The 71827-nt window shown below is 43.2% G+C and overlaps 2 protein-coding genes across 3 annotated transcripts; both read left to right on the top strand.

Annotated features, from left to right (window-relative positions):
* The first annotated feature begins 14990 nt into the window (after window positions 1-14990).
* LOC146679434 (hatching enzyme 1.2-like) lies at window positions 14991-19235 on the top strand. The gene is made up of 10 exons (XM_085450215.1): window positions 14991-15054; window positions 15271-15370; window positions 15607-15634; window positions 15727-15777; window positions 16086-16217; window positions 16775-16892; window positions 17563-17741; window positions 18058-18139; window positions 18355-18479; window positions 18571-19235. Coding segments are annotated over exons 2-10 (771 nt in total). The 5' UTR covers window positions 14991-15054; window positions 15271-15316; the 3' UTR covers window positions 18573-19235.
* A 24597-nt stretch (window positions 19236-43832) lies between these two features.
* Window positions 43833-48081, top strand: LOC146679435 (hatching enzyme 1.2-like). 2 transcript variants are annotated; one of them, XM_085450212.1, is made up of 10 exons: window positions 43833-43896; window positions 44113-44212; window positions 44449-44476; window positions 44569-44619; window positions 44928-45059; window positions 45621-45738; window positions 46409-46587; window positions 46904-46985; window positions 47201-47325; window positions 47417-48081. In XM_085450212.1, coding segments are annotated over exons 2-10 (771 nt in total). In that variant the 5' UTR covers window positions 43833-43896; window positions 44113-44158; the 3' UTR covers window positions 47419-48081. The 2 variants fall into 2 exon arrangements, with proteins under 2 accessions (XP_085306338.1, XP_085306339.1); XM_085450213.1 differs by having other exon boundaries at window positions 43876-43896; window positions 44123-44212.
* The last annotated feature ends 23746 nt before the right edge of the window (window positions 48082-71827 follow it).

A 71827-nucleotide genomic window follows, 5' to 3' on the forward strand; every position in this document is an offset into this window, starting at 1 on the left:
ATGCTCCCGATAGTTCCTCTATAGAAGGTGGTCAGGATCGGTGGTGGAAGCCGGGCCTTTCTCAGTCTTCTCAGAAAGAAGAGACGCTGTTGGGCTTTCTTGTGCAGGGAGCTGGTGTTGAGGGACCAGCCGAGGTCCTTCTCCAGGTGGACGCCCAGGAATTTGGTGCTGTCAACGATCTCCACAGAGGAGCCGTTGATGCTCAGCGGTGAGTGGTCGCCTCGTGTCCTCCTAAAGTCAACAACCATCTCTTTTGTCTTGTCAACATTCAGAGACAGGTTGTTGTCCTTACACCAGTCCGTTAGTCTCTGCACTTCCTCTCTGTACGCTGACTCGTCGTTCTTGCTAATGAGACCCACCACGGTCGTGTCATCAGCGAATTTCAGTAATCCTAACCCCAGCTGAAACCTAAAGCCTAACCCAACGTCACATCTCCTTTCTAAATTTACTCCCCAAGTCGGGTTGAGTCCTCCCCAAGCAGGGTTGAGAGTGTAGTATTAAAGCCAAGTCGGCATTGTAGTAGCCCAAAATTCGGAAGAGAAAGAGGACAGATGTAGACCAAAAGGAAGGGTAAAGGGCAGAGGTCAAGAGAAGGGAAGAAAAGGATGATGAAAAAGGAAAAGTCAAAGGGGAAAGAGGAGAAGACTGGAAAGGAAGAAAGAAAGAAAAAAGGAAAAATGAGAGCCAAAAAGTCTGGCAGAATTGGAAAAAAGCAAACAGCTAAAAAAAGATATTACAAGAAAGCCAAAGAAAGCCAAGGAGGCGGGATCAGAGGGGAGAGTATAAATAGGAGCCTCAAACCCAGTGCTCTTCAGTATGCCCTCGCCTGAGGAAGAAGAAACAACTTCGAAACGTCGCGACAAGGGCATACTCATTTAATTTTTTCAATTTTACGTTAGTTTGTTGTTTTAGTTTGTTATTTTGGGGGATTTTATTTCATGTTTTGATTCATGTTTTATTGATTTTCCTTAAAAACTCAAATCAGAGATACATCAAAACTAAATGAAAAAACCACACAGAAAACAAATTGGGATGGAAAATACTTTATTGGAAACGAACCAAAGTAACGGACACGGACAATGAGAACCTGTAAAAAACAAATACTTACCTTTTGAAATTTAAAACAAAAACCGTACTTACCTGAAAAGAAAAAACCTGTAAAAGAAATACTTACCTTGAAAATAAAAAACAATTATGGAGGTAGAGGGATGTGAGGCTGTGGACCATCGGGGTTGATGGCCCGTGCACGCCCTGTTCCTCCTTCGGGAGGGACAGGTTCTTTTTCTTCAACCCTAACCAGCCAGTGCCTCGCTCCGGTTGGTCTTTGGGTCTCACTCCTAGTTAAAGCTCAATCTAGCATCTATGCCCTACCCCAGTCATTTAACCTAACCCTAACCAATTTGTTTATCTCAAATTACCCAACCTAAATTTGGATTTTGGCCCTATTGTATATACCCCCTGATCTAATCTGGCCCTAAATAACCTGAAATTTGGATACTTTAATTCTACTTCTTTCCTGGAAATTAAATCTTAAACCTTACCCCAGTACTGGATCTGAAGCCCGAGTAATCCTAACCCCAGCTGAAACCTAAAGCCTAACCCAACGTCACATCTCCTTTCTAAATTTACTCCCCAAGTCGGGTTGAGTCCTCCCCAAGCAGGGTTGAGAGTGTAGTATTAAAGCCAAGTCGGCATTGTAGTAGCCCAAAATTCGGAAGAGAAAGAGGACAGATGTAGACCAAAAGGAAGGGTAAAGGGCAGAGGTCAAGAGAAGGGAAGAAAAGGATGATGAAAAAGGAAAAGTCAAAGGGGAAAGAGGAGAAGACTGGAAAGGAAGAAAGAAAGAAAAAAGGAAAAATGAGAGCCAAAAAGTCTGGCAGAATTGGAAAAAAGCAAACAGCTAAAAAAAGATATTACAAGAAAGCCAAAGAAAGCCAAGGAGGCGGGATCAGAGGGGAGAGTATAAATAGGAGCCTCAAACCCAGTGCTCTTCAGTATGCCCTCGCCTGAGGAAGAAGAAACAACTTCGAAACGTCGCGACAAGGGCATACTCATTTAATTTTTTCAATTTTACGTTAGTTTGTTGTTTTAGTTTGTTATTTTGGGGGATTTTATTTCATGTTTTGATTCATGTTTTATTGATTTTCCTTAAAAACTCAAATCAGAGATACATCAAAACTAAATGAAAAAACCACACAGAAAACAAATTGGGATGGAAAATACTTTATTGGAAACGAACCAAAGTAACGGACACGGACAATGAGAACCTGTAAAAAACAAATACTTACCTTTTGAAATTTAAAACAAAAACCGTACTTACCTGAAAAGAAAAAACCTGTAAAAGAAATACTTACCTTGAAAATAAAAAACAATTATGGAGGTAGAGGGATGTGAGGCTGTGGACCATCGGGGTTGATGGCCCGTGCACGCCCTGTTCCTCCTTCGGGAGGGACAGGTTCTTTTTCTTCAACCCTAACCCCCTAACCCTAACCCTAACCCTGAAACGGTCTAGCCTCCATTGCGCTGCCCAGGTTGCCTAGCAACCATGATACTAACAGCTAAAAACGTTTCATAAAGCTTTGTTTGACAGAAATGAAGGAGAAAATCTTTTGTTCATTTGTTTGTTTGTTTCTACATGAGCTTTGATCATTCTCTGTAAGATGAAGCTCAGCTATTGAACGGCATATATTTTAAAGTAAAGGCTTTAAAACCAAGTTAGTACAAACGTCGCTAATGTCACATAACTTTCCCGACATGTGGCCAACAGTAATGTTTTAATGTTCTTCGTTATTGAACATTTGCACATAAGTGACATAATATTCAGTACTTACTTAAAGTTTACTCTTCGGGCGCCCCTCAGCCGCAGTTTTTTTCGGCAAAATTATCCACACCCACTGCCGCGCTATGCATTCTGGGATATGTTGGGCCACGAAGTCTACACTGCCACATCCTTAAAATTCAGGGAAATGAAGGACGCATTTGAGGGCCGCATTTCGAGCAGCCTTTGAATTGGGACAGCCTTTGTCGCGTCGCTGTGATGTAATCGGCCTTAAAATACGGCCTTTAAGGCTGCAGACCCTGAATTGGGATACAGCCAGAGACTAAATACACATGAGGGATGATCAGGGGAAGTGGCCACACATGGGAGCACAGCTGACACACATGAACCTAAAGACAGGACAGGAGAAGTGAAACTAAATACACTGGCATTGAATACAGACTTTCAAAGTAAAACAGGAAACATGGAGACCTGAACTAACCATAACCACGCAGACATGATTCATGACAGGTAGACGCACGAACCAGGGAGACTGAGTACAGGGGGAGATGACATAAACAACTAAGAAGCAAAGGACTAAACAGCAATCTAGAAATTAACTAGATGAATTAAACCCTTATGAAAAGGACACTGAGGGAACAGTTTACCCTGCCCGGGATAGGGTTACCGGGGCCCCGCCCTGGAGCCAGGCCCGGGGAGGGTGCCCGAGGGCGAGCGTCTGGTGGCCGGGCCTTAGTCCATGGGGCCCGGCCGGGCACAGCCCGAAGAGGAGACATGGGCCCATCCTCCCGCAGGCCCACCACCCGCAGGAGGCGCCATAGGGGTCGGGTGCATTGTGTGCCGGGTGGCGGCCAGGAGCGGAGGCCCTGGAGGACTGACCCCCGGCTGCCAAGACTAGCAATAGGGACATGGAATGTCACCTCTCTGGTGGGGAAGGAGCCTGAGTTAGTGCGTGAGGTTGAGAGGTACCGGCTAGATATAGTCGCGCTCACCTCTGCACATGGCTTGGGCTCTGGAACCAGTCTCCTGGAGAGGGGCTGGACTCTGTCTCAGTCTGGAGTTGCCCCTGGTGAGAGGCGGCGGGCTGGGGTGGGTATCCTAATATCCCCTCGGCTTGCTGCCGGTACGTTGGGGTTTTTCCCGGTGGACGAGAGGGTTTGTTCCCTGCGCCTTAGGGTCGGGGAACGGGTCCTGACTGTCATCTGCGCTTATGCGCCGAGTGGCAGTTCAGAGTACCCAGCCTTCTTAGAGTCCCTGGGGGGGGGGGGGGGTGCTGGAGGGTGCTCCACCTGGAGACTCTGTTGTCCTGCTGGGAGACTTCAATGCTCACGTGGGTAACGACAGCGAGACCTGGAGGGGCGTGATTGGGAGGAACGGCCTCCCTGATCTGAACCCGAGCGGTGCTCTGTTAATGGACTTCTGTGCTAATCACAGTTTGGCCATAACGAACACCCTGTTCGAACATAAGAGTGTCCATAAGTGCACGTGGCACCAGGACGCTCTAGGCCGTAGGTCGATGATCGATTTTGTAATCGTATCAGCAGATCTGCGACCATATGTTCTGGACACTCGGGTAAAGAGAGGGGCTGAGCTGTCAACTGATCACCACCTGGTGGTGAGTTGGATCAGGTGGCGGGGGAAGACGCTGGACAGACCTGGTGCACCTAAACGCGTAGTGAGGGTGTGCTGGGAACGTCTAGCAGAGGCCCCAGTCCGCGACATCTTCAACGCACACCTCCAGCAGAGCTTCAACAGCATTCCGAGGGAGACTGGGGACATTGAGTCCGAATGGACCATGTTCAGCGTCTCCATTGCCGAAGCTGCTGCATTGAGCTGCGGCCGCAAGGTGGTTGGTGCCTGCCGTGGTGGTAATCCCCGAACCAAATGGTGGACACCAGAGGTGAAGGGAGCCACCAGGCTGAAGAAGGAGTCCTATCGGGCTTGGTTAGCCTGTGGGACTCCGGAGGCAGCCGACAGGTATCGACAGGCCAAGCGGAATGCGGCTCGGGCAGTGGCTGAAGCAAAAACTCGGGTGTGGGAGGAGTTCGGAGAGGCCATGGAAAAAGACTTTCGGACTGCCTCGAAGAGATTCTGGCAAACCGTCAGACGTCTCATGAGGGGAAAGCGGTGCTCTACCTGCACTGTGTATAGTGCTGGCGGAGCGCTGCTGACGTCGACTGAGAAAATTGTCAGGCGGTGGAAGGAATACTTCGAGGACCTCCTTAATCCCACTGACACGTCTTCCGAGGAGGAAGCAGAATCTGGGGATGAGGGGAATGACCCGCCAATTTCCGGGGGCGAGGTCACTGAGGCAGTTAAACAACTCCTTGGTGGCAGAGCCCCTGGTGTTGATGAGGTCCGCCCCGAGTTCCTGAAGGCTCTGGACGTTGTAGGGCTGTCCTGGTTGACACGCCTCTGCAATGTTGCGTGGAGATCAGGGGCAGTACCTGTGGACTGGCAGACCGGGGTGGTGGTCCCCATCTTTAAGAAAGGGGACCGGAGGGTGTGTTCCAACTACAGGGGGATCACACTCCTCAGCCTCCCTGGGAAAGTCTATGCCAGGGTGCTGGAAAGGAGAGTTCGTCCGTTAGTCGAACCTCGGATACAGGAGGAACAATGCGGTTTTCGTCCTGGTTGCGGAACACTAGACCAGCTCTTTATCCTCTCCAGGATACTTGAGGGTGCATGGGAGTTTGCCCAACCAGTCTACATGTGTTTTGTGGACTTGGAGAAGGCATTCGACCGTGTCCCTCGGGGTGTTCTGTGGGAGGTGTTGCGGGAATATGGGGTGTCTGGCCCATTGCTACGGGCCATTCGATCCCTATACAACCGTTGCAAGAGCTTGGTTTGCATTGCCGGCAATAAGTCGGACTCGTTCCCGGTGGGTGATGGGCTCTGCCAGGGCTGCCCTTTGTCTCCGGTTCTGTTCATAATTTTTATGGACAGGATTTCTAGGCGCAGCCAAGTGGCGGAGGGCTTTCGCTTTGGTGGCCTCAGAATCTCATCTCTGATTTTTGCAGATGATGTGGTTCTGTTGGCTTCATCGGGTGAGGGCCTCCAGCTCGCACTGGAACGGTTCGCAGCCGAGTGTGAAGCAGCGGGAATGAGGATCAGCACCTCCAAATCTGAGGCCATGGTTCTCAGCCGGAAAAGGGTGGAGTGCCCACTCCGGGTCGGGGATGAGTTCCTGCCCCAAGTGGAGGAGTTCAAGTATCTCGGGGTCTTGTTCGCGAGTGATGGGAGAAGGGAGCCGGAGATCGACAGACGGATTGGGGCTGCAGCTGCAGTAATGCAGACGCTGCACCGGTCCGTCGTGGTGAAGAGGGAGCTGAGTGTAAAAGCAAAGCTCTCAATTTACCGGTCGATCTACGTCCCTACCCTCACCTATGGCCACGAGCTGTGGGTAGTGACCGAAAGAACGAGATCGCGGATACAAGCGGCAGAAATGAGCTTCCTCCGAAGGGTGGCTTGCCTCTCCCTTAGAGATAGGGTGAGAAGTTCGGCCATCCGGGAGGGGCTCAGAGTAGAGCATCTGCTGCTCCACATCGAAAGGAGCCAGCTGAGGTGGTTCGGGCATCTGACAAGGATGCCCCCTGGGCGCCTCCTGGGCGAGGTGTTCCAGGCATGTCCCACCGGGAGGAGGCCCCGGGGCAGACCCAGGACACGCTGGAGAGATTATATCTCTCGGCTGGCCTGGGAACGCCTTGGTATTCCCCCGGATAAGCTGGAGGAGGTGGCTGGGGAGAGGGAGGTCTGGGCCTCTTTGCTTAGGCTGCTGCCCCCGCGACCCGGCCCCGGACAAAGCGGTTGAAGATGGATGGATTAAACTAGGGCACAAATGGATACCAAAGATATATAAAAAACTCAAACACTGGGTCACACGACCCAGCACCATGACAATTATGTAGTTTGTTGTGTGAAATCCCAGAAATACACCTTAGACAAAGTGAATCTGTGAACTAAGGTGTAGGTCTGTTAGGTTATGTTGTGCTGATCCTCGGGTTGGGGGATTTGTGTTCATACTGGAGTGCAAAATTAAAACCAATTAAAACCAACCAAACAGCGAGAGCATACATTGATGTGACACCACAGCCATGCTATCATTCAAACACTGATAACAGCATAAATCGAATTAAATCGGGACTTGATGAGACCTGAGTATCACTAGAAATATTATAAACAGTCATCTCCGTACCACAGCTTGCTATCAGTAAACACCGACAGCATTCATTGATAGCATAGCACATCCAAGTTAGCAGCAGAGATGGGCAGTAATGCGTAACGCGTTATTACCGTTACTTTCCCGTAGGAACGCTGCGTTACTGCGTTATTAAAACTGTGATTTTTTTTGCGAGAATGTCTCATGACAGTGACGTAAGCGAGTGCGCCGTTGGTGACAACAGCTGTGTGCAGATCAACAATGGATCACATATCGAGTGCAGAGAGAGTATGAGCGTGCAGCGTTTAAAGCGTGGAAGTACTGACCTTACTTTGAGTTTGATTCCATAAAAAGTGACAAAAACATTAGTGTCCATCGTGCGTGGGAAGAAAACGTCTTTTTACAGGGAAAAAAACCCCTAAACAAGCACCGAGTAGCTACGACGTAATGGGAAACTCACCGAGAAACTCGCGGATTCTTCCACTGACCGCGGCACACCTGCACCAGGGTAACCCTCCGCCTACCGCAGTCCTGCTTTAAAGGTGAAAATAGAGCAACAGGACCGCTGAGTCTTTGACTTTATTTATTTTCTGCTGTGTTTTACTTGCATCTATTTGAAAGACTGAGTGTAAACACAAAAAATATTTTATTTTATGTGCTGGAATGTGTAGAAAATAGGTTTAAATGTTAAACTCATTTCTTCCAGTCAGAGAATGTTGCAGATAATTAAATTTTTGCTTGATGCATAAAGTTAAAAAATTAAAACTAATAAAACAAGTTTTAAAAAGAGACTTTTCCATTTGATTACATTTTGTATGATGGATTATGTAGAAAAAGTAGAATTGGGCTGAAAGATCTATCACTTTATCACCTCTTCAGGTTGTAAATCATGTTTTTAAAAAGTAACTAAGTAACTAAGTAATTAATTACTTTTGAAAATAAGTAATCAGTAAAGTAACAGGATTACTTTTTTGGGGAAGTAGTCAGTAATTAGTTATTGATTACTTTTTTCAAGTAACTTGTCCAACACTGGTTAGCAGTGTATAAATGGATGATTTAGCATATATTAGCACAGGTATCAATAAAGGACTACCGTATTAAATACGTTTACTAACCTCAGGCAGACGGACAGGCGCTCTGCAGGTGGGATTGAGCGCCTGTAATTGGTGTCTAGGCGGGCGATTCTGGGACTGATGCGGGAAAGCAGGTCCTCAAAATGGCCGAGTGAGAGACGGTGATAGCGCTGGAATCGGCCGTCATCCAGGCGCAGCTCCTGGAGCAAATGGTGAAACTCACCAAACTGCTCACACCTCTGGAGGACCTGATGGACCCAGGTACGGCGAGGACGTCTTTTACGCCGCTGCTCTGCTCTCCACAGTAAATAGAGAAGGGAGACTCTCTCTTCAAGCGCTAGCTCGACAGCTGCCATCTTGCAAAGATACCGTCTGGCACAACTTCCTCCCACATTCCTCCCACATTTCCGGTTCACGATATTTTGACGCGCGATGGATTTTTCTTGGACACGCGTAGAGGTGCGAATGTGCACGCGTCACATTAGGGCCGTTTGGAGCGTTTTGTTCGTGTCCATCGCGTTCGGTGTGAACACACCGTTAGGTTTTGTTTTGTGTTTCCCATTATTGCATAATGTGGTAATATACTCCAGACTGTGGTGTATAAAGAGGGACAGTGTTGATATGGGTAGCACTGTGGCCTCACAGCACTTCAAACCCTTGACGTGTCAGGTCAGGCATCCATAGAATAAAACCTGCACACATGCAGCTATGGCACATTCCTAAGTTAAACTATCTCAAAGCCAGCATGACTGCAATGGTGCCCTAAAGCTTCCAGTAAACACTCCTATTTAGATCACACTTCCCAAACTGAAAGTTCATGTTGATGAACCAGTAAGACTAGCAGGTACGGTAATACATGCCTTTGCCTCTATTCCCAGGGACTATCAGGAATTCAAAAATAGACCTCCTTACTAAACTATGCTGTCCTTTGTTATTTGTATTGTCTGGTGAGCCAGCTTAGAGGTGTTTTTTTTTTCTTGTTACACATGAGCCTACTTTTGTTGTTGACAGCTTTACTTCCTCATTTTTGAATCATCCACCTGCAACTGTTTTCTGTGTATAAATAAAAATGAGAATTACAAGAAAAAAGTGGATCAATTGTAATGAACAGATAACTAAATAAATAGTTTTTAAGAAATAAAATGAACATTTAAACTCTGTTTCTCCATTTACTGATTTATATCTTATCTTTTATGTAATCATTTTAAGCACAGCTTGTGGTTTTATCAGGTTGCACCCAAGGATGCTTTATTTAGAAAAACTCGTTTAAAAAAAAACAACTGTTTCCTGGTTTGTCTGATGTATCACTGAGTCTTTTGTCACTTGAAATTTCTCATCTATTCATACATAATCTTCTTTCATGCATGTCTTGCTTACTGAGAATTGAACAAGAAAGTTCTCCTTAGTCAGGAGCCAAAGAAATAGACTTTGGTCAAAAAAGCTATTGTTAATAGCAAAACTCTGTGATTGACCCAGCCAGCCTTTTTGTTTTCAGGAGCGAGCCAAGCACCTGAGGAAGACCCCTAGAGGGGTCCAAACATTGTGCAGACGTCACACTATTTTTCGCTTGTAAAAAAAACAAACAAAAGAAAAAAAAGAGAAATGTATGTTTTTTCTGTTTTTTCTTTCCATTCTATAGTATTAGTTTGCATTTGATTATGACATAGTTTGGAGTTATTAGAAATTTTATTGTCATTTATATAACAAAAGCCAAACCAAAAAATAACCCCTATCAAAATACATACAGTTCACAATAACTAAAGAATTAAATAAACAATCACTCACTGAAGGCGAAAAGATAAGATTATAAGTGGGATAGTAACAAAAGTAGCTGGGATAGTAGAAGGAAGGCTTTGGGCAAGTTTCTCCATGAAAGAGCTAAAGGTGCTCTGGTTAGAACTCTGATATCTCCCATTAAAGAAATAGTTGCTCCAACAAGGTTCTTCAAGTTGGAGAAGAGTGTTCTGGAAGATAGCGTAAGCCCCGCTAGCTGTTTCCCAGCAGACCCCAAGCAGCTGTGAAAGAGGGCGGCTGGGTGACGGTGAGGAGGAAGCATAGTCCTAAACAGAAGCCCCAGGTACACCACCAACCCGTTCATGTGTCTAACCGTTTTTCCCCACTCGGCGACACACTCGAGTCAAACTCTGGTAATTGGTGATTCTGTTCTCAGACATGTGAAGCTAGAGACACCGGCAACCATAGTCAAATGTCTTCCAGGGGCCAGAGAAGCCGACATTGAAGGAAATTTAAAACTGCTGGCTATGGGTAAATGTAAATTTAGTAAAATCATAATTAATGTCGGTACACCCGGTTACGCCAATCGGAGGTCACTAAAATCAATATTGAATTGGTGTGTAACTTTGCCAAAACAATGTGGGACTCGGTAGTTTTCTCTGGTCCCCTCCCCAATCAGACCAGGAGTGACATGTTTAGCCGCATGTTCTCCTTAAATTGCTGGCTGTCTGAGTGGTGTCCCAGAAACGATGTGGGCTTCATAGATAATTGGCAAACCTTCTGGAGGAAACCTGGTCTTGTTAGGAGAGACGGCATCCATCCCACTTTGGATGGAGCAGCTCTCATTTCTAGAAACATGGACAAATTTATTAAACCCCCCAAAATATGACTATCCAGAGTTGGGACCAGGAAGCAGAGTTGCAGTCTTACACGCCTCTCTGCAGCTTCTCTCCTCCTGCTACCCCCCCAAAACCCATCTCCATAGAGACTGTGTCAGCTTCCAAAAAGACAAAAAACAAACTAAAAACCAGCAACAAACAACTTAAACATAAACAATCACAAAGAAAGAACAATACAGTATCCACATCTGAACCAAAGAGTAAAACAGTGAAATGTGGATTATTAAACATTAGGTCTCTCTCCTCCAAGTCTCTGTTAGTACATGACTTAATAATTGATCAACAAATTGATTTACTCTGCCTTACAGAAACCTGGTTGCAGCAGGATGATTATGTTAGTTTAAATGAATCAACACCCCGAGTCATTATAACTACCAGAAACCTCGAAGCACAGGCCGAGGGGGCGGTGTGGCAGCAATTTTTCACACCAGCCTATTAATTAATGAAAGACCCAGACAGACTTTAATTCATTTGAAAGTCTGATGCTTAGCCTCGTCCACGCCAGCTGTAATTCAATTCAATTCAATTTTATTTATATAGCGCCAAATCACAATAAAAGTCGCCTCAAGGCGCTTTATATTGTACAGTAGATCGCACAATAATAGATACAGAGAAAAACCCAGCAATCATATGACCCCCTATGAGCAAGCACTTTGGCGACAGTGGGAAGGAAAAACTCCCTTTTAACAGGAAGAAAACTGGGGTGAGAGAAGGAAGACAGGATAAAGACATGCTGTGGAAGAGAGACAGAGATTAATAACAGATATGATTCAATGCAGAGAGGTCTGTTAACACATAGTGAGTGAGAAAGGTGACTGGAAAGGAAAAACTCAATGCATCATGGGAATCCCCCGGCAGCCTACGTCTATTGCAGCATAACTAAGGGAGGATTCAGGCTCACCTGGTCCAGCCCTAACTATATGCTTTAGCAAAAAGGCAAGTTTGAAGCCTAATCTTGAAAGTAAAGATAGTGTCTGTCTCCCGAATCCAAACTGGAAGCTGGTTCGACAGAAGAGGGGCCTGAAAACTGAAGGCTCTGCCTCCCATTCTACTTTTAAATACTCTAGGAACAACAAGTAGGCCTGCAGAGTGAGAGTGAAGTGCTCTAATAGGGTGATATGGTACTACAAGGTCATTAAGATAAGATGGGGCCTGATTATTTAAGACCTTGTATGTGAGGAGCAGGATTTTGAATTCTGGATTTAACAGGAAGCCAATGAAGGGAAGCCAAAACAGGAGAAATCTGCTCTCTCTTTCTAGTCCCTGTCAGGACTCTTGCTGCAGCATTTTGGATTAGCTGAAGGCTTTTCAGTGAGTTTTTTGGACATCCTGATAATAATGAATTACAGTCGTCCAGCCTGGAAGTAATAAATGCATGAACTAGTTTTTCAGCGTCACTCTGAGACAGGATATTTCTAATTTTAGAGATGTTGCACAAATGGAAGAAAGCAGTCTTACATATTTGTTTAATATGTGCATTCAAGGACATATCCTGGTCAAAAATGACTCCAAGGTTCCTCACAGCGTTACTGGAGGCCAAGGTAATGCCATCCAGAGTAAGAATCTGCTTAGATACCATATTTCTAAGATTTTCAGGGCCGAGCACAATAACGTCAGTTTTATCTGAATTAAGAAGCAGAAAGTTAGCGGCCATCCAGGTCTTTATGTCTTTAAGACATTCCTGCAGTTTAACTCATTGGTGTGTGTTATCTGGCTTCATGGACAGATAGAGCTGGGTTTAATCTGCATAGCAGTGAAAATGCATGCTATGTCTTCTAATGATGCTGCCTAAGGGAAGCATGTATAATGTAAACAGAATTGGTCCTAGCACTGAACCCTATGGAACTCCATAATTGACCTCAGTGTCTCCTGAAGTCCTTCTGAATATTTGAACATGACAGTTTCCATGTGAAGTATTCCTAGCTCCTTAGTTCTTTAGTATTTTCTAAGTTCCAGTTCTTAGGTTTTGTTTTGTGTTTCCCATTGTCATGGATCGCTGTGTGGCAGGCAGGATGAGGACCCAATCGCAAAACTCACAGACACAGGGGATGAACTCAAAAAGCAGCTTTATTGCTGACAAAGGAAGACAGGAAATACAAAACTAAACTGGGAAAAACTAACATAAAGCTCACCAAGGAACACAGGGGAATCACACACAGCATGAGGGAGAACGCGACACAGAACTGAGGGAGACGCAGACATAAATACACAGAGGGTTAACGAGGGAAGTGGGAGCACGCGGGGAACACAGGTGACACTGATAATCATAACAAGACACGGCAGGAGTGAACACAACACTAACGGGAGACGGGCAAAGTAAAACAGGAAGTACAGAGGTTCAGACAGGAGGAGAGAGAGCACGGGGAGAACACAGACCTAACGGGCTGGGGAAAACATAGAATGAAACACAAGGAGGGGAGACGAGGGCTCACAGATACATAGAGGGGCACACAGGGAATAAAAGTCACAAGGGGAAAACACATAAGGAACAAAATACAAAAATACATGGAAACTAAGAATACTGGGCCAACATGGCCCAGGACCATGACACCCATTATTGCATAATGTGGTAATATACTCCAGACTGTGGTGTATAAAGATGGACAGTGTTGATATGGGTAGCACTGTGGCCCCACAGCACTTCAAACCCTTGACGTGTCAGGTCAGGCATCCATAGAATAAAACCTGCACACATGCAGCTGTGGCACATTCCTAAGTTAAACTGTGCTGAAAGATCTGATGAGTTCTTTAAGTCCCTATCTCAAAGCCAGCATGACTGCGATGGTGCCCTAAAGCTTCCAGTAAACACTCCCATTTAGATCACACTTCCCAAACTGAAAGTTCATGTTGATGAACCAGTAAGACTAGCAGGTACAGTAACTTGTCCCTTTCCTTCTTTCCTTTCCCAGACACTAGCAGGAATTCAAAAAAACCTCTGTTTCCACATGAAAAGAATCTTCTAAGTGGATCAATTGTGGTTACAAGGGTGGCTGTAGCTCAGGTGGTAGAGCAGATCAGCTATTGATTGGAAGGTTGGTGGTTCGATCCTTGGTTTCCCAAGGATGAACTGCAGTGCAAATATTGTTGGGCCAAACACTAACCCCAAGTTGCCCTACGATGCGTTCATCGGAGTGTAAATGTGTGTGAATATTATTTGTTTACACTTGAGTTTAGAAGTGCTTGTGTGAGTGGGTGAATGTGGCATGTTGTATACAGCGCTTTGAGTACACCAGGAGAGTAGAAAAGCGTTGTATATAAATTAGTCCATCAACCAAAGTGATACAGAGAAAGAAAAAGTTTTTTAATAGATAAAATGAACATTTAAACATTCTTTCTCCATTTATTGATTTATATCTTTTATGAAATTGTTTTAAGCACAGCCTTTTTCAGGTTGCACACAAGGAAGCTGCATTTACAAGAACTAATCTTAAAAACCTGTTTCCTGGTTTCCATTGTTTTAAGCACAGCCTTTTTCAGGTTGCACACAAGGAAGCTGCATTTACAAGAACTAATCTTAAAAACCTGTTTCCTGGTTTCTCACGTAGCACTGAGTCTTTTGTCACTTGAAATTTCTCATCAATTCATACATAATCTTCTTTCATGTGTGTCTTGCTTACTGAGAATTGATAGAGACAGTTCTCCTTACTCAGGAGCCGAGGTATTAAAAATAGTCAAAAAGCTATTTTTAATACCTCGATCTACACAAAATATTAAACTCTAACTATTATATAAGACATCGCAGCAAGCCACAACAAATCACTCATAGTTTGCCATTTGTCTAATGTTACAGGATTTTAAAATGATTATTAATTAATTTATGGCACATTCATCCCAGAAGGTCTGATGAATTGTTTGGTTTTCCTTCTCTAGCGCCTTACTTCATATCTTTGTTCATTCAGACCACATATTCAGTGTTTGCATTTTATGTGAGTATTTCCTTAATGTGATGCTTGACTGAATTTCAGAAGGAAGAACTTTATTTTGTAAGCTAGCAATGAAATGTTTTACAAACTGAGGCAAAGGTGCATATTGAGTACATGTGAGGAAATAAAATGTTGTTGTTATTGACTATTTTGCCCAAAGGTAATTATGTTGTTAAAAGAATTTCATTCCAGTCTGATTGAAATTTAATTTCCATCAGCATTTCTTTGGGCTTTGCAACTTTTAATTGCAATTATTTAATGCTCTGAATGTTTACGTCAGCCTCAAAAAATGTTTGCAATGTCCTTGATTGAAGTTTCCTTCCTGGAAATTTGTTGCTGCTTTAGTGTTTTGGCATCAGCAAAAAGAAACTAATGGATTGATAACTAAAAAGACAGCCCTGTAACCTCAGCCACACCCTGTGTGAGCTATCTATAAAGATGGAGCAGCCGAACACCTGCTGCATCCAGCAAACACCTGGTACAACAGGTAAGCCTCCTCATATCATCTCCCTGCATGCTGAATCCTCTACGTAGGGAAATCCCAGATATCTGATTCCCTTTATGTGGATGTTGTCTGCTCAGCATTTTCATTGGGAGAAAAGTTAACATCCAGATGAACAGAATCAGCTGTTGGGTTGCCCGTATCCCACTTATTTGCCTTTCTATTCCAGCAGTTACATTCATTGAAGTTCTTTTTAAACAGTGCTGTTCAGATTGTGACTGTAGGTTAACTGCAGAGGACCAACATCATGACTCCAGCCTTTTTCTTCTCCGTCTGCCTGTCAATGACAGCTGTTTGTCTGGTAAGCTTGACTCTTCCAGCAAAGGCATTAAATGTTGTTCAACACTGCCGGCTGTTCTGTGAAAGTAATTCTAACCGTGTCTGCTTAACAGACATGGCTGCTTGTTATGAGCGTTTAAGCGTGACACAGTTGAAGTTTTTTCACATAATAGTTTTTGTTTGCCAACAATAACATTTGTCAGTGTGATTTCAAATGTGATTAAGAGTAAGTTGAAAATGTCTTGTTTTTTATTGCAGAGGGCTGCTGTCATTAGAAATATAACTGGTGCGTTCAGTGATGAAATACTTCCAACATATTGAGGTGTTTTTAATATAAGAGCTTAAAGTTAATCTGCTGGTTGCCTCTTGTATCCACAGATGAGTCTCTGGGTGCCCCAGCGATCATTGAAAAAGTCAATGCTAACTCAAGTAAGTGAAGATTTACAAAATAAAACTCTTTTTTGTTAACATATAAATTCTGGATGAAAATGAAAGATCCCTGAGAACTGACATGTTAACATACAGTAAACTCCCAACAGACACAATGATCAATCAGCCTTTTGGTCATTTACTGGCTTGTCTTAGTCAGCTGTTTTATTTGTGTTATTATCAAACATTGTAATTGTGCGATCAATAAAGTAAATGCTGTAAGCATTTACCTCTTTGTTTTGACATAACTGAGCAAATGGCAGCCCAAGTATCGAGCATTTAACCACTCTCTGTTTGTTGTTCTGCAGCAAAAGTGTTGGTTCATGGTGACATTGTGCCCACTGCTACCAGGAATGCTGTTCCATGCACAGCCACTGGCTGCAAGTGGCCTAAAACGGGACGCTTTGTCTATGTACCTGTCTCCATTGGCACTGAATACAGTAAGCAGTACAAACTTTAACCATTAAACACAGACTTTATGAAAAGGAGAGATGGATAAAAATAGTTAAATAAAACCCATTATTATATAAATATATATAATATATATTTCAAGTGGTTTCCAAAAATACTGCTTTGTTAACTATGCTGTTTTATTGTGGGATTAACTAAAAAGCATTTAAACTGAAAAGTCATATTTGTATAAGTATGCTGAATTGATATCATACACAGATGCACACAATTTTCAAATTATGTTTTCATTTAATGTCACTTTCTCAATTTTTCTATTTCAAGACAGACAGACAGACAGATAGATAGATAGATAGATAGATAGATAGATAGATAGATAGATAGATAGATAGATAGATAGATAGATAGATAGATAGATAGATAGATAGATAGATTTTGGCGGCCCTGTCATTCCGATGGGAACTCAGAGATCCTCGAAGCAGCACAGATTGTAAATACTGTTTATGCTGCCAAGTTGAAATGGCTGAAACATATTGAAGATCCTGAATACTGAAGAAGCTCCTCATCAGACTCATATTTGAATCTGCAGGCAGCCAAGAGCGCAACGTCATCATCAATGCCCTAGTCACCTTCCACGCTTCCACCTGCATCCGGTTTGTCTGGCGTACAAGCGACAGAGATTTCCTTCACTTCTTCTCTGGACAAGGGTGAGAATGCACTTGCTGTACTTAGACTGTACTTGTATTTATATGGCAGGACAGGACTGATACACCCACACCCTCTAAACCCTTCAAAAATGCAATTCTGAAAATGATTGCATTACAAATATTCTGTATGTGTCATCAAAACAGGTTCTTGAAGGACCATTCTGCATTGACCTTGTACTGTAAAATGTCCAGTTTTATTTTTGTTTGCTACTAGATGAAATGTATACTGTTGCATAGGAGTGTAAAGAGCATTTTATTCATCTGCTCTTAATTATTTCACATACTATTTGGTCCACTAGTTCCAAAACTAGAGACTGGCACCTTGTAAGGCGAGAAGATGAATCTGGTGGGTTATTAGATGATTAAGGGACGACAGATGTTTAAAAAGCTTCTGAGATTGATTGACCGCTATCTGTTTATTTACTTTAGTTGATAATGGATATGTGTGTTTTTTATTTTAAAATATTATTTAAGATATTAAAGTACAAAAGCTAAAGTGTGGTTCGAGCAGTGTCTATAGAGCCACAGTGTCAAAGTCGGTCACATGATTACTGTCATTGCTTTTCTTGGTACTTTAGCCTTAGCATGACTAGCTGAAGGAGGAGGATGCACAGTGCTAGGCTATAGAACAGTCCATCTATTTTTTAAGTGATGTCATTGTGTCTATCAGGTGTTATTCATACCTGGGCCGTCAGAATGGAGGACAGCTAGTCTCCCTGCAGAGAAATGGTTGCTTGTTTCAGTCGACGGTGCAACATGAGGTTCTTCATGCTCTGGGCTTCCACCACGAGCAGGTCCGCTCTGACAGAGATCTGCATGTGAGGATCCTTACCGGGAACATCATCACAGGTCAGCTGAACTACCCAAAACGTTGGTTACAGTTAACTTAGTACACAATGGGACATCCTCCTGTTTCACAGCAGTGTACATATTACAAGTAATCTGTGCTTTTCCAAACTCAGCACATAAAACACTGCAGTTCAAGCGAGCACTGCATAGAAGATTTTGTTTGTATTTCTTTAGTCCCAAGACTATCAAACAAATGACCACAGAAGAGATTAGCTAGCATTTCGATCTATACATCGTCAAAGAGCTGAGACTGAAGACGGATTTTGAAGTGGAAGCATATAAAAACATGTAATATTTTCTGGAAATCTCTGTTTAGGACAAGAGCACAACTTTGTGAAAGTGCAGACCAACAATTTGGGGACTCCCTATGACTTCAACTCTGTCATGCACTATGGCAGGTGAGTTGCTGTGTGAGATGGACTTTGTAAGGTTCTATATTTCCTTACATGTTTTGCATTTTCTGCAAGAAAATGTAATCCAGACTAACAAAAACATGCACACACTCAGTGGGGAATGGATTTTTAATGTTAAATACTTTATGGGCCCATTTTCTCCTCTGTTTTCCTAATATAACCGCGTATGTGTGTTTGTGTGCTGTTGTTTGTTCTTTTAGACTCGCCTTCTCCAAGAATGGGCAGCCAACCATTGTTGCCAGGTCCAATCCTAATCTTAATTTTGGAAATGCTTTCCAAATGAGTGCCAATGACATCGCCCGTGTAAACAGGCTTTATGGATGCTGTGAGTATTAAGACACACCCACAAAAAAGAAATTTGCTATCTTTTTGTTCGAAGCAAGTACTGATCGGAGTTGATTTTTTTTCCTAACCAGAAATTCAGCAAGAACCTTCAACTTTGCATCCAGACTCTTCAGATGCCCAAACACCAGCATTACACCAAGGGATTGGATCCACTATACTTAAAAATGATAAAAGAAACATAAAATGTGCTGCAAATATCACATTTAGAGAGTTGAAGTTCTGGGTCTTTGTTTTACGAGCTAAACGGCAGGCTTATATACCAGAGGGTGATGGTGTTAACTCGCTTTCTGTTGAGGTTTTCTCCCCTTTTGTTAGACTATAAACTATCATTAATGGATTTCTCAATCTGTGCAGTTTGATAATTAACTTTGTAACTGTAAATGATGCAGACATAGAACCAAACCTTGCGACTGCGACATGTCTCAAAACTTTTTGTTTGGCAAAACAGCAAAGTGAAAAAATATGTGAACAAAACAAAAAGTCAAGTCTTTCATGGAATGATCATGACTGTTGTCCTATACATGACCAACATGTATCAACAAGATATAGTGTGTAGATATAGTCCAGTGTCACAAGTGTAAGAAGAAGAATCTTTCTTCTGATATTTTAAAAATTGATTTTTCTGACAATGTCTTCTAATTTTTCTTGCTTTTGTTTTTCGAGGGGTTTTATCTTTGGTTTGTTGTCTCTTTCTGTAAGAAGTGCTATCAAATAAAATTCCATATTTCAAGCAACAGGGGGCAGTATTGTTTCATTATTATATTTTAAGTTATTTTAGAAATATGTGTTTTGCTTAAAGTTGGACAGAATGTTACAGGTGCCTTTTTTAATGTGCAACAAATGTAACAAATGCACAAATACTACTACATAAATACATGTTCTGCATTTAAAATCCTACCAAACATCAGAAAACTGAAACCAGAGAGTGGATCATGTCTCTCAAGATTAGAGTGCTACTTCTTCTTGTGTAGGGTGGAGTCAGTTCAGTGCAAGTGTTTAGATTGAGAAGATTAAAACCCCCACAGACTTGAATATTCCCACCACCATCATGATGCATCACATAGTAATCTGATCAGCCATTTAGTTTCTGCTGATGTGTTTCTTCATAACTGTTGTTAAAAACTGTTATGAAACCTCAGTCATGCACACGCCTGAACAATGATCCGGCATTTGTTGCTGTAATTGTTTGTACTATCATGCTGCCTGTCTGACTAAATAACTATAGACGGAGCAAGCTGTCAAGCATGTTCAAAGGTGATGTTTAAGGAGCTGCTGGCTGCCAGCTTAGCTTTTCTCCCTGTTTGCTGGTCTGATGATAAGTGAGGTAGGGTTGGGCCATATCATACAGTTCACGGTAATACCGGTATAATGTTGGGCAACGATAAGAAAATGAAATATCGTGATAGAATATGGGTCGGAGCATTTCGACTATCGTAGGCGGAGCCTCGCGGAGTGATACGTACTGTGCTTCAACATAATGTTACCGTATTGTATGTGTATGACCTCTTTTTAAGTTTAGTGGATATTATACATGGTTATGCTGAGGATATGTCGGCCAGTTTCCACTGGAAATGCCTTTTGGTTAAACTGTCAGCGAGGAATTTGCACTGTTACGTTTATATATAACTTTAAGCACATAAAAAAGCTGCTTGTTTAAGTGAAAATACATTGATGGGGTTTTTTGCACTAATAAAGTTGTGGAGTTGTAAAGTATTTTGTCTAGTGTCATTTATATCGTCGGTTATATCGTTATTGCAAATTTTCAAATGTATATCGTGCTAAATATTTTTGGCCCTGCTCTAGTGAGAGGCATGGTTTCATCTGGCCTGATGGTTTGACCATAACAAAGGTTTAGACATTGAGGACACTTGGGGAACAAAAAGAATGAGCAGTGATAAATCTTGGAACAACGTTCAGCCGCAGTCTAAAAACATATTGCCAGAGCTTTGGTTCTCCAAGTTGCTTTGTGACCTACCTTCACTATGGTTCCTTCATTACATGCCATGTGTGACTCATGTCATATCCATTGTTAGAGATGCCAATCTGTTTTGTGTTGGGGTGTTATATCTGCTCTCAGTTCTAGTGCTCTCTGCTAGTGTGACAGAGGCTTCCCTCTATGAGAGCGAGGACACAAAGAGCTGGTTGCTTTCCTAAACACCTTAGTCCTGTCTAGATACATGCGTAATGCTCCAACAGGACAACGTGAATTAAGCCAACACTGGCTCTTATCAGCAAATGGCTTTGGATCAAAAGCTTCCATGCTTCCAATGCAGCTCACTCAGTTTTGAGTGACAGAGTCTTTAAGTCAATACACTAAGGTCTCAAAAGGCACCTCTGAGAGCCCCTTATAACCTGTGGGAAAATCCCAGGAGGAATCAGCAGGCTAAGAGAAGGCCTCAGTGTGCAAGTCCCTTTCATTAACCTACTAATAAGAGAATGCTGGCAAGTTGGTGGGATGGCAGTCATGTCTTGTTTGATGGTAAATGGTAAATGGACTGGTTCTTATATAGTGTTTTTCTACTCTTCTGAGAACTCAAGCGCTTTATACAACAAAAAAACAAACTAAAAACCAGCAAAACAATGACTTACATATAAAAAATCACAAAGAAAGAACAATACAGTTTCCACATCTGAACCAAAGAGTAAAACAGTGAAATGTGGATTATTTTTTTTTTTGTGTGTCCCGTTTGGATCTTTAGCCATCAGAATTGTTGTCTTAAGGCCAAGAAAGATGCCAAGCGGATTTATTTTACCAAGTGGATCATAATGGCCTTGCCATATTGGTCCATTTCATTGACCTTTATTATAATTATGAATTTATTTTATTTTCAGTTGCTACAAACGGGACAGACATGACTGGGGGATAGGACAGGGAGAAAGAATGAAATGTGGATTATTAAATATTAGGTCTCTCTCCTCCAAGTCTCTGTTAGCTCATGACTTAATGATTGATCAACAAATTAATTTACTCTGCCTTATAGAAAAAAAGGCCCTCAGATCAGAAGTACCTGACTCCGTGGTATAATTCTCAAACACGTACCCTAAAGCAGATGACTCGTAAGCTGGAGAGGAAATGGCGTGTCACAAATCTAGAGGATCATCATTTAGCCTGGAGAAATAGTTTGCTGCTTTATAAGAAAGCCCTCCGCAAAGCCAGAACATCTTACTATTCATCACTGATTGAAGAAAATAAGAACAACCCCAGGTTTCTCTTCACCTCTGTAGCCAGGCTGACAAACAGTCAGAGCTCTGTTGAGCCAACCATCCCTTTAACGTTAACTAGTAATGACTTCATGAGCTTCTTCACAAATAAAATTTTTATCATTAGAGAAAAAATTACAAATAATCATCCCACAGATGTAATATTATCTACAGCTACTCTTAGTACCATTGATGTTAAGTTAGACTCTTTTTCTCCAATTGATCTTTCTGAGTTAACTTCAATAATTACTTCCTCCAAACCATCAACGTGTCTTTTAGACCCCATTCCTACAAAACTGCTCAAAGAAGTCCTGCCATTAATTAATTCTTCGATCTTAAATATGATCAACCTATCTCTAATGATCGGCTATGTACCACAGGCCTTCAAGCTGGCTGTAGTTAAACCTTTACTCAAAAAGCATCTCTAGACCCAGCAGTCTTAGCTAATTATAGGCCAATCTCCAACCTTCCTTTCATATCAAAAATCCTTGAAAGAGTAGTTGTCAAACAGCTAACAGATCATCTGCAGAGGAATGGTTTATTTGAAGAGTTTCAGTCAGGTTTCAGAGCTCATCACAGCACAGAAACAGCTTTAGTGAAGGTTACAAATGATCTTCTTATGGCCTCTGACAGTGGACTCATCTCTGTGCTTGTCCTGCTAGACCTCAGTGCAGCGTTCGATACTGTCGACCATAATATCCTATTAGAGCGATTAGAACATGCTGTAGGTATTACAGGTACTGCGCTGCAGTGGTTTGTATCATATCTACCGTATTTTCACGACCATAAGGCGCACTGTGCTAAAAGGCGCAGTCTCAGTTATGTGTGCCCTTACTGTATTTAACACACACATAAGGCGCACTGGATCATAGGGCGCATACAAGTACCGTATGCGTATTTAAAAATAAAGCGGGAGCAAACCTGAATTCGGTACCTTACTCACATTTTTATTACCAGTAATCGTCATCATCAACAACACACAAGCATACAAGTGTGCATATTTAAAAATAAAGCAGGAGCAAAACAAAGTTTGGTACTCACATTTTTATCATCAATCAAACCCATCGAAGTCCTCATCCTCTGTGTCTGAATTGAACAGCTGCGCTAAATCTCCATCAAACATGCCAGGTTCACTTTCTTCACCGTCAGAGTCACTTTTCGTGCCATGCGGCTCCTCGGAAACGATGCCGGCTTTTGCGAAAGCTCGAACAACAGTGCCAGCAGACATGTTAGCCCAAGCATCTACAATCCATTGGCAAATTGTGGCGTAACTCGCCCGGCGCTGCCTTCCACTCTTAGTGAAACTGTGGTCTCCACCGGTCATCCATCGCTCCCACGCCGCTCGCAGCCTTACTTTGAACGGGCGGTTCACACCGATGTCCAGCGGTTGGAGTTCCTTTGTCAGGCCTCCTCCCGGAATGACAGCAAGCTCACAGTTCATTTGCTTCACAAGTTTTTTCACATCGGCTGTGAGATGGGCACGCATAGAGTCACAGATCAACAGCGATGGTGATGCGTGGAAAAAACCACCTGGTCTCCTTACATACACCTCCCTCAGCCAGTCTTTCATCATTTCTTCATCCATCCAGCCCTTTTCGTTTGCCTTAATGATGATTCCTGCTGGAAACTTCTCTTTAGGCAAAGTCTTTCGCTTAAAAATCACCATAGGCGGCAGTTTCTGTCCATTAGCATGGCAGCCAAGCACAACAGTAAAAGAAGACTTTTCGTGCCCCGTTGTGCGTATCGCTACCGTGCTGGTCCCCTTCTTCTCCACAGTGTGACTCACCGGGATGTCAAAAGTGAGCGGGACCTCGTCCATGTTTGTGATGTGGCTGGGCTGGATGTTTTTGTCGCCGATGTGTTTGCTGCAGTAGGAGAAGATGGCCAGCTTTTCCTTATAATCTGCTGGAAGTTGCTGCGCTACCGTAGTCCTGGTCCGGATGGAAAAATGGCACCGTTTCATAAAACGAAAGCACCAAGACGGACCTCCTTGGAAATGTTCAATGTTCATCTCTTCAGCTAGTGAAACTGCTTTTAGCCGAATGGTGACCGTCGAAACGCTTCTCCCGCTCGCTCTTTGCTCGATGATCCACCGCTCGAGTCTTTCCTCCAACTCGAGCCACCTCGCCTTATGTCCGCGGAAACTCAGCTGCGTTTTCTTGACCTGCCGGAGCTTGTTTTCCAGCTTCCTCCATTTGCGAACCATCGATTCGTTAATCTTAAATTCTCTCGCCGCTGCTCGATTTCCATGTTCCTCCGCGTAGCTGATGGCCTTCAGTTTAAACTGTGCTTCGTAAGCGTGTCTCTTTGCCATTTTCAGGGTTGTTAAAACAACGATGTCCTGCATAATGCACATACCTGTTCTTTTATACAGGTATGTGCGATTGTCCCGGTATATACGATCAACGCCCACACTTCACCCTTTAACGATCTCATGGTGTTCTCTACTACGTCCTCCTTACAACACATAGGGCGCACCGCGCTATAGGGCGCGCCGCACTTTTTGAAGAAAATCTAAGACTTTTAAGTGCGCCTTATGGTCGTGAAAATACGGTATCTAATAGACTCCAATTTGTGCATGTAAATGGAGAGTCCTCTTCACACACTGAGGTTAATTATGGAGTTCCATAGGGTTCAGTGCTAGGACCAATTCTGTTTACACTATACATGCTTCCCTTAGGCAGCATCATTAGAAGACATAGCATACATTTACACTGCTATGCTGATGACACCCAGCTCTATCTGTCCATGAAGCCAGATAACACACACCAATGAGTTAAACTGCAGGAATGTCTTAAAGACATAAAGACCTGGATGGCCGCTAACTTTCTGCTTCTTAATTCAGATCAAACTGAGGTTATTGTACTCGGCCCTGAAAATCTTAGAAATATGGTATCTAACCAGATTCTTACTCTGGATGGCATTACCTTGGCCTCCAGTAACACTGTGAGGAACCTTGGAGTCATTTTTGACCAGGATATGTCCTTCAAAGCACATATTAAACAAATATGTAAGACTGCTTTCTTCCATTTGTGCAACATCTCTAAAGTTAGAAATATCCTGTCTCAGAGTGACGCTGAAAAACTAGTTCATGCATTTATTACTTCCAGGCTGGACGACTGTAATTCATTATTATCAGGATGTCCAAAAAACTCACTGAAAAGCCTTCAGCTAATCCAAAATGCTGCAGCAAGAGTCCTGACAGGGACTAGAAAGAGAGAGCAGATTTCTCCTGTTTTGGCTTCCCTTCATTGGCTTCCTGTTAAGTCCAGAATTCAAAATCCTGCTCCTCACATACAAGGTCTTAAATAATCAGGCCCCATCTTATCTTAATGACCTTGTAGTACCATATCACCCTATTAGAGCACTTCGCTCTCGCTCTGCAGGCCTACTTGTTGTTCCTAGAGTATTTAAAAGTAGAATGGGAGGCAGAGCCTTCAGTTTTCAGGCCCCTCTTCTGTGGAACCAGCTTCCAGTTTGGATTCAGGAGACAGACACTATCTCTACTTTCAAGATTAGGCTTCAAACTTTCCTTTTTGCTAAAGCATATAGTTAGGGCTGGACCAGGTGACCCTGAATCCTCCCGTAGTTATGCTGCAATAGACATAGGCTGCCGGGGATTCCCATGATGCATTGAGTTTTTCCTTTCCAGTCACCTTTCTCACTCACTATGTGTTAACAGACCTCTCTGCATTGAATCATATCTGTTATTAATCTCTGTCTCTCTTCCACAGCATGTCTTTATCCTGTCTTCCTTCTCTCACCCCAATCGGTCGCAGCAGATGGCCCCGCCCCTCCCTGAGCCTGGTTCTGCTAGAGGTTTCTTCCTGTTAAAAGGGAGTTTTTCCTTCCCACTGTTGCCAAAGTGCTTGCTCATAGGGGGTCATATGATTGCTGGGTTTTTCTCTGTATCTATGAAGCGCCTTGAGGGGACTTTTGTTGTGATTTGGTGCTATATAAATAAAATTGAATTGAATTTCATCTGAAAATGTTGAATTTTAGTAAAAACAATGCTCTGTAGTTTGATGCTGTCGTTACAGACAAAGTGGATGTTTAAAGCATTTGAAATGCTGTAAGTCTCCTTATCAGCTGGAAATATTAAAGCCATAAAATGACATAAAATGGATAAAAACGGATAAAAACTATTGAACAACATCAATGTTGAGCTTGTTCCAAAATTTGAATGTACATGTGTTGAAGGTGCTGCTCTTGTTGAATTGTTAAACATATTTTTCTTTCATCTGTAGAGCAACAAAACAAAAGTTTCATTTTCTTCAGCTTGAATATCGGCAGGTTCAGCAGGTCCTGAGGAAACTGTTTTCAGGATGTTGTATCCTATCCAAAAGCTTTTTGCAATTTTATATTGAGAAACATTATCCTTAACATATTTGACCGCATAAAGTATCATGGCCGTCACACTGTCATTTATATTTTTTTTAATAACTCGTGTCTTAAGTCATCCCATCATACAGGAAATAAAAAAGCCTGTGGTTCACTTTTACATCACAAAATGTTAGAAATATAAACCGTTCATAACAACCTGATAGGCTGGGAGTTTAAAATGCAAACCAATGGATGCAGAAGACGATAATGTCACAGAGCACACGGTGCCTATTATTGTGTAGACATTTAGAAATAAGAAGTCACATCTGTGGCTAAACCATTGTACACCACAACTTTAAAAATCTATAGTGTGTGAGGCTGTGTAGGTAAACGGGGACTTGCCGTTCTTGAACCTGCTGTTGTGTTGATTTTTGAGTGTTTGAACCCAGCGTGTGTCAAACCATCTGTTGGGGTTGTGGATTTGACACCTCAGCATCGTGAAAGTGGGGAAACATGTTTCTGGCTGAGCGTAAGATTTCTGCTTACAACTTGTAATCTCAGTTCTAAATTAAATTCAAAATGTTCTTTGTAAGTGTGGCTAATGTGTACTTTGACTTCTAAGGCGCACACACACACACACACACAAGAACAACAACACAGAGAAGAAGAAGAGGGGGTAGTTTTACTACGCATCATAAAAAACGCAATCATTCATCTTCCAGCTGTATCTTTGTGTTCTGACTTCAGAGTCCTTGTTACTGAGCCGTACTTTGGGGGTCAGACTGTTGTGATACTGGGAGGAAAGGGTGAGGTGTGAGAGTTTAAACCATTACACACAAAACTTCAAAGACCTAAAGAGTGTGTGAGACTGCTAGCTGTGTCATTCAGCAATAAACCTATCTACAATGTATTAGTGTAACCCCCCTCAGTCTCTATGTCCGGTGCTGTATGAGTAAAACTCAGGACTCGAGATGGGTAGAGCTCAGGTGTGGTTTATTCCCCTTTTGTGGGTTTCTGCAATAACATGGGACATGAGTAACCATGGGTTTCCAGCAACAGGATTCCACCCAACACAGCAAAAGCTTCATTGCTACTAACGGATAAGCTAATGATCGTATAGTGGAACTCTCAGTTTTCTCAAAATAAATAAAAAACAAATATTGATTGAAAAATAAAATGGCAACAAAATGTATCACGGAAAATAAAATAAAAACATTACTGCATTGTGGTTTAGGTAACGAAAGAGAAATTAATTCACTTAAATGCACATTCATGTGAATATAAATAAACTTCCAGACCAAAGCCAAAATTTCCTTTCATGTACAATAGTAAATGGAACAATGCTGCCATCTACTGGGCAAAACTTAATAAGCAGTATTACAGAATTAGCCTGCAGCTCAACCAAATACATGTTTCAAATACACATACCTGCAATAACATGGGACATGAATAACCATGGGTTTCCAGCAACAGGATCCCGCCCAACTATCAAGAGAAGTTTCAAATTATTAGACTCGACAGTCTCCTCTAGCTGTTAGCCGCTAGCTCAGCGTGTCCATTTTTCCTACCGTCTAACCCATTAATTGCAAAACAAGGTCATAAGACTGAAATCTACTCTGATGCTACTGTATGGGCAGTTCATGCTGTTAATGCACTGTCATGTTAACTTCAATGAGGATTTTCAAATATGTTTTAAACTCATATTCAGTCAGGGCGGACTGAGGAAGAACTTACCACAGCAAAAGCTTCATTGCTACTAACGGATAAGCTTAGGGAAAGCCCGTTTACCAGTAGCAGACTTCCGCTGCGGATTTTCAAAATAAAAGTTTCTAAATAAACCCATGGTTGAGATCCCAAGGTTGACAGGAATTTAACAACAACAAAACCATATTCATTCTTTTACATCGTTACATTAGTAAAGAGCAACTTGGACTTCTGTCCCAATAAGCAACGGTTTAACAAATTTCACTGCAAACTATAAAAGGAATCTGGATTTAAATAGAACATAGTAGTGTTGGATTAAGTGCAGGAAGCACTAGTATAAGGTGGAACAAATCTCCTTCAACATTCACAATGACCAAAGTGAGGACTACAGGCGTTTCTCTCAGTCAGCTGATTGTGTTCAGGGTAAATGCAGCTAAACACACTGAGACTGCTCTGTGATGTTCGTGAGCTGTGGCCTTTGTCGAACTCAAGTTCAAGTTCAAGTTCAACTTTATTGTCACTTCAACCATATACAGTTTAAAAATACACAGTGAGGCGAAACAACGTTCCTCCAGGAACCAAGGTGCTACAAGACAAGTTAGTGCAAAAAAAATAATAATATATAATATATCTAGTAATAATATTGTGCAAAAGAGCATTTACAGGTTGGTGTGTGCGATGGTTTGGTGGTGTAGGTCAGTGTGTTTGCGCTTTGTGTTGGTTAGTCAGTCCAGTCTCAATGTTTTGAGGTATTTGAGTTAAGCTGAGTGATAATGTTAGTGTATGTGTGTGTGTGTGTGTGTTTATCAGTCAGTCCCTTTTTGCTGAGGAGACGGATGGCTTGTGGAAAAAAGCTGTTGCACAGTCTGGATGTGCGTGCCCGAATGCTTCGGTACCTTTTTCCAGATGGCAGGAGTGTAAAGAGTGTGTGAGAGGGGTGTGTCCGATCAGCCACAATGCTGGTGGCTTTGCGAATGCAGCGTGTGGTGTAGATGTCCTCAATAGAGGGTAGAGAGACCCCGATGATCTTCTCTGCTGTTCCCACTATCCGCTGTAGGGTCTTGCAGTCTGATATGGCACAGCTCCCAAACCAGACAGTGATGCAGCCGCTCAGGATGCTCCCGATAGTTCCTCTATAGAAGGTGGTCAGGATCGGTGGTGGAAGCCGGGCCTTTCTCAGTCTTCTCAGAAAGAAGAGACGCTGTTGGGCTTTCTTGTGCAGGGAGCTGGTGTTGAGGGACCAGCCGAGGTCCTTCTCCAGGTGGACGCCCAGGAATTTGGTGCTGTCAACGATCTCCACAGAGGAGCCGTTGATGCTCAGCGGTGAGTGGTCGCCTCGTGTCCTCCTAAAGTCAACAACCATCTCTTTTGTCTTGTCAACATTCAGAGACAGGTTGTTGTCCTTACACCAGTCCGTTAGTCTCTGCACTTCCTCTCTGTACGCTGACTCGTCGTTCTTGCTAATGAGACCCACCACGGTCGTGTCATCAGCGAATTTCAGTAATCCTAACCCCAGCTGAAACCTAAAGCCTAACCCAACGTCACATCTCCTTTCTAAATTTACTCCCCAAGTCGGGTTGAGTCCTCCCCAAGCAGGGTTGAGAGTGTAGTATTAAAGCCAAGTCGGCATTGTAGTAGCCCAAAATTCGGAAGAGAAAGAGGACAGATGTAGACCAAAAGGAAGGGTAAAGGGCAGAGGTCAAGAGAAGGGAAGAAAAGGATGATGAAAAAGGAAAAGTCAAAGGGGAAAGAGGAGAAGACTGGAAAGGAAGAAAGAAAGAAAAAAGGAAAAATGAGAGCCAAAAAGTCTGGCAGAATTGGAAAAAAGCAAACAGCTAAAAAAAGATATTACAAGAAAGCCAAAGAAAGCCAAGGAGGCGGGATCAGAGGGGAGAGTATAAATAGGAGCCTCAAACCCAGTGCTCTTCAGTATGCCCTCGCCTGAGGAAGAAGAAACAACTTCGAAACGTCGCGACAAGGGCATACTCATTTAATTTTTTCAATTTTACGTTAGTTTGTTGTTTTAGTTTGTTATTTTGGGGGATTTTATTTCATGTTTTGATTCATGTTTTATTGATTTTCCTTAAAAACTCAAATCAGAGATACATCAAAACTAAATGAAAAAACCACACAGAAAACAAATTGGGATGGAAAATACTTTATTGGAAACGAACCAAAGTAACGGACACGGACAATGAGAACCTGTAAAAAACAAATACTTACCTTTTGAAATTTAAAACAAAAACCGTACTTACCTGAAAAGAAAAAACCTGTAAAAGAAATACTTACCTTGAAAATAAAAAACAATTATGGAGGTAGAGGGATGTGAGGCTGTGGACCATCGGGGTTGATGGCCCGTGCACGCCCTGTTCCTCCTTCGGGAGGGACAGGTTCTTTTTCTTCAACCCTAACCAGCCAGTGCCTCGCTCCGGTTGGTCTTTGGGTCTCACTCCTAGTTAAAGCTCAATCTAGCATCTATGCCCTACCCCAGTCATTTAACCTAACCCTAACCAATTTGTTTATCTCAAATTACCCAACCTAAATTTGGATTTTGGCCCTATTGTATATACCCCCTGATCTAATCTGGCCCTAAATAACCTGAAATTTGGATACTTTAATTCTACTTCTTTCCTGGAAATTAAATCTTAAACCTTACCCCAGTACTGGATCTGAAGCCCGAGTAATCCTAACCCCAGCTGAAACCTAAAGCCTAACCCAACGTCACATCTCCTTTCTAAATTTACTCCCCAAGTCGGGTTGAGTCCTCCCCAAGCAGGGTTGAGAGTGTAGTATTAAAGCCAAGTCGGCATTGTAGTAGCCCAAAATTCGGAAGAGAAAGAGGACAGATGTAGACCAAAAGGAAGGGTAAAGGGCAGAGGTCAAGAGAAGGGAAGAAAAGGATGATGAAAAAGGAAAAGTCAAAGGGGAAAGAGGAGAAGACTGGAAAGGAAGAAAGAAAGAAAAAAGGAAAAATGAGAGCCAAAAAGTCTGGCAGAATTGGAAAAAAGCAAACAGCTAAAAAAAGATATTACAAGAAAGCCAAAGAAAGCCAAGGAGGCGGGATCAGAGGGGAGAGTATAAATAGGAGCCTCAAACCCAGTGCTCTTCAGTATGCCCTCGCCTGAGGAAGAAGAAACAACTTCGAAACGTCGCGACAAGGGCATACTCATTTAATTTTTTCAATTTTACGTTAGTTTGTTGTTTTAGTTTGTTATTTTGGGGGATTTTATTTCATGTTTTGATTCATGTTTTATTGATTTTCCTTAAAAACTCAAATCAGAGATACATCAAAACTAAATGAAAAAACCACACAGAAAACAAATTGGGATGGAAAATACTTTATTGGAAACGAACCAAAGTAACGGACACGGACAATGAGAACCTGTAAAAAACAAATACTTACCTTTTGAAATTTAAAACAAAAACCGTACTTACCTGAAAAGAAAAAACCTGTAAAAGAAATACTTACCTTGAAAATAAAAAACAATTATGGAGGTAGAGGGATGTGAGGCTGTGGACCATCGGGGTTGATGGCCCGTGCACGCCCTGTTCCTCCTTCGGGAGGGACAGGTTCTTTTTCTTCAACCCTAACCCCCTAACCCTAACCCTAACCCTGAAACGGTCTAGCCTCCATTGCGCTGCCCAGGTTGCCTAGCAACCATGATACTAACAGCTAAAAACGTTTCATAAAGCTTTGTTTGACAGAAATGAAGGAGAAAATCTTTTGTTCATTTGTTTGTTTGTTTCTACATGAGCTTTGATCATTCTCTGTAAGATGAAGCTCAGCTATTGAACGGCATATATTTTAAAGTAAAGGCTTTAAAACCAAGTTAGTACAAACGTCGCTAATGTCACATAACTTTCCCGACATGTGGCCAACAGTAATGTTTTAATGTTCTTCGTTATTGAACATTTGCACATAAGTGACATAATATTCAGTACTTACTTAAAGTTTACTCTTCGGGCGCCCCTCAGCCGCAGTTTTTTTCGGCAAAATTATCCACACCCACTGCCGCGCTATGCATTCTGGGATATGTTGGGCCACGAAGTCTACACTGCCACATCCTTAAAATTCAGGGAAATGAAGGACGCATTTGAGGGCCGCATTTCGAGCAGCCTTTGAATTGGGACAGCCTTTGTCGCGTCGCTGTGATGTAATCGGCCTTAAAATACGGCCTTTAAGGCTGCAGACCCTGAATTGGGATACAGCCAGAGACTAAATACACATGAGGGATGATCAGGGGAAGTGGCCACACATGGGAGCACAGCTGACACACATGAACCTAAAGACAGGACAGGAGAAGTGAAACTAAATACACTGGCATTGAATACAGACTTTCAAAGTAAAACAGGAAACATGGAGACCTGAACTAACCATAACCACGCAGACATGATTCATGACAGGTAGACGCACGAACCAGGGAGACTGAGTACAGGGGGAGATGACATAAACAACTAAGAAGCAAAGGACTAAACAGCAATCTAGAAATTAACTAGATGAATTAAACCCTTATGAAAAGGACACTGAGGGAACAGTTTACCCTGCCCGGGATAGGGTTACCGGGGCCCCGCCCTGGAGCCAGGCCCGGGGAGGGTGCCCGAGGGCGAGCGTCTGGTGGCCGGGCCTTAGTCCATGGGGCCCGGCCGGGCACAGCCCGAAGAGGAGACATGGGCCCATCCTCCCGCAGGCCCACCACCCGCAGGAGGCGCCATAGGGGTCGGGTGCATTGTGTGCCGGGTGGCGGCCAGGAGCGGAGGCCCTGGAGGACTGACCCCCGGCTGCCAAGACTAGCAATAGGGACATGGAATGTCACCTCTCTGGTGGGGAAGGAGCCTGAGTTAGTGCGTGAGGTTGAGAGGTACCGGCTAGATATAGTCGCGCTCACCTCTGCACATGGCTTGGGCTCTGGAACCAGTCTCCTGGAGAGGGGCTGGACTCTGTCTCAGTCTGGAGTTGCCCCTGGTGAGAGGCGGCGGGCTGGGGTGGGTATCCTAATATCCCCTCGGCTTGCTGCCGGTACGTTGGGGTTTTTCCCGGTGGACGAGAGGGTTTGTTCCCTGCGCCTTAGGGTCGGGGAACGGGTCCTGACTGTCATCTGCGCTTATGCGCCGAGTGGCAGTTCAGAGTACCCAGCCTTCTTAGAGTCCCTGGGGGGGGGGGGGGGTGCTGGAGGGTGCTCCACCTGGAGACTCTGTTGTCCTGCTGGGAGACTTCAATGCTCACGTGGGTAACGACAGCGAGACCTGGAGGGGCGTGATTGGGAGGAACGGCCTCCCTGATCTGAACCCGAGCGGTGCTCTGTTAATGGACTTCTGTGCTAATCACAGTTTGGCCATAACGAACACCCTGTTCGAACATAAGAGTGTCCATAAGTGCACGTGGCACCAGGACGCTCTAGGCCGTAGGTCGATGATCGATTTTGTAATCGTATCAGCAGATCTGCGACCATATGTTCTGGACACTCGGGTAAAGAGAGGGGCTGAGCTGTCAACTGATCACCACCTGGTGGTGAGTTGGATCAGGTGGCGGGGGAAGACGCTGGACAGACCTGGTGCACCTAAACGCGTAGTGAGGGTGTGCTGGGAACGTCTAGCAGAGGCCCCAGTCCGCGACATCTTCAACGCACACCTCCAGCAGAGCTTCAACAGCATTCCGAGGGAGACTGGGGACATTGAGTCCGAATGGACCATGTTCAGCGTCTCCATTGCCGAAGCTGCTGCATTGAGCTGCGGCCGCAAGGTGGTTGGTGCCTGCCGTGGTGGTAATCCCCGAACCAAATGGTGGACACCAGAGGTGAAGGGAGCCACCAGGCTGAAGAAGGAGTCCTATCGGGCTTGGTTAGCCTGTGGGACTCCGGAGGCAGCCGACAGGTATCGACAGGCCAAGCGGAATGCGGCTCGGGCAGTGGCTGAAGCAAAAACTCGGGTGTGGGAGGAGTTCGGAGAGGCCATGGAAAAAGACTTTCGGACTGCCTCGAAGAGATTCTGGCAAACCGTCAGACGTCTCATGAGGGGAAAGCGGTGCTCTACCTGCACTGTGTATAGTGCTGGCGGAGCGCTGCTGACGTCGACTGAGAAAATTGTCAGGCGGTGGAAGGAATACTTCGAGGACCTCCTTAATCCCACTGACACGTCTTCCGAGGAGGAAGCAGAATCTGGGGATGAGGGGAATGACCCGCCAATTTCCGGGGGCGAGGTCACTGAGGCAGTTAAACAACTCCTTGGTGGCAGAGCCCCTGGTGTTGATGAGGTCCGCCCCGAGTTCCTGAAGGCTCTGGACGTTGTAGGGCTGTCCTGGTTGACACGCCTCTGCAATGTTGCGTGGAGATCAGGGGCAGTACCTGTGGACTGGCAGACCGGGGTGGTGGTCCCCATCTTTAAGAAAGGGGACCGGAGGGTGTGTTCCAACTACAGGGGGATCACACTCCTCAGCCTCCCTGGGAAAGTCTATGCCAGGGTGCTGGAAAGGAGAGTTCGTCCGTTAGTCGAACCTCGGATACAGGAGGAACAATGCGGTTTTCGTCCTGGTTGCGGAACACTAGACCAGCTCTTTATCCTCTCCAGGATACTTGAGGGTGCATGGGAGTTTGCCCAACCAGTCTACATGTGTTTTGTGGACTTGGAGAAGGCATTCGACCGTGTCCCTCGGGGTGTTCTGTGGGAGGTGTTGCGGGAATATGGGGTGTCTGGCCCATTGCTACGGGCCATTCGATCCCTATACAACCGTTGCAAGAGCTTGGTTTGCATTGCCGGCAATAAGTCGGACTCGTTCCCGGTGGGTGATGGGCTCTGCCAGGGCTGCCCTTTGTCTCCGGTTCTGTTCATAATTTTTATGGACAGGATTTCTAGGCGCAGCCAAGTGGCGGAGGGCTTTCGCTTTGGTGGCCTCAGAATCTCATCTCTGATTTTTGCAGATGATGTGGTTCTGTTGGCTTCATCGGGTGAGGGCCTCCAGCTCGCACTGGAACGGTTCGCAGCCGAGTGTGAAGCAGCGGGAATGAGGATCAGCACCTCCAAATCTGAGGCCATGGTTCTCAGCCGGAAAAGGGTGGAGTGCCCACTCCGGGTCGGGGATGAGTTCCTGCCCCAAGTGGAGGAGTTCAAGTATCTCGGGGTCTTGTTCGCGAGTGATGGGAGAAGGGAGCCGGAGATCGACAGACGGATTGGGGCTGCAGCTGCAGTAATGCAGACGCTGCACCGGTCCGTCGTGGTGAAGAGGGAGCTGAGTGTAAAAGCAAAGCTCTCAATTTACCGGTCGATCTACGTCCCTACCCTCACCTATGGCCACGAGCTGTGGGTAGTGACCGAAAGAACGAGATCGCGGATACAAGCGGCAGAAATGAGCTTCCTCCGAAGGGTGGCTTGCCTCTCCCTTAGAGATAGGGTGAGAAGTTCGGCCATCCGGGAGGGGCTCAGAGTAGAGCATCTGCTGCTCCACATCGAAAGGAGCCAGCTGAGGTGGTTCGGGCATCTGACAAGGATGCCCCCTGGGCGCCTCCTGGGCGAGGTGTTCCAGGCATGTCCCACCGGGAGGAGGCCCCGGGGCAGACCCAGGACACGCTGGAGAGATTATATCTCTCGGCTGGCCTGGGAACGCCTTGGTATTCCCCCGGATAAGCTGGAGGAGGTGGCTGGGGAGAGGGAGGTCTGGGCCTCTTTGCTTAGGCTGCTGCCCCCGCGACCCGGCCCCGGACAAAGCGGTTGAAGATGGATGGATTAAACTAGGGCACAAATGGATACCAAAGATATATAAAAAACTCAAACACTGGGTCACACGACCCAGCACCATGACAATTATGTAGTTTGTTGTGTGAAATCCCAGAAATACACCTTAGACAAAGTGAATCTGTGAACTAAGGTGTAGGTCTGTTAGGTTATGTTGTGCTGATCCTCGGGTTGGGGGATTTGTGTTCATACTGGAGTGCAAAATTAAAACCAATTAAAACCAACCAAACAGCGAGAGCATACATTGATGTGACACCACAGCCATGCTATCATTCAAACACTGATAACAGCATAAATCGAATTAAATCGGGACTTGATGAGACCTGAGTATCACTAGAAATATTATAAACAGTCATCTCCGTACCACAGCTTGCTATCAGTAAACACCGACAGCATTCATTGATAGCATAGCACATCCAAGTTAGCAGCAGAGATGGGCAGTAATGCGTAACGCGTTATTACCGTTACTTTCCCGTAGGAACGCTGCGTTACTGCGTTATTAAAACTGTGATTTTTTTTGCGAGAATGTCTCATGACAGTGACGTAAGCGAGTGCGCCGTTGGTGACAACAGCTGTGTGCAGATCAACAATGGATCACATATCGAGTGCAGAGAGAGTATGAGCGTGCAGCGTTTAAAGCGTGGAAGTACTGACCTTACTTTGAGTTTGATTCCATAAAAAGTGACAAAAACATTAGTGTCCATCGTGCGTGGGAAGAAAACGTCTTTTTACAGGGAAAAAAACCCCTAAACAAGCACCGAGTAGCTACGACGTAATGGGAAACTCACCGAGAAACTCGCGGATTCTTCCACTGACCGCGGCACACCTGCACCAGGGTAACCCTCCGCCTACCGCAGTCCTGCTTTAAAGGTGAAAATAGAGCAACAGGACCGCTGAGTCTTTGACTTTATTTATTTTCTGCTGTGTTTTACTTGCATCTATTTGAAAGACTGAGTGTAAACACAAAAAATATTTTATTTTATGTGCTGGAATGTGTAGAAAATAGGTTTAAATGTTAAACTCATTTCTTCCAGTCAGAGAATGTTGCAGATAATTAAATTTTTGCTTGATGCATAAAGTTAAAAAATTAAAACTAATAAAACAAGTTTTAAAAAGAGACTTTTCCATTTGATTACATTTTGTATGATGGATTATGTAGAAAAAGTAGAATTGGGCTGAAAGATCTATCACTTTATCACCTCTTCAGGTTGTAAATCATGTTTTTAAAAAGTAACTAAGTAACTAAGTAATTAATTACTTTTGAAAATAAGTAATCAGTAAAGTAACAGGATTACTTTTTTGGGGAAGTAGTCAGTAATTAGTTATTGATTACTTTTTTCAAGTAACTTGTCCAACACTGGTTAGCAGTGTATAAATGGATGATTTAGCATATATTAGCACAGGTATCAATAAAGGACTACCGTATTAAATACGTTTACTAACCTCAGGCAGACGGACAGGCGCTCTGCAGGTGGGATTGAGCGCCTGTAATTGGTGTCTAGGCGGGCGATTCTGGGACTGATGCGGGAAAGCAGGTCCTCAAAATGGCCGAGTGAGAGACGGTGATAGCGCTGGAATCGGCCGTCATCCAGGCGCAGCTCCTGGAGCAAATGGTGAAACTCACCAAACTGCTCACACCTCTGGAGGACCTGATGGACCCAGGTACGGCGAGGACGTCTTTTACGCCGCTGCTCTGCTCTCCACAGTAAATAGAGAAGGGAGACTCTCTCTTCAAGCGCTAGCTCGACAGCTGCCATCTTGCAAAGATACCGTCTGGCACAACTTCCTCCCACATTCCTCCCACATTTCCGGTTCACGATATTTTGACGCGCGATGGATTTTTCTTGGACACGCGTAGAGGTGCGAATGTGCACGCGTCACATTAGGGCCGTTTGGAGCGTTTTGTTCGTGTCCATCGCGTTCGGTGTGAACACACCGTTAGGTTTTGTTTTGTGTTTCCCATTATTGCATAATGTGGTAATATACTCCAGACTGTGGTGTATAAAGAGGGACAGTGTTGATATGGGTAGCACTGTGGCCTCACAGCACTTCAAACCCTTGACGTGTCAGGTCAGGCATCCATAGAATAAAACCTGCACACATGCAGCTATGGCACATTCCTAAGTTAAACTATCTCAAAGCCAGCATGACTGCAATGGTGCCCTAAAGCTTCCAGTAAACACTCCTATTTAGATCACACTTCCCAAACTGAAAGTTCATGTTGATGAACCAGTAAGACTAGCAGGTACGGTAATACATGCCTTTGCCTCTATTCCCAGGGACTATCAGGAATTCAAAAATAGACCTCCTTACTAAACTATGCTGTCCTTTGTTATTTGTATTGTCTGGTGAGCCAGCTTAGAGGTGTTTTTTTTTTCTTGTTACACATGAGCCTACTTTTGTTGTTGACAGCTTTACTTCCTCATTTTTGAATCATCCACCTGCAACTGTTTTCTGTGTATAAATAAAAATGAGAATTACAAGAAAAAAGTGGATCAATTGTAATGAACAGATAACTAAATAAATAGTTTTTAAGAAATAAAATGAACATTTAAACTCTGTTTCTCCATTTACTGATTTATATCTTATCTTTTATGTAATCATTTTAAGCACAGCTTGTGGTTTTATCAGGTTGCACCCAAGGATGCTTTATTTAGAAAAACTCGTTTAAAAAAAAACAACTGTTTCCTGGTTTGTCTGATGTATCACTGAGTCTTTTGTCACTTGAAATTTCTCATCTATTCATACATAATCTTCTTTCATGCATGTCTTGCTTACTGAGAATTGAACAAGAAAGTTCTCCTTAGTCAGGAGCCAAAGAAATAGACTTTGGTCAAAAAAGCTATTGTTAATAGCAAAACTCTGTGATTGACCCAGCCAGCCTTTTTGTTTTCAGGAGCGAGCCAAGCACCTGAGGAAGACCCCTAGAGGGGTCCAAACATTGTGCAGACGTCACACTATTTTTCGCTTGTAAAAAAAACAAACAAAAGAAAAAAAAGAGAAATGTATGTTTTTTCTGTTTTTTCTTTCCATTCTATAGTATTAGTTTGCATTTGATTATGACATAGTTTGGAGTTATTAGAAATTTTATTGTCATTTATATAACAAAAGCCAAACCAAAAAATAACCCCTATCAAAATACATACAGTTCACAATAACTAAAGAATTAAATAAACAATCACTCACTGAAGGCGAAAAGATAAGATTATAAGTGGGATAGTAACAAAAGTAGCTGGGATAGTAGAAGGAAGGCTTTGGGCAAGTTTCTCCATGAAAGAGCTAAAGGTGCTCTGGTTAGAACTCTGATATCTCCCATTAAAGAAATAGTTGCTCCAACAAGGTTCTTCAAGTTGGAGAAGAGTGTTCTGGAAGATAGCGTAAGCCCCGCTAGCTGTTTCCCAGCAGACCCCAAGCAGCTGTGAAAGAGGGCGGCTGGGTGACGGTGAGGAGGAAGCATAGTCCTAAACAGAAGCCCCAGGTACACCACCAACCCGTTCATGTGTCTAACCGTTTTTCCCCACTCGGCGACACACTCGAGTCAAACTCTGGTAATTGGTGATTCTGTTCTCAGACATGTGAAGCTAGAGACACCGGCAACCATAGTCAAATGTCTTCCAGGGGCCAGAGAAGCCGACATTGAAGGAAATTTAAAACTGCTGGCTATGGGTAAATGTAAATTTAGTAAAATCATAATTAATGTCGGTACACCCGGTTACGCCAATCGGAGGTCACTAAAATCAATATTGAATTGGTGTGTAACTTTGCCAAAACAATGTGGGACTCGGTAGTTTTCTCTGGTCCCCTCCCCAATCAGACCAGGAGTGACATGTTTAGCCGCATGTTCTCCTTAAATTGCTGGCTGTCTGAGTGGTGTCCCAGAAACGATGTGGGCTTCATAGATAATTGGCAAACCTTCTGGAGGAAACCTGGTCTTGTTAGGAGAGACGGCATCCATCCCACTTTGGATGGAGCAGCTCTCATTTCTAGAAACATGGACAAATTTATTAAACCCCCCAAAATATGACTATCCAGAGTTGGGACCAGGAAGCAGAGTTGCAGTCTTACACGCCTCTCTGCAGCTTCTCTCCTCCTGCTACCCCCCCAAAACCCATCTCCATAGAGACTGTGTCAGCTTCCAAAAAGACAAAAAACAAACTAAAAACCAGCAACAAACAACTTAAACATAAACAATCACAAAGAAAGAACAATACAGTATCCACATCTGAACCAAAGAGTAAAACAGTGAAATGTGGATTATTAAACATTAGGTCTCTCTCCTCCAAGTCTCTGTTAGTACATGACTTAATAATTGATCAACAAATTGATTTACTCTGCCTTACAGAAACCTGGTTGCAGCAGGATGATTATGTTAGTTTAAATGAATCAACACCCCGAGTCATTATAACTACCAGAAACCTCGAAGCACAGGCCGAGGGGGCGGTGTGGCAGCAATTTTTCACACCAGCCTATTAATTAATGAAAGACCCAGACAGACTTTAATTCATTTGAAAGTCTGATGCTTAGCCTCGTCCACGCCAGCTGTAATTCAATTCAATTCAATTTTATTTATATAGCGCCAAATCACAATAAAAGTCGCCTCAAGGCGCTTTATATTGTACAGTAGATCGCACAATAATAGATACAGAGAAAAACCCAGCAATCATATGACCCCCTATGAGCAAGCACTTTGGCGACAGTGGGAAGGAAAAACTCCCTTTTAACAGGAAGAAAACTGGGGTGAGAGAAGGAAGACAGGATAAAGACATGCTGTGGAAGAGAGACAGAGATTAATAACAGATATGATTCAATGCAGAGAGGTCTGTTAACACATAGTGAGTGAGAAAGGTGACTGGAAAGGAAAAACTCAATGCATCATGGGAATCCCCCGGCAGCCTACGTCTATTGCAGCATAACTAAGGGAGGATTCAGGCTCACCTGGTCCAGCCCTAACTATATGCTTTAGCAAAAAGGCAAGTTTGAAGCCTAATCTTGAAAGTAAAGATAGTGTCTGTCTCCCGAATCCAAACTGGAAGCTGGTTCGACAGAAGAGGGGCCTGAAAACTGAAGGCTCTGCCTCCCATTCTACTTTTAAATACTCTAGGAACAACAAGTAGGCCTGCAGAGTGAGAGTGAAGTGCTCTAATAGGGTGATATGGTACTACAAGGTCATTAAGATAAGATGGGGCCTGATTATTTAAGACCTTGTATGTGAGGAGCAGGATTTTGAATTCTGGATTTAACAGGAAGCCAATGAAGGGAAGCCAAAACAGGAGAAATCTGCTCTCTCTTTCTAGTCCCTGTCAGGACTCTTGCTGCAGCATTTTGGATTAGCTGAAGGCTTTTCAGTGAGTTTTTTGGACATCCTGATAATAATGAATTACAGTCGTCCAGCCTGGAAGTAATAAATGCATGAACTAGTTTTTCAGCGTCACTCTGAGACAGGATATTTCTAATTTTAGAGATGTTGCACAAATGGAAGAAAGCAGTCTTACATATTTGTTTAATATGTGCATTCAAGGACATATCCTGGTCAAAAATGACTCCAAGGTTCCTCACAGCGTTACTGGAGGCCAAGGTAATGCCATCCAGAGTAAGAATCTGCTTAGATACCATATTTCTAAGATTTTCAGGGCCGAGCACAATAACGTCAGTTTTATCTGAATTAAGAAGCAGAAAGTTAGCGGCCATCCAGGTCTTTATGTCTTTAAGACATTCCTGCAGTTTAACTCATTGGTGTGTGTTATCTGGCTTCATGGACAGATAGAGCTGGGTTTAATCTGCATAGCAGTGAAAATGCATGCTATGTCTTCTAATGATGCTGCCTAAGGGAAGCATGTATAATGTAAACAGAATTGGTCCTAGCACTGAACCCTATGGAACTCCATAATTGACCTCAGTGTCTCCTGAAGTCCTTCTGAATATTTGAACATGACAGTTTCCATGTGAAGTATTCCTAGCTCCTTAGTTCTTTAGTATTTTCTAAGTTCCAGTTCTTAGGTTTTGTTTTGTGTTTCCCATTGTCATGGATCGCTGTGTGGCAGGCAGGATGAGGACCCAATCGCAAAACTCACAGACACAGGGGATGAACTCAAAAAGCAGCTTTATTGCTGACAAAGGAAGACAGGAAATACAAAACTAAACTGGGAAAAACTAACATAAAGCTCACCAAGGAACACAGGGGAATCACACACAGCATGAGGGAGAACGCGACACAGAACTGAGGGAGACGCAGACATAAATACACAGAGGGTTAACGAGGGAAGTGGGAGCACGCGGGGAACACAGGTGACACTGATAATCATAACAAGACACGGCAGGAGTGAACACAACACTAACGGGAGACGGGCAAAGTAAAACAGGAAGTACAGAGGTTCAGACAGGAGGAGAGAGAGCACGGGGAGAACACAGACCTAACGGGCTGGGGAAAACATAGAATGAAACACAAGGAGGGGAGACGAGGGCTCACAGATACATAGAGGGGCACACAGGGAATAAAAGTCACAAGGGGAAAACACATAAGGAACAAAATACAAAAATACATGGAAACTAAGAATACTGGGCCAACATGGCCCAGGACCATGACACCCATTATTGCATAATGTGGTAATATACTCCAGACTGTGGTGTATAAAGATGGACAGTGTTGATATGGGTAGCACTGTGGCCCCACAGCACTTCAAACCCTTGACGTGTCAGGTCAGGCATCCATAGAATAAAACCTGCACACATGCAGCTGTGGCACATTCCTAAGTTAAACTGTGCTGAAAGATCTGATGAGTTCTTTAAGTCCCTATCTCAAAGCCAGCATGACTGCGATGGTGCCCTAAAGCTTCCAGTAAACACTCCCATTTAGATCACACTTCCCAAACTGAAAGTTCATGTTGATGAACCAGTAAGACTAGCAGGTACAGTAACTTGTCCCTTTCCTTCTTTCCTTTCCCAGACACTAGCAGGAATTCAAAAAAACCTCTGTTTCCACATGAAAAGAATCTTCTAAGTGGATCAATTGTGGTTACAAGGGTGGCTGTAGCTCAGGTGGTAGAGCAGATCAGCTATTGATTGGAAGGTTGGTGGTTCGATCCTTGGTTTCCCAAGGATGAACTGCAGTGCAAATATTGTTGGGCCAAACACTAACCCCAAGTTGCCCTACGATGCGTTCATCGGAGTGTAAATGTGTGTGAATATTATTTGTTTACACTTGAGTTTAGAAGTGCTTGTGTGAGTGGGTGAATGTGGCATGTTGTATACAGCGCTTTGAGTACACCAGGAGAGTAGAAAAGCGTTGTATATAAATTAGTCCATCAACCAAAGTGATACAGAGAAAGAAAAAGTTTTTTAATAGATAAAATGAACATTTAAACATTCTTTCTCCATTTATTGATTTATATCTTTTATGAAATTGTTTTAAGCACAGCCTTTTTCAGGTTGCACACAAGGAAGCTGCATTTACAAGAACTAATCTTAAAAACCTGTTTCCTGGTTTCCATTGTTTTAAGCACAGCCTTTTTCAGGTTGCACACAAGGAAGCTGCATTTACAAGAACTAATCTTAAAAACCTGTTTCCTGGTTTCTCACGTAGCACTGAGTCTTTTGTCACTTGAAATTTCTCATCAATTCATACATAATCTTCTTTCATGTGTGTCTTGCTTACTGAGAATTGATAGAGACAGTTCTCCTTACTCAGGAGCCGAGGTATTAAAAATAGTCAAAAAGCTATTTTTAATACCTCGATCTACACAAAATATTAAACTCTAACTATTATATAAGACATCGCAGCAAGCCACAACAAATCACTCATAGTTTGCCATTTGTCTAATGTTACAGGATTTTAAAATGATTATTAATTAATTTATGGCACATTCATCCCAGAAGGTCTGATGAATTGTTTGGTTTTCCTTCTCTAGCGCCTTACTTCATATCTTTGTTCATTCAGACCACATATTCAGTGTTTGCATTTTATGTGAGTATTTCCTTAATGTGATGCTTGACTGAATTTCAGAAGGAAGAACTTTATTTTGTAAGCTAGCAATGAAATGTTTTACAAACTGAGGCAAAGGTGCATATTGAGTACATGTGAGGAAATAAAATGTTGTTGTTATTGACTATTTTGCCCAAAGGTAATTATGTTGTTAAAAGAATTTCATTCCAGTCTGATTGAAATTTAATTTCCATCAGCATTTCTTTGGGCTTTGCAACTTTTAATTGCAATTATTTAATGCTCTGAATGTTTACGTCAGCCTCAAAAAATGTTTGCAATGTCCTTGATTGAAGTTTCCTTCCTGGAAATTTGTTGCTGCTTTAGTGTTTTGGCATCAGCAAAAAGAAACTAATGGATTGATAACTAAAAAGACAGCCCTGTAACCTCAGCCACACCCTGTGTGAGCTATCTATAAAGATGGAGCAGCCGAACACCTGCTGCATCCAGCAAACACCTGGTACAACAGGTAAGCCTCCTCATATCATCTCCCTGCATGCTGAATCCTCTACGTAGGGAAATCCCAGATATCTGATTCCCTTTATGTGGATGTTGTCTGCTCAGCATTTTCATTGGGAGAAAAGTTAACATCCAGATGAACAGAATCAGCTGTTGGGTTGCCCGTATCCCACTTATTTGCCTTTCTATTCCAGCAGTTACATTCATTGAAGTTCTTTTTAAACAGTGCTGTTCAGATTGTGACTGTAGGTTAACTGCAGAGGACCAACATCATGACTCCAGCCTTTTTCTTCTCCGTCTGCCTGTCAATGACAGCCGTTTGTCTGGTAAGCTTGACTCTTCCAGCAAAGGCATTAAATGTTGTTCAACACTGCCGGCTGTTCTGTGAAAGTAATTCTAACCGTGTCTGCTTAACAGACATGGCTGCTTGTTATGAGCGTTTAAGCGTGACACAGTTGAAGTTTTTTCACATAATAGTTTTTGTTTGCCAACAATAACATTTGTCAGTGTGATTTCAAATGTGATTAAGAGTAAGTTGAAAATGTCTTGTTTTTTATTGCAGAGGGCTGCTGTCATTAGAAATATAACTGGTGCGTTCAGTGATGAAATACTTCCAACATATTGAGGTGTTTTTAATATAAGAGCTTAAAGTTAATCTGCTGGTTGCCTCTTGTATCCACAGATGAGTCTCTGGGTGCCCCAGCGATCATTGAAAAAGTCAATGCTAACTCAAGTAAGTGAAGATTTACAAAATAAAACTCTTTTTTGTTAACATATAAATTCTGGATGAAAATGAAAGATCCCTGAGAACTGACATGTTAACATACAGTAAACTCCCAACAGACACAATGATCAATCAGCCTTTTGGTCATTTACTGGCTTGTCTTAGTCAGCTGTTTTATTTGTGTTATTATCAAACATTGTAATTGTGCGATCAATAAAGTAAATGCTGTAAGCATTTACCTCTTTGTTTTGACATAACTGAGCAAATGGCAGCCCAAGTATCGAGCATTTAACCACTCTCTGTTTGTTGTTCTGCAGCAAAAGTGTTGGTTCATGGTGACATTGTGCCCACTGCTACCAGGAATGCTGTTCCATGCACAGCCACTGGCTGCAAGTGGCCTAAAACGGGACGCTTTGTCTATGTACCTGTCTCCATTGGCACTGAATACAGTAAGCAGTACAAACTTTAACCATTAAACACAGACTTTATGAAAAGGAGAGATGGATAAAAATAGTTAAATAAAACCCATTATTATATAAATATATATAATATATATTTCAAGTGGTTTCCAAAAATACTGCTTTGTTAACTATGCTGTTTTATTGTGGGATTAACTAAAAAGCATTTAAACTGAAAAGTCATATTTGTATAAGTATGCTGAATTGATATCATACACAGATGCACACAATTTTCAAATTATGTTTTCATTTAATGTCACTTTCTCAATTTTTCTATTTCAAGACAGACAGACAGATAGATAGATAGATAGATAGATAGATAGATAGATAGATAGATAGATAGATAGATAGATAGATAGATAGATAGATAGATAGATAGATAGATAGATAGATAGATTTTGGCGGCCCTGTCATTCCGATGGGAACTCAGAGATCCTCGAAGCAGCACAGATTGTAAATACTGTTTATGCTGCCAAGTTGAAATGGCTGAAACATATTGAAGATCCTGAATACTGAAGAAGCTCCTCATCAGACTCATATTTGAATCTGCAGGCAGCCAAGAGCGCAACGTCATCATCAATGCCCTAGTCACCTTCCACGCTTCCACCTGCATCCGGTTTGTCTGGCGTACAAGCGACAGAGATTTCCTTCACTTCTTCTCTGGACAAGGGTGAGAATGCACTTGCTGTACTTAGACTGTACTTGTATTTATATGGCAGGACAGGACTGATACACCCACACCCTCTAAACCCTTCAAAAATGCAATTCTGAAAATGATTGCATTACAAATATTCTGTATGTGTCATCAAAACAGGTTCTTGAAGGACCATTCTGCATTGACCTTGTACTGTAAAATGTCCAGTTTTATTTTTGTTTGCTACTAGATGAAATGTATACTGTTGCATAGGAGTGTAAAGAGCATTTTATTCATCTGCTCTTAATTATTTCACATACTATTTGGTCCACTAGTTCCAAAACTAGAGACTGGCACCTTGTAAGGCGAGAAGATGAATCTGGTGGGTTATTAGATGATTAAGGGACGACAGATGTTTAAAAAGCTTCTGAGATTGATTGACCGCTATCTGTTTATTTACTTTAGTTGATAATGGATATGTGTGTTTTTTATTTTAAAATATTATTTAAGATATTAAAGTACAAAAGCTAAAGTGTGGTTCGAGCAGTGTCTATAGAGCCACAGTGTCAAAGTCGGTCACATGATTACTGTCATTGCTTTTCTTGGTACTTTAGCCTTAGCATGACTAGCTGAAGGAGGAGGATGCACAGTGCTAGGCTATAGAACAGTCCATCTATTTTTTAAGTGATGTCATTGTGTCTATCAGGTGTTATTCATACCTGGGCCGTCAGAATGGAGGACAGCTAGTCTCCCTGCAGAGAAATGGTTGCTTGTTTCAGTCGACGGTGCAACATGAGGTTCTTCATGCTCTGGGCTTCCACCACGAGCAGGTCCGCTCTGACAGAGATCTGCATGTGAGGATCCTTACCGGGAACATCATCACAGGTCAGCTGAACTACCCAAAACGTTGGTTACAGTTAACTTAGTACACAATGGGACATCCTCCTGTTTCACAGCAGTGTACATATTACAAGTAATCTGTGCTTTTCCAAACTCAGCACATAAAACACTGCAGTTCAAGCGAGCACTGCATAGAAGATTTTGTTTGTATTTCTTTAGTCCCAAGACTATCAAACAAATGACCACAGAAGAGATTAGCTAGCATTTCGATCTATACATCGTCAAAGAGCTGAGACTGAAGACGGATTTTGAAGTGGAAGCATATAAAAACATGTAATATTTTCTGGAAATCTCTGTTTAGGACAAGAGCACAACTTTGTGAAAGTGCAGACCAACAATTTGGGGACTCCCTATGACTTCAACTCTGTCATGCACTATGGCAGGTGAGTTGCTGTGTGAGATGGACTTTGTAAGGTTCTATATTTCCTTACATGTTTTGCATTTTCTGCAAGAAAATGTAATCCAGACTAACAAAAACATGCACACACTCAGTGGGGAATGGATTTTTAATGTTAAATACTTTATGGGCCCATTTTCTCCTCTGTTTTCCTAATATAACCGCGTATGTGTGTTTGTGTGCTGTTGTTTGTTCTTTTAGACTCGCCTTCTCCAAGAATGGGCAGCCAACCATTGTTGCCAGGTCCAATCCTAATCTTAATTTTGGAAATGCTTTCCAAATGAGTGCCAATGACATCGCCCGTGTAAACAGGCTTTATGGATGCTGTGAGTATTAAGACACACCCACAAAAAAGAAATTTGCTATCTTTTTGTTCGAAGCAAGTACTGATCGGAGTTGATTTTTTTTCCTAACCAGAAATTCAGCAAGAACCTTCAACTTTGCATCCAGACTCTTCAGATGCCCAAACACCAGCATTACACCAAGGGATTGGATCCACTATACTTAAAAATGATAAAAGAAACATAAAATGTGCTGCAAATATCACATTTAGAGAGTTGAAGTTCTGGGTCTTTGTTTTACGAGCTAAACGGCAGGCTTATATACCAGAGGGTGATGGTGTTAACTCGCTTTCTGTTGAGGTTTTCTCCCCTTTTGTTAGACTATAAACTATCATTAATGGATTTCTCAATCTGTGCAGTTTGATAATTAACTTTGTAACTGTAAATGATGCAGACATAGAACCAAACCTTGCGACTGCGACATGTCTCAAAACTTTTTGTTTGGCAAAACAGCAAAGTGAAAAAATATGTGAACAAAACAAAAAGTCAAGTCTTTCATGGAATGATCATGACTGTTGTCCTATACATGACCAACATGTATCAACAAGATATAGTGTGTAGATATAGTCCAGTGTCACAAGTGTAAGAAGAAGAATCTTTCTTCTGATATTTTAAAAATTGATTTTTCTGACAATGTCTTCTAATTTTTCTTGCTTTTGTTTTTCGAGGGGTTTTATCTTTGGTTTGTTGTCTCTTTCTGTAAGAAGTGCTATCAAATAAAATTCCATATTTCAAGCAACAGGGGGCAGTATTGTTTCATTATTATATTTTAAGTTATTTTAGAAATATGTGTTTTGCTTAAAGTTGGACAGAATGTTACAGGTGCCTTTTTTAATGTGCAACAAATGTAACAAATGCACAAATACTACTACATAAATACATGTTCTGCATTTAAAATCCTACCAAACATCAGAAAACTGAAACCAGAGAGTGGATCATGTCTCTCAAGATTAGAGTGCTACTTCTTCTTGTGTAGGGTGGAGTCAGTTCAGTGCAAGTGTTTAGATTGAGAAGATTAAAACCCCCACAGACTTGAATATTCCCACCACCATCATGATGCATCACATAGTAATCTGATCAGCCATTTAGTTTCTGCTGATGTGTTTCTTCATAACTGTTGTTAAAAACTGTTATGAAACCTCAGTCATGCACACGCCTGAACAATGATCCGGCATTTGTTGCTGTAATTGTTTGTACTATCATGCTGCCTGTCTGACTAAATAACTATAGACGGAGCAAGCTGTCAAGCATGTTCAAAGGTGATGTTTAAGGAGCTGCTGGCTGCCAGCTTAGCTTTTCTCCCTGTTTGCTGGTCTGATGATAAGTGAGGTAGGGTTGGGCCATATCATACAGTTCACGGTAATACCGGTATAATGTTGGGCAACGATAAGAAAATGAAATATCGTGATAGAATATGGGTCGGAGCATTTCGACTATCGTAGGCGGAGCCTCGCGGAGTGATACGTACTGTGCTTCAACATAATGTTACCGTATTGTATGTGTATGACCTCTTTTTAAGTTTAGTGGATATTATACATGGTTATGCTGAGGATATGTCGGCCAGTTTCCACTGGAAATGCCTTTTGGTTAAACTGTCAGCGAGGAATTTGCACTGTTACGTTTATATATAACTTTAAGCACATAAAAAAGCTGCTTGTTTAAGTGAAAATACATTGATGGGGTTTTTTGCACTAATAAAGTTGTGGAGTTGTAAAGTATTTTGTCTAGTGTCATTTATATCGTCGGTTATATCGTTATTGCAAATTTTCAAATGTATATCGTGCTAAATATTTTTGGCCCTGCTCTAGTGAGAGGCATGGTTTCATCTGGCCTGATGGTTTGACCATAACAAAGGTTTAGACATTGAGGACACTTGGGGAACAAAAAGAATGAGCAGTGATAAATCTTGGAACAACGTTCAGCCGCAGTCTAAAAACATATTGCCAGAGCTTTGGTTCTCCAAGTTGCTTTGTGACCTACCTTCACTATGGTTCCTTCATTACATGCCATGTGTGACTCATGTCATATCCATTGTTAGAGATGCCAATCTGTTTTGTGTTGGGGTGTTATATCTGCTCTCAGTTCTAGTGCTCTCTGCTAGTGTGACAGAGGCTTCCCTCTATGAGAGCGAGGACACAAAGAGCTGGTTGCTTTCCTAAACACCTTAGTCCTGTCTAGATACATGCGTAATGCTCCAACAGGACAACGTGAATTAAGCCAACACTGGCTCTTATCAGCAAATGGCTTTGGATCAAAAGCTTCCATGCTTCCAATGCAGCTCACTCAGTTTTGAGTGACAGAGTCTTTAAGTCAATACACTAAGGTCTCAAAAGGCACCTCTGAGAGCCCCTTATAACCTGTGGGAAAATCCCAGGAGGAATCAGCAGGCTAAGAGAAGGCCTCAGTGTGCAAGTCCCTTTCATTAACCTACTAATAAGAGAATGCTGGCAAGTTGGTGGGATGGCAGTCATGTCTTGTTTGATGGTAAATGGTAAATGGACTGGTTCTTATATAGTGTTTTTCTACTCTTCTGAGAACTCAAGCGCTTTATACAACAAAAAAACAAACTAAAAACCAGCAAAACAATGACTTACATATAAAAAATCACAAAGAAAGAACAATACAGTTTCCACATCTGAACCAAAGAGTAAAACAGTGAAATGTGGATTTTTTTTTTTTTTGTGTGTCCCGTTTGGATCTTTAGCCATCAGAATTGTTGTCTTAAGGCCAAGAAAGATGCCAAGCGGATTTATTTTACCAAGTGGATCATAATGGCCTTGCCATATTGGTCCATTTCATTGACCTTTATTATAATTATGAATTTATTTTATTTTCAGTTGCTACAAACGGGACAGACATGACTGGGGGATAGGACAGGGAGAAAGAATGAAATGTGGATTATTAAATATTAGGTCTCTCTCCTCCAAGTCTCTGTTAGCTCATGACTTAATGATTGATCAACAAATTAATTTACTCTGCCTTATAGAAAAAAAGGCCCTCAGATCAGAAGTACCTGACTCCGTGGTATAATTCTCAAACACGTACCCTAAAGCAGATGACTCGTAAGCTGGAGAGGAAATGGCGTGTCACAAATCTAGAGGATCATCATTTAGCCTGGAGAAATAGTTTGCTGCTTTATAAGAAAGCCCTCCGCAAAGCCAGAACATCTTACTATTCATCACTGATTGAAGAAAATAAGAACAACCCCAGGTTTCTCTTCACCTCTGTAGCCAGGCTGACAAACAGTCAGAGCTCTGTTGAGCCAACCATCCCTTTAACGTTAACTAGTAATGACTTCATGAGCTTCTTCACAAATAAAATTTTTATCATTAGAGAAAAAATTACAAATAATCATCCCACAGATGTAATATTATCTACAGCTACTCTTAGTACCATTGATGTTAAGTTAGACTCTTTTTCTCCAATTGATCTTTCTGAGTTAACTTCAATAATTACTTCCTCCAAACCATCAACGTGTCTTTTAGACCCCATTCCTACAAAACTGCTCAAAGAAGTCCTGCCATTAATTAATTCTTCGATCTTAAATATGATCAACCTATCTCTAATGATCGGCTATGTACCACAGGCCTTCAAGCTGGCTGTAGTTAAACCTTTACTCAAAAAGCATCTCTAGACCCAGCAGTCTTAGCTAATTATAGGCCAATCTCCAACCTTCCTTTCATATCAAAAATCCTTGAAAGAGTAGTTGTCAAACAGCTAACAGATCATCTGCAGAGGAATGGTTTATTTGAAGAGTTTCAGTCAGGTTTCAGAGCTCATCACAGCACAGAAACAGCTTTAGTGAAGGTTACAAATGATCTTCTTATGGCCTCTGACAGTGGACTCATCTCTGTGCTTGTCCTGCTAGACCTCAGTGCAGCGTTCGATACTGTCGACCATAATATCCTATTAGAGCGATTAGAACATGCTGTAGGTATTACAGGTACTGCGCTGCAGTGGTTTGTATCATATCTACCGTATTTTCACGACCATAAGGCGCACTGTGCTAAAAGGCGCAGTCTCAGTTATGTGTGCCCTTACTGTATTTAACACACACATAAGGCGCACTGGATCATAGGGCGCATACAAGTACCGTATGCGTATTTAAAAATAAAGCGGGAGCAAACCTGAATTCGGTACCTTACTCACATTTTTATTACCAGTAATCGTCATCATCAACAACACACAAGCATACAAGTGTGCATATTTAAAAATAAAGCAGGAGCAAAACAAAGTTTGGTACTCACATTTTTATCATCAATCAAACCCATCGAAGTCCTCATCCTCTGTGTCTGAATTGAACAGCTGCGCTAAATCTCCATCAAACATGCCAGGTTCACTTTCTTCACCGTCAGAGTCACTTTTCGTGCCATGCGGCTCCTCGGAAACGATGCCGGCTTTTGCGAAAGCTCGAACAACAGTGCCAGCAGACATGTTAGCCCAAGCATCTACAATCCATTGGCAAATTGTGGCGTAACTCGCCCGGCGCTGCCTTCCACTCTTAGTGAAACTGTGGTCTCCACCGGTCATCCATCGCTCCCACGCCGCTCGCAGCCTTACTTTGAACGGGCGGTTCACACCGATGTCCAGCGGTTGGAGTTCCTTTGTCAGGCCTCCTCCCGGAATGACAGCAAGCTCACAGTTCATTTGCTTCACAAGTTTTTTCACATCGGCTGTGAGATGGGCACGCATAGAGTCACAGATCAACAGCGATGGTGATGCGTGGAAAAAACCACCTGGTCTCCTTACATACACCTCCCTCAGCCAGTCTTTCATCATTTCTTCATCCATCCAGCCCTTTTCGTTTGCCTTAATGATGATTCCTGCTGGAAACTTCTCTTTAGGCAAAGTCTTTCGCTTAAAAATCACCATAGGCGGCAGTTTCTGTCCATTAGCATGGCAGCCAAGCACAACAGTAAAAGAAGACTTTTCGTGCCCCGTTGTGCGTATCGCTACCGTGCTGGTCCCCTTCTTCTCCACAGTGTGACTCACCGGGATGTCAAAAGTGAGCGGGACCTCGTCCATGTTTGTGATGTGGCTGGGCTGGATGTTTTTGTCGCCGATGTGTTTGCTGCAGTAGGAGAAGATGGCCAGCTTTTCCTTATAATCTGCTGGAAGTTGCTGCGCTACCGTAGTCCTGGTCCGGATGGAAAAATGGCACCGTTTCATAAAACGAAAGCACCAAGACGGACCTCCTTGGAAATGTTCAATGTTCATCTCTTCAGCTAGTGAAACTGCTTTTAGCCGAATGGTGACCGTCGAAACGCTTCTCCCGCTCGCTCTTTGCTCGATGATCCACCGCTCGAGTCTTTCCTCCAACTCGAGCCACCTCGCCTTATGTCCGCGGAAACTCAGCTGCGTTTTCTTGACCTGCCGGAGCTTGTTTTCCAGCTTCCTCCATTTGCGAACCATCGATTCGTTAATCTTAAATTCTCTCGCCGCTGCTCGATTTCCATGTTCCTCCGCGTAGCTGATGGCCTTCAGTTTAAACTGTGCTTCGTAAGCGTGTCTCTTTGCCATTTTCAGGGTTGTTAAAACAACGATGTCCTGCATAATGCACATACCTGTTCTTTTATACAGGTATGTGCGATTGTCCCGGTATATACGATCAACGCCCACACTTCACCCTTTAACGATCTCATGGTGTTCTCTACTACGTCCTCCTTACAACACATAGGGCGCACCGCGCTATAGGGCGCGCCGCACTTTTTGAAGAAAATCTAAGACTTTTAAGTGCGCCTTATGGTCGTGAAAATACGGTATCTAATAGACTCCAATTTGTGCATGTAAATGGAGAGTCCTCTTCACACACTGAGGTTAATTATGGAGTTCCATAGGGTTCAGTGCTAGGACCAATTCTGTTTACACTATACATGCTTCCCTTAGGCAGCATCATTAGAAGACATAGCATACATTTACACTGCTATGCTGATGACACCCAGCTCTATCTGTCCATGAAGCCAGATAACACACACCAATGAGTTAAACTGCAGGAATGTCTTAAAGACATAAAGACCTGGATGGCCGCTAACTTTCTGCTTCTTAATTCAGATCAAACTGAGGTTATTGTACTCGGCCCTGAAAATCTTAGAAATATGGTATCTAACCAGATTCTTACTCTGGATGGCATTACCTTGGCCTCCAGTAACACTGTGAGGAACCTTGGAGTCATTTTTGACCAGGATATGTCCTTCAAAGCACATATTAAACAAATATGTAAGACTGCTTTCTTCCATTTGTGCAACATCTCTAAAGTTAGAAATATCCTGTCTCAGAGTGACGCTGAAAAACTAGTTCATGCATTTATTACTTCCAGGCTGGACGACTGTAATTCATTATTATCAGGATGTCCAAAAAAACTCACTGAAAAGCCTTCAGCTAATCCAAAATGCTGCAGCAAGAGTCCTGACAGGGACTAGAAAGAGAGAGCAGATTTCTCCTGTTTTGGCTTCCCTTCATTGGCTTCCTGTTAAGTCCAGAATTCAAAATCCTGCTCCTCACATACAAGGTCTTAAATAATCAGGCCCCATCTTATCTTAATGACCTTGTAGTACCATATCACCCTATTAGAGCACTTCGCTCTCGCTCTGCAGGCCTACTTGTTGTTCCTAGAGTATTTAAAAGTAGAATGGGAGGCAGAGCCTTCAGTTTTCAGGCCCCTCTTCTGTGGAACCAGCTTCCAGTTTGGATTCAGGAGACAGACACTATCTCTACTTTCAAGATTAGGCTTCAAACTTTCCTTTTTGCTAAAGCATATAGTTAGGGCTGGACCAGGTGACCCTGAATCCTCCCGTAGTTATGCTGCAATAGACATAGGCTGCCGGGGATTCCCATGATGCATTGAGTTTTTCCTTTCCAGTCACCTTTCTCACTCACTATGTGTTAACAGACCTCTCTGCATTGAATCATATCTGTTATTAATCTCTGTCTCTCTTCCACAGCATGTCTTTATCCTGTCTTCCTTCTCTCACCCCAATCGGTCGCAGCAGATGGCCCCGCCCCTCCCTGAGCCTGGTTCTGCTAGAGGTTTCTTCCTGTTAAAAGGGAGTTTTTCCTTCCCACTGTTGCCAAAGTGCTTGCTCATAGGGGGTCATATGATTGCTGGGTTTTTCTCTGTATCTATGAAGCGCCTTGAGGGGACTTTTGTTGTGATTTGGTGCTATATAAATAAAATTGAATTGAATTTCATCTGAAAATGTTGAATTTTAGTAAAAACAATGCTCTGTAGTTTGATGCTGTCGTTACAGACAAAGTGGATGTTTAAAGCATTTGAAATGCTGTAAGTCTCCTTATCAGCTGGAAATATTAAAGCCATAAAATGACATAAAATGGATAAAAACGGATAAAAACTATTGAACAACATCAATGTTGAGCTTGTTCCAAAATTTGAATGTACATGTGTTGAAGGTGCTGCTCTTGTTGAATTGTTAAACATATTTTTCTTTCATCTGTAGAGCAACAAAACAAAAGTTTCATTTTCTTCAGCTTGAATATCGGCAGGTTCAGCAGGTCCTGAGGAAACTGTTTTCAGGATGTTGTATCCTATCCAAAAGCTTTTTGCAATTTTATATTGAGAAACATTATCCTTAACATATTTGACCGCATAAAGTATCATGGCCGTCACACTGTCATTTATATTTTTTTTAATAACTCGTGTCTTAAGTCATCCCATCATACAGGAAATAAAAAAGCCTGTGGTTCACTTTTACATCACAAAATGTTAGAAATATAAACCGTTCATAACAACCTGATAGGCTGGGAGTTTAAAATGCAAACCAATGGATGCAGAAGACGATAATGTCACAGAGCACACGGTGCCTATTATTGTGTAGACATTTAGAAATAAGAAGTCACATCTGTGGCTAAACCATTGTACACCACAACTTTAAAAATCTATAGTGTGTGAGGCTGTGTAGGTAAACGGGGACTTGCCGTTCTTGAACCTGCTGTTGTGTTGATTTTTGAGTGTTTGAACCCAGCGTGTGTCAAACCATCTGTTGGGGTTGTGGATTTGACACCTCAGCATCGTGAAAGTGGGGAAACATGTTTCTGGCTGAGCGTAAGATTTCTGCTTACAACTTGTAATCTCAGTTCTAAATTAAATTCAAAATGTTCTTTGTAAGTGTGGCTAATGTGTACTTTGACTTCTAAGGCGCACACACACACACACACACAAGAACAACAACACAGAGAAGAAGAAGAGGGGGTAGTTTTACTACGCATCATAAAAAACGCAATCATTCATCTTCCAGCTGTATCTTTGTGTTCTGACTTCAGAGTCCTTGTTACTGAGCCGTACTTTGGGGGTCAGACTGTTGTGATACTGGGAGGAAAGGGTGAGGTGTGAGAGTTTAAACCATTACACACAAAACTTCAAAGACCTAAAGAGTGTGTGAGACTGCTAGCTGTGTCATTCAGCAATAAACCTATCTACAATGTATTAGTGTAACCCCCCTCAGTCTCTATGTCCGGTGCTGTATGAGTAAAACTCAGGACTCGAGATGGGTAGAGCTCAGGTGTGGTTTATTCCCCTTTTGTGGGTTTCTGCAATAACATGGGACATGAGTAACCATGGGTTTCCAGCAACAGGATTCCACCCAACACAGCAAAAGCTTCATTGCTACTAACGGATAAGCTAATGATCGTATAGTGGAACTCTCAGTTTTCTCAAAATAAATAAAAAACAAATATTGATTGAAAAATAAAATGGCAACAAAATGTATCACGGAAAATAAAATAAAAACATTACTGCATTGTGGTTTAGGTAACGAAAGAGAAATTAATTCACTTAAATGCACATTCATGTGAATATAAATAAACTTCCAGACCAAAGCCAAAATTTCCTTTCATGTACAATAGTAAATGGAACAATGCTGCCATCTACTGGGCAAAACTTAATAAGCAGTATTACAGAATTAGCCTGCAGCTCAACCAAATACATGTTTCAAATACACATACCTGCAATAACATGGGACATGAATAACCATGGGTTTCCAGCAACAGGATCCCGCCCAACTATCAAGAGAAGTTTCAAATTATTAGACTCGACAGTCTCCTCTAGCTGTTAGCCGCTAGCTCAGCGTGTCCATTTTTCCTACCGTCTAACCCATTAATTGCAAAACAAGGTCATAAGACTGAAATCTACTCTGATGCTACTGTATGGGCAGTTCATGCTGTTAATGCACTGTCATGTTAACTTCAATGAGGATTTTCAAATATGTTTTAAACTCATATTCAGTCAGGGCGGACTGAGGAAGAACTTACCACAGCAAAAGCTTCATTGCTACTAACGGATAAGCTTAGGGAAAGCCCGTTTACCAGTAGCAGACTTCCGCTGCGGATTTTCAAAATAAAAGTTTCTAAATAAACCCATGGTTGAGATCCCAAGGTTGACAGGAATTTAACAACAACAAAACCATATTCATTCTTTTACATCGTTACATTAGTAAAGAGCAACTTGGACTTCTGTCCCAATAAGCAACGGTTTAACAAATTTCACTGCAAACTATAAAAGGAATCTGGATTTAAATAGAACATAGTAGTGTTGGATTAAGTGCAGGAAGCACTAGTATAAGGTGGAACAAATCTCCTTCAACATTCACAATGACCAAAGTGAGGACTACAGGCGTTTCTCTCAGTCAGCTGATTGTGTTCAGGGTAAATGCAGCTAAACACACTGAGACTGCTCTGTGATGTTCGTGAGCTGTGGCCTTTGTCGAACTCAAGTTCAAGTTCAAGTTCAACTTTATTGTCACTTCAACCATATACAGTTTAAAAATACACAGTGAGGCGAAACAACGTTCCTCCAGGAACCAAGGTGCTACAAGACAAGTTAGTGCAAAAAAAATAATAATATATAATATATCTAGTAATAATATTGTGCAAAAGAGCATTTACAGGTTGGTGTGTGCGATGGTTTGGTGGTGTAGGTCAGTGTGTTTGCGCTTTGTGTTGGTTAGTCAGTCCAGTCTCAATGTTTTGAGGTATTTGAGTTAAGCTGAGTGATAATGTTAGTGTATGTGTGTGTGTGTGTGTGTTTATCAGTCAGTCCCTTTTTGCTGAGGAGACGGATGGCTTGTGGAAAAAAGCTGTTGCACAGTCTGGATGTGCGTGCCCGAATGCTTCGGTACCTTTTTCCAGATGGCAGGAGTGTAAAGAGTGTGTGAGAGGGGTGTGTCCGATCAGCCACAATGCTGGTGGCTTTGCGAATGCAGCGTGTGGTGTAGATGTCCTCAATAGAGGGTAGAGAGACCCCGATGATCTTCTCTGCTGTTCCCACTATCCGCTGTAGGGTCTTGCGGTCTGATATGGCACAGCTCCCAAACCAGACAGTGATGCAGCCGCTCAGGATGCTCCCGATAGTTCCTCTATAGAAGGTGGTCAGGATCGGTGGTGGAAGCCGGGCCTTTCTCAGTCTTCTCAGAAAGAAGAGACGCTGTTGGGCTTTCTTGTGCAGGGAGCTGGTGTTGAGGGACCAGCCGAGGTCCTTCTCCAGGTGGACGCCCAGGAATTTGGTGCTGTCAACGATCTCCACAGAGGAGCCGTTGATGCTCAGCGGTGAGTGGTCGCCTCGTGTCCTCCTAAAGTCAACAACCATCTCTTTTGTCTTGTCAACATTCAGAGACAGGTTGTTGTCCTTACACCAGTCCGTTAGTCTCTGCACTTCCTCTCTGTACGCTGACTCGTCGTTCTTGCTAATGAGACCCACCACGGTCGTGTCATCAGCGAATTTCAGTAATCCTAACCCCAGCTGAAACCTAAAGCCTAACCCAACGTCACATCTCCTTTCTAAATTTACTCCCCAAGTCGGGTTGAGTCCTCCCCAAGCAGGGTTGAGAGTGTAGTATTAAAGCCAAGTCGGCATTGTAGTAGCCCAAAATTCGGAAGAGAAAGAGGACAGATGTAGACCAAAAGGAAGGGTAAAGGGCAGAGGTCAAGAGAAGGGAAGAAAAGGATGATGAAAAAGGAAAAGTCAAAGGGGAAAGAGGAGAAGACTGGAAAGGAAGAAAGAAAGAAAAAAGGAAAAATGAGAGCCAAAAAGTCTGGCAGAATTGGAAAAAAGCAAACAGCTAAAAAAAGATATTACAAGAAAGCCAAAGAAAGCCAAGGAGGCGGGATCAGAGGGGAGAGTATAAATAGGAGCCTCAAACCCAGTGCTCTTCAGTATGCCCTCGCCTGAGGAAGAAGAAACAACTTCGAAACGTCGCGACAAGGGCATACTCATTTAATTTTTTCAATTTTACGTTAGTTTGTTGTTTTAGTTTGTTATTTTGGGGGATTTTATTTCATGTTTTGATTCATGTTTTATTGATTTTCCTTAAAAACTCAAATCAGAGATACATCAAAACTAAATGAAAAAACCACACAGAAAACAAATTGGGATGGAAAATACTTTATTGGAAACGAACCAAAGTAACGGACACGGACAATGAGAACCTGTAAAAAACAAATACTTACCTTTTGAAATTTAAAACAAAAACCGTACTTACCTGAAAAGAAAAAACCTGTAAAAGAAATACTTACCTTGAAAATAAAAAACAATTATGGAGGTAGAGGGATGTGAGGCTGTGGACCATCGGGGTTGATGGCCCGTGCACGCCCTGTTCCTCCTTCGGGAGGGACAGGTTCTTTTTCTTCAACCCTAACCAGCCAGTGCCTCGCTCCGGTTGGTCTTTGGGTCTCACTCCTAGTTAAAGCTCAATCTAGCATCTATGCCCTACCCCAGTCATTTAACCTAACCCTAACCAATTTGTTTATCTCAAATTACCCAACCTAAATTTGGATTTTGGCCCTATTGTATATACCCCCTGATCTAATCTGGCCCTAAATAACCTGAAATTTGGATACTTTAATTCTACTTCTTTCCTGGAAATTAAATCTTAAACCTTACCCCAGTACTGGATCTGAAGCCCGAGTAATCCTAACCCCAGCTGAAACCTAAAGCCTAACCCAACGTCACATCTCCTTTCTAAATTTACTCCCCAAGTCGGGTTGAGTCCTCCCCAAGCAGGGTTGAGAGTGTAGTATTAAAGCCAAGTCGGCATTGTAGTAGCCCAAAATTCGGAAGAGAAAGAGGACAGATGTAGACCAAAAGGAAGGGTAAAGGGCAGAGGTCAAGAGAAGGGAAGAAAAGGATGATGAAAAAGGAAAAGTCAAAGGGGAAAGAGGAGAAGACTGGAAAGGAAGAAAGAAAGAAAAAAGGAAAAATGAGAGCCAAAAAGTCTGGCAGAATTGGAAAAAAGCAAACAGCTAAAAAAAGATATTACAAGAAAGCCAAAGAAAGCCAAGGAGGCGGGATCAGAGGGGAGAGTATAAATAGGAGCCTCAAACCCAGTGCTCTTCAGTATGCCCTCGCCTGAGGAAGAAGAAACAACTTCGAAACGTCGCGACAAGGGCATACTCATTTAATTTTTTCAATTTTACGTTAGTTTGTTGTTTTAGTTTGTTATTTTGGGGGATTTTATTTCATGTTTTGATTCATGTTTTATTGATTTTCCTTAAAAACTCAAATCAGAGATACATCAAAACTAAATGAAAAAACCACACAGAAAACAAATTGGGATGGAAAATACTTTATTGGAAACGAACCAAAGTAACGGACACGGACAATGAGAACCTGTAAAAAACAAATACTTACCTTTTGAAATTTAAAACAAAAACCGTACTTACCTGAAAAGAAAAAACCTGTAAAAGAAATACTTACCTTGAAAATAAAAAACAATTATGGAGGTAGAGGGATGTGAGGCTGTGGACCATCGGGGTTGATGGCCCGTGCACGCCCTGTTCCTCCTTCGGGAGGGACAGGTTCTTTTTCTTCAACCCTAACCCCCTAACCCTAACCCTAACCCTGAAACGGTCTAGCCTCCATTGCGCTGCCCAGGTTGCCTAGCAACCATGATACTAACAGCTAAAAACGTTTCATAAAGCTTTGTTTGACAGAAATGAAGGAGAAAATCTTTTGTTCATTTGTTTGTTTGTTTCTACATGAGCTTTGATCATTCTCTGTAAGATGAAGCTCAGCTATTGAACGGCATATATTTTAAAGTAAAGGCTTTAAAACCAAGTTAGTACAAACGTCGCTAATGTCACATAACTTTCCCGACATGTGGCCAACAGTAATGTTTTAATGTTCTTCGTTATTGAACATTTGCACATAAGTGACATAATATTCAGTACTTACTTAAAGTTTACTCTTCGGGCGCCCCTCAGCCGCAGTTTTTTTCGGCAAAATTATCCACACCCACTGCCGCGCTATGCATTCTGGGATATGTTGGGCCACGAAGTCTACACTGCCACATCCTTAAAATTCAGGGAAATGAAGGACGCATTTGAGGGCCGCATTTCGAGCAGCCTTTGAATTGGGACAGCCTTTGTCGCGTCGCTGTGATGTAATCGGCCTTAAAATACGGCCTTTAAGGCTGCAGACCCTGAATTGGGATACAGCCAGAGACTAAATACACATGAGGGATGATCAGGGGAAGTGGCCACACATGGGAGCACAGCTGACACACATGAACCTAAAGACAGGACAGGAGAAGTGAAACTAAATACACTGGCATTGAATACAGACTTTCAAAGTAAAACAGGAAACATGGAGACCTGAACTAACCATAACCACGCAGACATGATTCATGACAGGTAGACGCACGAACCAGGGAGACTGAGTACAGGGGGAGATGACATAAACAACTAAGAAGCAAAGGACTAAACAGCAATCTAGAAATTAACTAGATGAATTAAACCCTTATGAAAAGGACACTGAGGGAACAGTTTACCCTGCCCGGGATAGGGTTACCGGGGCCCCGCCCTGGAGCCAGGCCCGGGGAGGGTGCCCGAGGGCGAGCGTCTGGTGGCCGGGCCTTAGTCCATGGGGCCCGGCCGGGCACAGCCCGAAGAGGAGACATGGGCCCATCCTCCCGCAGGCCCACCACCCGCAGGAGGCGCCATAGGGGTCGGGTGCATTGTGTGCCGGGTGGCGGCCAGGAGCGGAGGCCCTGGAGGACTGACCCCCGGCTGCCAAGACTAGCAATAGGGACATGGAATGTCACCTCTCTGGTGGGGAAGGAGCCTGAGTTAGTGCGTGAGGTTGAGAGGTACCGGCTAGATATAGTCGCGCTCACCTCTGCACATGGCTTGGGCTCTGGAACCAGTCTCCTGGAGAGGGGCTGGACTCTGTCTCAGTCTGGAGTTGCCCCTGGTGAGAGGCGGCGGGCTGGGGTGGGTATCCTAATATCCCCTCGGCTTGCTGCCGGTACGTTGGGGTTTTTCCCGGTGGACGAGAGGGTTTGTTCCCTGCGCCTTAGGGTCGGGGAACGGGTCCTGACTGTCATCTGCGCTTATGCGCCGAGTGGCAGTTCAGAGTACCCAGCCTTCTTAGAGTCCCTGGGGGGGGGGGGGGGGTGCTGGAGGGTGCTCCACCTGGAGACTCTGTTGTCCTGCTGGGAGACTTCAATGCTCACGTGGGTAACGACAGCGAGACCTGGAGGGGCGTGATTGGGAGGAACGGCCTCCCTGATCTGAACCCGAGCGGTGCTCTGTTAATGGACTTCTGTGCTAATCACAGTTTGGCCATAACGAACACCCTGTTCGAACATAAGAGTGTCCATAAGTGCACGTGGCACCAGGACGCTCTAGGCCGTAGGTCGATGATCGATTTTGTAATCGTATCAGCAGATCTGCGACCATATGTTCTGGACACTCGGGTAAAGAGAGGGGCTGAGCTGTCAACTGATCACCACCTGGTGGTGAGTTGGATCAGGTGGCGGGGGAAGACGCTGGACAGACCTGGTGCACCTAAACGCGTAGTGAGGGTGTGCTGGGAACGTCTAGCAGAGGCCCCAGTCCGCGACATCTTCAACGCACACCTCCAGCAGAGCTTCAACAGCATTCCGAGGGAGACTGGGGACATTGAGTCCGAATGGACCATGTTCAGCGTCTCCATTGCCGAAGCTGCTGCATTGAGCTGCGGCCGCAAGGTGGTTGGTGCCTGCCGTGGTGGTAATCCCCGAACCAAATGGTGGACACCAGAGGTGAAGGGAGCCACCAGGCTGAAGAAGGAGTCCTATCGGGCTTGGTTAGCCTGTGGGACTCCGGAGGCAGCCGACAGGTATCGACAGGCCAAGCGGAATGCGGCTCGGGCAGTGGCTGAAGCAAAAACTCGGGTGTGGGAGGAGTTCGGAGAGGCCATGGAAAAAGACTTTCGGACTGCCTCGAAGAGATTCTGGCAAACCGTCAGACGTCTCATGAGGGGAAAGCGGTGCTCTACCTGCACTGTGTATAGTGCTGGCGGAGCGCTGCTGACGTCGACTGAGAAAATTGTCAGGCGGTGGAAGGAATACTTCGAGGACCTCCTTAATCCCACTGACACGTCTTCCGAGGAGGAAGCAGAATCTGGGGATGAGGGGAATGACCCGCCAATTTCCGGGGGCGAGGTCACTGAGGCAGTTAAACAACTCCTTGGTGGCAGAGCCCCTGGTGTTGATGAGGTCCGCCCCGAGTTCCTGAAGGCTCTGGACGTTGTAGGGCTGTCCTGGTTGACACGCCTCTGCAATGTTGCGTGGAGATCAGGGGCAGTACCTGTGGACTGGCAGACCGGGGTGGTGGTCCCCATCTTTAAGAAAGGGGACCGGAGGGTGTGTTCCAACTACAGGGGGATCACACTCCTCAGCCTCCCTGGGAAAGTCTATGCCAGGGTGCTGGAAAGGAGAGTTCGTCCGTTAGTCGAACCTCGGATACAGGAGGAACAATGCGGTTTTCGTCCTGGTTGCGGAACACTAGACCAGCTCTTTATCCTCTCCAGGATACTTGAGGGTGCATGGGAGTTTGCCCAACCAGTCTACATGTGTTTTGTGGACTTGGAGAAGGCATTCGACCGTGTCCCTCGGGGTGTTCTGTGGGAGGTGTTGCGGGAATATGGGGTGTCTGGCCCATTGCTACGGGCCATTCGATCCCTATACAACCGTTGCAAGAGCTTGGTTTGCATTGCCGGCAATAAGTCGGACTCGTTCCCGGTGGGTGATGGGCTCTGCCAGGGCTGCCCTTTGTCTCCGGTTCTGTTCATAATTTTTATGGACAGGATTTCTAGGCGCAGCCAAGTGGCGGAGGGCTTTCGCTTTGGTGGCCTCAGAATCTCATCTCTGATTTTTGCAGATGATGTGGTTCTGTTGGCTTCATCGGGTGAGGGCCTCCAGCTCGCACTGGAACGGTTCGCAGCCGAGTGTGAAGCAGCGGGAATGAGGATCAGCACCTCCAAATCTGAGGCCATGGTTCTCAGCCGGAAAAGGGTGGAGTGCCCACTCCGGGTCGGGGATGAGTTCCTGCCCCAAGTGGAGGAGTTCAAGTATCTCGGGGTCTTGTTCGCGAGTGATGGGAGAAGGGAGCCGGAGATCGACAGACGGATTGGGGCTGCAGCTGCAGTAATGCAGACGCTGCACCGGTCCGTCGTGGTGAAGAGGGAGCTGAGTGTAAAAGCAAAGCTCTCAATTTACCGGTCGATCTACGTCCCTACCCTCACCTATGGCCACGAGCTGTGGGTAGTGACCGAAAGAACGAGATCGCGGATACAAGCGGCAGAAATGAGCTTCCTCCGAAGGGTGGCTTGCCTCTCCCTTAGAGATAGGGTGAGAAGTTCGGCCATCCGGGAGGGGCTCAGAGTAGAGCATCTGCTGCTCCACATCGAAAGGAGCCAGCTGAGGTGGTTCGGGCATCTGACAAGGATGCCCCCTGGGCGCCTCCTGGGCGAGGTGTTCCAGGCATGTCCCACCGGGAGGAGGCCCCGGGGCAGACCCAGGACACGCTGGAGAGATTATATCTCTCGGCTGGCCTGGGAACGCCTTGGTATTCCCCCGGATAAGCTGGAGGAGGTGGCTGGGGAGAGGGAGGTCTGGGCCTCTTTGCTTAGGCTGCTGCCCCCGCGACCCGGCCCCGGACAAAGCGGTTGAAGATGGATGGATTAAACTAGGGCACAAATGGATACCAAAGATATATAAAAAACTCAAACACTGGGTCACACGACCCAGCACCATGACAATTATGTAGTTTGTTGTGTGAAATCCCAGAAATACACCTTAGACAAAGTGAATCTGTGAACTAAGGTGTAGGTCTGTTAGGTTATGTTGTGCTGATCCTCGGGTTGGGGGATTTGTGTTCATACTGGAGTGCAAAATTAAAACCAATTAAAACCAACCAAACAGCGAGAGCATACATTGATGTGACACCACAGCCATGCTATCATTCAAACACTGATAACAGCATAAATCGAATTAAATCGGGACTTGATGAGACCTGAGTATCACTAGAAATATTATAAACAGTCATCTCCGTACCACAGCTTGCTATCAGTAAACACCGACAGCATTCATTGATAGCATAGCACATCCAAGTTAGCAGCAGAGATGGGCAGTAATGCGTAACGCGTTATTACCGTTACTTTCCCGTAGGAACGCTGCGTTACTGCGTTATTAAAACTGTGATTTTTTTTGCGAGAATGTCTCATGACAGTGACGTAAGCGAGTGCGCCGTTGGTGACAACAGCTGTGTGCAGATCAACAATGGATCACATATCGAGTGCAGAGAGAGTATGAGCGTGCAGCGTTTAAAGCGTGGAAGTACTGACCTTACTTTGAGTTTGATTCCATAAAAAGTGACAAAAACATTAGTGTCCATCGTGCGTGGGAAGAAAACGTCTTTTTACAGGGAAAAAAACCCCTAAACAAGCACCGAGTAGCTACGACGTAATGGGAAACTCACCGAGAAACTCGCGGATTCTTCCACTGACCGCGGCACACCTGCACCAGGGTAACCCTCCGCCTACCGCAGTCCTGCTTTAAAGGTGAAAATAGAGCAACAGGACCGCTGAGTCTTTGACTTTATTTATTTTCTGCTGTGTTTTACTTGCATCTATTTGAAAGACTGAGTGTAAACACAAAAAATATTTTATTTTATGTGCTGGAATGTGTAGAAAATAGGTTTAAATGTTAAACTCATTTCTTCCAGTCAGAGAATGTTGCAGATAATTAAATTTTTGCTTGATGCATAAAGTTAAAAAATTAAAACTAATAAAACAAGTTTTAAAAAGAGACTTTTCCATTTGATTACATTTTGTATGATGGATTATGTAGAAAAAGTAGAATTGGGCTGAAAGATCTATCACTTTATCACCTCTTCAGGTTGTAAATCATGTTTTTAAAAAGTAACTAAGTAACTAAGTAATTAATTACTTTTGAAAATAAGTAATCAGTAAAGTAACAGGATTACTTTTTTGGGGAAGTAGTCAGTAATTAGTTATTGATTACTTTTTTCAAGTAACTTGTCCAACACTGGTTAGCAGTGTATAAATGGATGATTTAGCATATATTAGCACAGGTATCAATAAAGGACTACCGTATTAAATACGTTTACTAACCTCAGGCAGACGGACAGGCGCTCTGCAGGTGGGATTGAGCGCCTGTAATTGGTGTCTAGGCGGGCGATTCTGGGACTGATGCGGGAAAGCAGGTCCTCAAAATGGCCGAGTGAGAGACGGTGATAGCGCTGGAATCGGCCGTCATCCAGGCGCAGCTCCTGGAGCAAATGGTGAAACTCACCAAACTGCTCACACCTCTGGAGGACCTGATGGACCCAGGTACGGCGAGGACGTCTTTTACGCCGCTGCTCTGCTCTCCACAGTAAATAGAGAAGGGAGACTCTCTCTTCAAGCGCTAGCTCGACAGCTGCCATCTTGCAAAGATACCGTCTGGCACAACTTCCTCCCACATTCCTCCCACATTTCCGGTTCACGATATTTTGACGCGCGATGGATTTTTCTTGGACACGCGTAGAGGTGCGAATGTGCACGCGTCACATTAGGGCCGTTTGGAGCGTTTTGTTCGTGTCCATCGCGTTCGGTGTGAACACACCGTTAGGTTTTGTTTTGTGTTTCCCATTATTGCATAATGTGGTAATATACTCCAGACTGTGGTGTATAAAGAGGGACAGTGTTGATATGGGTAGCACTGTGGCCTCACAGCACTTCAAACCCTTGACGTGTCAGGTCAGGCATCCATAGAATAAAACCTGCACACATGCAGCTATGGCACATTCCTAAGTTAAACTATCTCAAAGCCAGCATGACTGCAATGGTGCCCTAAAGCTTCCAGTAAACACTCCTATTTAGATCACACTTCCCAAACTGAAAGTTCATGTTGATGAACCAGTAAGACTAGCAGGTACGGTAATACATGCCTTTGCCTCTATTCCCAGGGACTATCAGGAATTCAAAAATAGACCTCCTTACTAAACTATGCTGTCCTTTGTTATTTGTATTGTCTGGTGAGCCAGCTTAGAGGTGTTTTTTTTTTCTTGTTACACATGAGCCTACTTTTGTTGTTGACAGCTTTACTTCCTCATTTTTGAATCATCCACCTGCAACTGTTTTCTGTGTATAAATAAAAATGAGAATTACAAGAAAAAAGTGGATCAATTGTAATGAACAGATAACTAAATAAATAGTTTTTAAGAAATAAAATGAACATTTAAACTCTGTTTCTCCATTTACTGATTTATATCTTATCTTTTATGTAATCATTTTAAGCACAGCTTGTGGTTTTATCAGGTTGCACCCAAGGATGCTTTATTTAGAAAAACTCGTTTAAAAAAAAACAACTGTTTCCTGGTTTGTCTGATGTATCACTGAGTCTTTTGTCACTTGAAATTTCTCATCTATTCATACATAATCTTCTTTCATGCATGTCTTGCTTACTGAGAATTGAACAAGAAAGTTCTCCTTAGTCAGGAGCCAAAGAAATAGACTTTGGTCAAAAAAGCTATTGTTAATAGCAAAACTCTGTGATTGACCCAGCCAGCCTTTTTGTTTTCAGGAGCGAGCCAAGCACCTGAGGAAGACCCCTAGAGGGGTCCAAACATTGTGCAGACGTCACACTATTTTTCGCTTGTAAAAAAAACAAACAAAAGAAAAAAAAGAGAAATGTATGTTTTTTCTGTTTTTTCTTTCCATTCTATAGTATTAGTTTGCATTTGATTATGACATAGTTTGGAGTTATTAGAAATTTTATTGTCATTTATATAACAAAAGCCAAACCAAAAAATAACCCCTATCAAAATACATACAGTTCACAATAACTAAAGAATTAAATAAACAATCACTCACTGAAGGCGAAAAGATAAGATTATAAGTGGGATAGTAACAAAAGTAGCTGGGATAGTAGAAGGAAGGCTTTGGGCAAGTTTCTCCATGAAAGAGCTAAAGGTGCTCTGGTTAGAACTCTGATATCTCCCATTAAAGAAATAGTTGCTCCAACAAGGTTCTTCAAGTTGGAGAAGAGTGTTCTGGAAGATAGCGTAAGCCCCGCTAGCTGTTTCCCAGCAGACCCCAAGCAGCTGTGAAAGAGGGCGGCTGGGTGACGGTGAGGAGGAAGCATAGTCCTAAACAGAAGCCCCAGGTACACCACCAACCCGTTCATGTGTCTAACCGTTTTTCCCCACTCGGCGACACACTCGAGTCAAACTCTGGTAATTGGTGATTCTGTTCTCAGACATGTGAAGCTAGAGACACCGGCAACCATAGTCAAATGTCTTCCAGGGGCCAGAGAAGCCGACATTGAAGGAAATTTAAAACTGCTGGCTATGGGTAAATGTAAATTTAGTAAAATCATAATTAATGTCGGTACACCCGGTTACGCCAATCGGAGGTCACTAAAATCAATATTGAATTGGTGTGTAACTTTGCCAAAACAATGTGGGACTCGGTAGTTTTCTCTGGTCCCCTCCCCAATCAGACCAGGAGTGACATGTTTAGCCGCATGTTCTCCTTAAATTGCTGGCTGTCTGAGTGGTGTCCCAGAAACGATGTGGGCTTCATAGATAATTGGCAAACCTTCTGGAGGAAACCTGGTCTTGTTAGGAGAGACGGCATCCATCCCACTTTGGATGGAGCAGCTCTCATTTCTAGAAACATGGACAAATTTATTAAACCCCCCAAAATATGACTATCCAGAGTTGGGACCAGGAAGCAGAGTTGCAGTCTTACACGCCTCTCTGCAGCTTCTCTCCTCCTGCTACCCCCCCAAAACCCATCTCCATAGAGACTGTGTCAGCTTCCAAAAAGACAAAAAACAAACTAAAAACCAGCAACAAACAACTTAAACATAAACAATCACAAAGAAAGAACAATACAGTATCCACATCTGAACCAAAGAGTAAAACAGTGAAATGTGGATTATTAAACATTAGGTCTCTCTCCTCCAAGTCTCTGTTAGTACATGACTTAATAATTGATCAACAAATTGATTTACTCTGCCTTACAGAAACCTGGTTGCAGCAGGATGATTATGTTAGTTTAAATGAATCAACACCCCGAGTCATTATAACTACCAGAAACCTCGAAGCACAGGCCGAGGGGGCGGTGTGGCAGCAATTTTTCACACCAGCCTATTAATTAATGAAAGACCCAGACAGACTTTAATTCATTTGAAAGTCTGATGCTTAGCCTCGTCCACGCCAGCTGTAATTCAATTCAATTCAATTTTATTTATATAGCGCCAAATCACAATAAAAGTCGCCTCAAGGCGCTTTATATTGTACAGTAGATCGCACAATAATAGATACAGAGAAAAACCCAGCAATCATATGACCCCCTATGAGCAAGCACTTTGGCGACAGTGGGAAGGAAAAACTCCCTTTTAACAGGAAGAAAACTGGGGTGAGAGAAGGAAGACAGGATAAAGACATGCTGTGGAAGAGAGACAGAGATTAATAACAGATATGATTCAATGCAGAGAGGTCTGTTAACACATAGTGAGTGAGAAAGGTGACTGGAAAGGAAAAACTCAATGCATCATGGGAATCCCCCGGCAGCCTACGTCTATTGCAGCATAACTAAGGGAGGATTCAGGCTCACCTGGTCCAGCCCTAACTATATGCTTTAGCAAAAAGGCAAGTTTGAAGCCTAATCTTGAAAGTAAAGATAGTGTCTGTCTCCCGAATCCAAACTGGAAGCTGGTTCGACAGAAGAGGGGCCTGAAAACTGAAGGCTCTGCCTCCCATTCTACTTTTAAATACTCTAGGAACAACAAGTAGGCCTGCAGAGTGAGAGTGAAGTGCTCTAATAGGGTGATATGGTACTACAAGGTCATTAAGATAAGATGGGGCCTGATTATTTAAGACCTTGTATGTGAGGAGCAGGATTTTGAATTCTGGATTTAACAGGAAGCCAATGAAGGGAAGCCAAAACAGGAGAAATCTGCTCTCTCTTTCTAGTCCCTGTCAGGACTCTTGCTGCAGCATTTTGGATTAGCTGAAGGCTTTTCAGTGAGTTTTTTGGACATCCTGATAATAATGAATTACAGTCGTCCAGCCTGGAAGTAATAAATGCATGAACTAGTTTTTCAGCGTCACTCTGAGACAGGATATTTCTAATTTTAGAGATGTTGCACAAATGGAAGAAAGCAGTCTTACATATTTGTTTAATATGTGCATTCAAGGACATATCCTGGTCAAAAATGACTCCAAGGTTCCTCACAGCGTTACTGGAGGCCAAGGTAATGCCATCCAGAGTAAGAATCTGCTTAGATACCATATTTCTAAGATTTTCAGGGCCGAGCACAATAACGTCAGTTTTATCTGAATTAAGAAGCAGAAAGTTAGCGGCCATCCAGGTCTTTATGTCTTTAAGACATTCCTGCAGTTTAACTCATTGGTGTGTGTTATCTGGCTTCATGGACAGATAGAGCTGGGTTTAATCTGCATAGCAGTGAAAATGCATGCTATGTCTTCTAATGATGCTGCCTAAGGGAAGCATGTATAATGTAAACAGAATTGGTCCTAGCACTGAACCCTATGGAACTCCATAATTGACCTCAGTGTCTCCTGAAGTCCTTCTGAATATTTGAACATGACAGTTTCCATGTGAAGTATTCCTAGCTCCTTAGTTCTTTAGTATTTTCTAAGTTCCAGTTCTTAGGTTTTGTTTTGTGTTTCCCATTGTCATGGATCGCTGTGTGGCAGGCAGGATGAGGACCCAATCGCAAAACTCACAGACACAGGGGATGAACTCAAAAAGCAGCTTTATTGCTGACAAAGGAAGACAGGAAATACAAAACTAAACTGGGAAAAACTAACATAAAGCTCACCAAGGAACACAGGGGAATCACACACAGCATGAGGGAGAACGCGACACAGAACTGAGGGAGACGCAGACATAAATACACAGAGGGTTAACGAGGGAAGTGGGAGCACGCGGGGAACACAGGTGACACTGATAATCATAACAAGACACGGCAGGAGTGAACACAACACTAACGGGAGACGGGCAAAGTAAAACAGGAAGTACAGAGGTTCAGACAGGAGGAGAGAGAGCACGGGGAGAACACAGACCTAACGGGCTGGGGAAAACATAGAATGAAACACAAGGAGGGGAGACGAGGGCTCACAGATACATAGAGGGGCACACAGGGAATAAAAGTCACAAGGGGAAAACACATAAGGAACAAAATACAAAAATACATGGAAACTAAGAATACTGGGCCAACATGGCCCAGGACCATGACACCCATTATTGCATAATGTGGTAATATACTCCAGACTGTGGTGTATAAAGATGGACAGTGTTGATATGGGTAGCACTGTGGCCCCACAGCACTTCAAACCCTTGACGTGTCAGGTCAGGCATCCATAGAATAAAACCTGCACACATGCAGCTGTGGCACATTCCTAAGTTAAACTGTGCTGAAAGATCTGATGAGTTCTTTAAGTCCCTATCTCAAAGCCAGCATGACTGCGATGGTGCCCTAAAGCTTCCAGTAAACACTCCCATTTAGATCACACTTCCCAAACTGAAAGTTCATGTTGATGAACCAGTAAGACTAGCAGGTACAGTAACTTGTCCCTTTCCTTCTTTCCTTTCCCAGACACTAGCAGGAATTCAAAAAAACCTCTGTTTCCACATGAAAAGAATCTTCTAAGTGGATCAATTGTGGTTACAAGGGTGGCTGTAGCTCAGGTGGTAGAGCAGATCAGCTATTGATTGGAAGGTTGGTGGTTCGATCCTTGGTTTCCCAAGGATGAACTGCAGTGCAAATATTGTTGGGCCAAACACTAACCCCAAGTTGCCCTACGATGCGTTCATCGGAGTGTAAATGTGTGTGAATATTATTTGTTTACACTTGAGTTTAGAAGTGCTTGTGTGAGTGGGTGAATGTGGCATGTTGTATACAGCGCTTTGAGTACACCAGGAGAGTAGAAAAGCGTTGTATATAAATTAGTCCATCAACCAAAGTGATACAGAGAAAGAAAAAGTTTTTTAATAGATAAAATGAACATTTAAACATTCTTTCTCCATTTATTGATTTATATCTTTTATGAAATTGTTTTAAGCACAGCCTTTTTCAGGTTGCACACAAGGAAGCTGCATTTACAAGAACTAATCTTAAAAACCTGTTTCCTGGTTTCCATTGTTTTAAGCACAGCCTTTTTCAGGTTGCACACAAGGAAG

This window comes from Copadichromis virginalis, unplaced genomic scaffold, assembly GCF_057382275.1.
Source record: "Copadichromis virginalis isolate Kocher_CV1m ecotype Utaka unplaced genomic scaffold, C_Virginalis_male_GT1.1 unmapped_scaffold_1, whole genome shotgun sequence".
In the NCBI taxonomy this organism is placed as follows: Eukaryota; Metazoa; Chordata; class Actinopteri; order Cichliformes; family Cichlidae; genus Copadichromis; species Copadichromis virginalis.

What these genes read in the sequence shown, in the direction of transcription:
- LOC146679434 (XM_085450215.1), top strand. Translation starts at nt 15,317, where the DNA reads ATGACTCCAGCCTTTTTCTTCTCCGTCTGCCTGTCAATGACAGCTGTT. An exon ending in CAATGACAGCTGTTTGTCTG is followed by an intron (nt 15,371 to 15,606) that starts GTAAGCTTGACT and finishes TTTTTATTGCAG; the next exon opens with AGGGCTGCTGTCATTAGAAA. An exon ending in TGTCATTAGAAATATAACTG is followed by an intron (nt 15,635 to 15,726) that starts GTGCGTTCAGTG and finishes TTGTATCCACAG; the next exon opens with ATGAGTCTCTGGGTGCCCCA.
- LOC146679435 (XM_085450212.1), top strand. Translation starts at nt 44,159, where the DNA reads ATGACTCCAGCCTTTTTCTTCTCCGTCTGCCTGTCAATGACAGCCGTT. An exon ending in TGTCATTAGAAATATAACTG is followed by an intron (nt 44,477 to 44,568) that starts GTGCGTTCAGTG and finishes TTGTATCCACAG; the next exon opens with ATGAGTCTCTGGGTGCCCCA. An exon ending in TCTGTCATGCACTATGGCAG is followed by an intron (nt 46,986 to 47,200) that starts GTGAGTTGCTGT and finishes TTGTTCTTTTAG; the next exon opens with ACTCGCCTTCTCCAAGAATG.